Genomic DNA, 72,089 nt, shown 5'->3' on the forward strand with positions numbered 1-72,089 from the left:
TACTTGATTTCCTTAGCTGATCTCACCCACAACTAAGAGTTGCTACAACCCAAAGTCGAAGACTTGATAAACAAATCTGTCTCACACAGAAAAGTCTATAGGATTGAATAAATCTGTCTCCCACAGATATACCCAAGAGTTTTTTTTCCGTCTTTTGATAAATAAAGGTGAACATGAACCAATGGATAACCCTGACTTATATTCCCGAAGAACTACCTAGTATTATCAATCACCTCACAATAATCTTAATCGACGGTGCGAAAGAATATATTGCGGAATCACAAATGATGAGACGAAGATGTTTGTGACTCTTTTTATATCTTGCCTATCAGAGATAAATCTCAATCCAATCGTTACGATCATACTCAAAACTATAGAGTATGCAAGATCAGATCACACAACTTCGAGAAAGTAGTATCGGTCTGGCTTCACAATCCCAATGAAGTCTTTAAGTTGTTAACCTGCTTTACAAGAATAAACCTAAGGTTAAAGGAGAATCGAATATAGATAATATAACTAGTATCACATGTAAGGTATGGGGATTTTGTTTCCCAGTTGCTAGAGTTCTCCCTTATATAGTCTTTCAAATCAGGGTTTGCAATCAATGTTAACTTGGTAACAAAGCATTCAATATTCACCGTTAGATGAAAACCTGATTAGATTCAAGCTAATATCTTTCAACCGTTAGATCGAAAACTTAGCTTGTTACACACACTTGAAATGCACGATTTTAGGTTTGTGTAACCGTACCCAAACATGTACGTTTGTTGGTTCAACAGTAGTTAACCAAATGGTTAGCCATATGAGCACTTTTATATCAACCATATTCTTCTTCACCAAAACTAGTTCAAATGACTCAAATGAACTAGTTAGAGAGTTGTTCAATTACAAGGAAATCTTATATAACTACAGAAGACACAATCGAAGCAAAGACGATTTGATTCACTCGAATCGATTCATGAATTTTATATCCACGGTTTGCAATTTGCATTCCTTAGTTTATATAAATATAAGTTCACAAAGAAAATCGTTTTTAGATATAACCAACTCAGGTTCGTGGACTGGGTTTGTTGACTTAAGTTCCCGGAAGGAGTTTCCAAACTCCAGTAGATTTTCTCGGGTCGAGAACTTCCGCAAGTTCGCGGACTGAGTTCACGGATCTTGTTCCGGTCTCTTGATCAAAAGAGTTCGCAAACTTCGGTTCAAGGAATAAGGACTTATACATATATGTGTTTCCACAACAATGCTTAAATCCATCATTGGTTATGTAATCTAAACTCTCATTTCAATCATTGAAACATTCTTAGAGGACATTATAAAAATTGTTATTCACAAACCATTTTTCGTCAAAGCTATTTTCAAAGTGATTGAAACATAACATGACTTTCACACTAGGTAAACATGAAATTGGCCAAAGCGAAAGCTTACCAATACATATTTCGAGAAATAGATAGGCAAGATAAACTTGGCTCGAAATAACAAATGTGTATGATCAAAGTCTATATAGCAAAACGACTTTTGTCTTAATATAGAAGATAGAGTAGATAGACTTTTGAGTGATAGGTAAGTTCAAGTCTCCATATACCTTTTAGTCGATGAAGTTCCACCAGTTCCTTGAGTAGTTCTTCATCTTGTATGGTGATCGTCATGGAGTTCTTGAGCTCAACTACACTTTCTATCCTAGTCCGAGACTTATCTATAGTAGACTAGAAATCAAGACTTATAGTTTTGATCACTAACATTGATAAACATGCTTGAGATAGTAACGCATGCGAGTTCGACCGAGCAATGCTCTAACAATTTTAATTAGAGCCCGAAATATTTCATCCAAATTGGATGACCTACCCATACCTCTCTTAATAACAGTTCTAAAGGGAGTAATGGTTACAGAGAATTTTAGGTGTTGAAATAGGTTTTTATAGGGTAATGATCATGAAGATGAAAATAATACACATGGTTTTGAATGGGCGTGGGAAACAAAGCAACATGACGCTTAACCAAGCGCCATAAATGGGAGTTAGTTGACACAATAGGGTCTTTAAAAGGATGTTTAACCAAGGGATTAATGCAGCCAAAGTAGTTTTTGTGGGTTTATAATCAGAAAGGGAAAGAATTAAAAGAGGGAGAGTAGGTTTAGGAAATGGCAGGTCAAGATTATTAGAATCTTCCAGATACCCGTGAGGAGAGAATTCCGATTGTACCACCATCTTCAGCAGAATATGAACAAGCTAGGGTTCTCGCTCTTTCCTTGAACATTGCAGAGCTTTAGAAATTATGGGATGATATTTAGGAAGAAATTGACAGACATGCACATGAATTGATCCATCAAAGAGAAGAGCAAGAGGGGATTCGTCAAAGGGAGGAAGAGAGACTTGATAATCTGTATACTGCGTATGAGCCGAAATATTTAGCAAGGAGAGAAATAAAGGATGAAAAGTGGGCTGATAAGCACTCCAAGTGTAAAAGATATGATAGTGCAACAGAAAGTGAATCAGATGCGTCAGTTGAAGGTTTTGAGTATGAAATAGAGGAGGTTGATACCAGTGACCTTGATTCAAATGTTGTAGAGGATAAGAAGAGGATGGAGAAATATCATGAGCGGAAATTGAGGAGCAAGTTTGATTATAAGCGTGCAAATCCGAAGATATTTGCAAGGACCATGCAAGTGGGTGAGGATGAGGAGATGCTAGAGGAAGAGTGAGAAGGCGAGGGTATCCAAATATACCTCAAGCTAAAACTTTTTCTACCTATAAGTCCTTTCTCCGAAAGTGATTGTCTATGGACCGAGTCGAGACAATGCAACTAATCGGTTCACACTTCGTGTGATCGTCCATGGATACGAGATCGAGACAATACAACAACGAACTATGTTTACTTAGTAAAAAGGTTCGGACTTAACCAAACACAATAGGATTGCTTATCAAGTAAATATGAATTAACGTTTGTGTAATTTACTTTAATTATAATAAAACAATTATAATGCGGAAATATAAAGTAACTGACACATCAAGATTTTGTTAACGAGGAAACCGCAAATGCAGAAAAACCCCGGGTGCTTGTCCAGAATTGAATACTCTCAGGATTAAGCCGCTACACAAAATTAAACCAACTTCGTATAGTTGAGACCAAGCAAATAAACCTATAGTTCACCTAGTTCCGTTTGTATTCCCACGCCTCCAACTTATGAATAAGTCATGTACTTGGAACAATTCCTTTGGTTCGTATTCCAAATAGTAAAGGAACAACAAATCTGTTTGGTATCAACTCTATTCAACCAAGTGATGTGAGTCGGACAAAGTCTCTTCTGTTTATCTTAACATAAACTCCTTCTTCATGTTCTTAGATCTATCTTACGTTCAATCAACGAAGTAATTGTTAAGATTTTGCAATCAATACTTTTAATCATAAAGAATTGTATTGATACCGATATACACAACTAATCAATCTAATCTACCACAAGGATAAACCGATTATAGTTGGATCCTCTTATACCGAAACAAGTATTGTGCACACCAAAAATTATGAACCCCAAATCAGAAATCTTCAATATCTTCTTTGTCTTAAAATATTATTAGATATTCAATAAACACCTGCGCACAACAACTTAAATCTCTTGTGATCAATCACGCACAGAACGGAGTCTGTTAACAACGGACTATCACAAGATCGTCTTTAGCACTAACAACAGTCTAAAGATCCCTGTCGAAACTTCGATCTAGTTTGAGTGAATCTTATATCAGAAGAGAAGATTCTCAAGCATAAACAAACTAGGTGCAATCAAAGTTCAACCACCGTTAGTCAATCAAATCAATCGAAAACACAAGATAAACCACAATTATCTAGTTTCCCACCAACACTAGTACAGAAATGGCCTTTAGCCAGGCCAGATATAAATTTCCCTGTTACACCTTTTTGGTTTTGGCGTGTCTATAGGGTATACTTATACTCTATAGACACGCCATGTTCAATGGGCGTGTTAATATAAGTGCTTTCAGCCACGCCAGAGCTAGTAGCGTGTCAAAATATCAACCGTTTGGTCACGTTAACTTTAAATTTTTGATTGGGCGTGTTTATAGACCAGTCTATGGACACATTAGGTAGTTGTGGCGTGTCCAAAAGGTTAATCACTCCATTTAATGTGTGGTTTTAAAGTTGTTTCATTAGACACGCTAGTATATGCGTTCCATAGTGTAGGATTGATTGACACGCCAGTATATGCGTGTCCATAGTGTACGATTTATAGACACGCCAATATATGTGTGTCCATAGTGTACCGATTTATAGACATGCCAGTATATGCGTGTCCCTAGTGTACGATTTATAGACACGCCAAATTCAAAGTGTGGCCAAAAAGTTCCTTTTTTGGACACGCTAGTATATGTGTGTCCGTAGTGTGCGTTCTATAGACACGCCGATTTTATGGCGTGGCTAAAAAGTTCGTTTTGAAAAAATTAATAAAAATATTTTGCCCATATTCGAACGCATGACCTCGAAGGAGTTAGGTAACGTATCAATCCACCAAGCTGCCCATTTTTAGATGTTTAAAATTAGTTTTTTAAAACAACTAAACTGGTTCAACTACTCAACATTTTAATAAACACCCAAAATTCAAAGTGTGGCCAAACAGTTCCTTTTTTGGACACGCTAGTATATGTGTGTCCATAGTGTGCGTTCTATAGACACGCCGGTTTTATAGCGTGGCTAAAAAGTTCGTTTTGAAAAAATTAATAAAAAGATTTTGCCCATGTTCGAACGCATGACTTAGAAGGAGTTAGGTAATGTATCAATCCACCAAGCTGCCCATCTTTAGATGTTTAAAATTACTGTTTTGAAAAAACTAAATTGCAAAATCATTGAAATTTAGACACGAAATCTTAATTCTTCTCTTCTCTTTGGTTCCAGCTCTGGCATCACTATCATTACAAGAATCACAAGAGTCACAAGCATCACTAGCATCACTTACAACACAAGAAACGAAAATTACACCCAAATCACTAGTTACTCTAACTTGGAAGCTGGTCACTCCCCTTCCATGGAAATCTCTCACCACAATTTCAGTATCAAAGTTCAATCTACTGAAGTTGCCTTATTTGATCTTAGAAACAGAATTTCTTTCAATTGCAAGGAACCAAAGAATTCCCCCCTGCAATTCAAGATCTGGAAAATCAAAACCCAATCTAATTATGATTATCCTATTCTCTACCCACCAATGCTGATCTTCTGAAGATACCCCGTCTAGACCGATGCTCTAACTTTGATCCTAAGGATGGATGGGGATTAAAGGCTGACTATAACTACTCTCTAAAGCAAATCCTTCGCTTCTCTCTGAGACTTTCCAGGCATCTGATCAAATGGGGGAAAGACTTGGAAAATTCCACTCTAATCTCTAGTATGAATCTCTCCATAACCATGTCTCAGCTCTTTGAAGGTAAGTCACTTCTCAACTCTAGTACTATATTGCATCCCCTAAATTATATTATAAGAATTCCCCCCTTCAGGAGAAGATATTATACTTATGTTACCTATCTCATTCATGCTAAGTTTAACATTTCTACCTACTGGTCTTATTTTAAATCCTTTATAATCTACTATGGAAAGCAGTGCAAAATTTTATCTATTAACCTTAACAGCATGTTCAATTGATTCAAGAAAAAAACCAGAAAACCAACTTTAACTTCACATACCACACTATTGTCTCATAATTTAGGTAATTACCATAATCAGTTTAACACATGCATTTATATAATTGTTGATTTAAGTCTTCATTATAATCCTCACTTCACTCATAGGCATGCCTTAAAACCTACCTGGATAGATATCTTTAGCATCTCCAGATGCACTTGCAGCTTTCTTCGCGGGTCTGGTTGCAGCAGCTCTAGGTACTCGGGAAAAAGCCCTAGAACTAACCCCAGCGGGCAAAGGATCACTTACTGGTACTTCATGGGGCTGAGTAATCTCTCCAAGGCCTGCTCTGGATATCCCTGCAACATCTGCAGCCATTTGTCGAATCTCAGGAGCAAGCATGAACAAATTAGAAAAGCTGACAGCACCAACAGGGAAAGGGAGGGAATCATTCTCATATATCCGCGCTTTGGCATCTTCAGAAATTGGTGTGGAGAAAAAACCCTGCCGTGCACCGCCGCAGACAACCCGCTGATCCCCCACTAGAACAATTCCTTCATTTGTAACAAACCTGCCTCGATCAGGATGCAGTGCAAACAAAACCCAGCCATCCTTCACACCAACGAGTTCCCCATTCTCTAGATGACCTCGCTCTCCATGGTGTTGCTGCACACCTTACCCTGCCACTGCATGTCGTTCAGCACCACTTACAAAACTCTCATTTGCAATATTTCCTCCAGAATAGCCATGCTTCCTACAATTACAAGTTCTGGGAGCAGATCCACTCACTTCTGCAGCCTCACTCTTGAATTTTTATACAACATCACACAAGTTTTATTCAAAATCAATACCCATATTCACAATCATCTATTTAAAAATACAATAAATACCAAATTCCTCTAGAATTGCAAAATAACTTACCTGTTGCTTGGACTGAATCAATTTGGCTCTCTTTGGTTCTCCTTGAACTCCTTCATTGGATCGGTTTTCTCCTTCCATATATTTCACTAGTAATCAAAGGCTGTTTTTTCCTTGGAATGCTACTCGACATAGAAAACTAAAAAGGTTGCTTGGTTCTTCTATGGTAAAACTGACTGAGAAACTGAAAGAACTGCTTATCTCTATAGTTTTATTCGGACTAGGAAGAGCAACAGTCTTCAAATCACAATCGTCAATCATTCTAGAGATTTGACTTGCATGATGACATAATTTGGCAAGCCTACTAGATACTCTCCTTGGCCTAGCAAAAGCAACTTCATCTCATTGGCTCATGCCCAGCGACAACAAACACTTGGTGCTCATAAATTGACCACATATGCGGGTCGGACCCTATATAAAAATCAATGGATATTACCCGTGAATCTTGACCCGCCTGAAGTCTGTAATCAGCATCGGGGGAATATTTTTAACCATCTGACTCAGAGGCCTCTTCACAACATACCCACTCAGATGAAAGTTGATTCTAAAAGACTATTTTAGGCCTAATTCTAAAAGAAAATATATGTGCAAGCCTAATACTATTACTACTAATCCTAACATGACAGGATATTAATTCAACAATCAGTATAGACAAATACAAACTCATCCAACATTGCTAAAACCCATCTGCATACAAACCCACCATGATTTAAGAATCAATTTTTTTCAACAATCCATATATTCATTCTCTAGTTAACAGGAAATTCCAAACTGCTGACTTAAATTTGTACCAAATTCAGTACCATGATGATCATCATTACCAAAATAGTATAACCCAAAACCAAAAACAAAGGCTAAGAGTATATAATTTACACTAACCAGTTCCTTGAACAAAAACCAAAAAATGTTCCAACCTAATCATTCATCTATTAGCAAACACAAACAACTACATTCTATCACCTGGCTCGCTTAGTCCTTGGAAATGGTTTCTCAGATACAGTCGTTTGAGAAGCAGGGACTGCTGCTGGTGCTGGTGCTTTCCTTGCAGTTCTACCCTTAATGTCGTCCCGATAGTAATCATCCCTGGATGTCTTTTGCAGGTCAAGTTTATCTACCTTCGGCAATTTATACTCATTCCAACAAATAACTGCCATACTGAATTCCTCGTCGACTTTATCACCAGCATATTTCCATCTTTGGGTAGGTGCACCTAACACAATAGACTTTTTTTTTATTTTCCTGGTCTGGCACATAAAATACCTACTTAGCTTGGGAGGCTACAATGAAAGGATCATCCTGGAGTCCCAACTTATCAAGCTCAACCAAAATGTAGCCAAGTTTGTCTTTTGAGACCCATGCTTTGGTAACCCATTTACACCTAAAAATTGGCATTTTCAGCGTATAATATGTCAACACCCATATCTCTTGTAAAACACTATAATAACCCGCCAGATTAAGGGTAATCCCCGCTTTTCTAATGTGCGTGTCAGTTACCTGTACGTAAATCCCGCTATTCTGGTTAACGGAACCATCATGAGATTTTGTGCGAAACAGGTATCCATTGATGTGATATGATTCATATGTCTCTACTTGTGCATTCAGTGGGATTGATAGCCACGTTAAGTCATGATTGAAGTTTTCCCTAGAGTCTGCCCACTCACTTTCAACCTGAAATACATTATAAGGATTAGCCTCCGTCTCAACGCAAAAGTTACATAGCAAGAGTGACATTTTCTGCAAACTCTTACCTCTTTTTGTAACCATTTGGCGAACTCTTCACGATGTTTTTGATCTAGCTGTTTATCATTCATACCAAGATATTTCTCCTTTAAAAAATTCTGGTGTCGGTTGGATAATGCAATGATTAATGTTATTATCTTTACAGAAATTCGGACACAGAATCAAAAACTAAATAAAAAAATGAGGTTATTTGGTTAGATCTAGTTATGCTTACTCAATGTAAGGATCAACTTCAGGCGAATTCAGCAACACATAGAAATGCGCTTTATCAAACAGATCCTTATCAACATGAGGAAACTTAGGATTTGACATTGGTTTTCCCCTGAAATAATAAGAATCTTCGCCAGTGTCAGATGCGTTGAGTTTGTCTGGTGGAATTCCGACTGTATCATTCATGCTTTGTTGGTGCTCATTGATAACCTCAACTGTCTCTTCCGCAAGGTTCCCTTCAGCAATGCTTCCTCCAGGTCTGTTTCTGTTTCGCACATGCCCTTTAATGATCTTCATGCACCTTTCAAACGGATAGATCCATCGAAAGAATACATGACCACAAATTTGCACTTCCCTGGTAAGATGCACAGTTAAATGAACCATGATGTCGAAAAAGGATGGAGGAAAGTATTTCTCGAGCAAGCACAACGAGATCCGACAACAATTTTTCTAGCTTTGCCACCTTGATTTCTTTGCTAGATATTGCCCTGAAAAAGAAACAAAACCTGATAATAGCATATCTTGTTGGCTGCGGCATAATTGATTTAATCGCAATGGGAAAAAATGTTGCATTAGCATGTGATAATCATGCGATTTTAGTCCCATAAGCTTTCAATCTTTTCGATTCACCAGGGTTGAAAAGTTTGAACAATACCTTTGTGGAACCTTTATATCGGATAATGTTGCACATAACTTGTCCTTTTCCTCCGGGCTTAATGAGTGACATGCTGCCTTTAGTATATATCCCCCTTTGCCATTTTCCCGAGGTTGCAACTCGTCTCTAAAACCCATATCCTTCAGGTACATTCGAGCATCAAGGTGGTCTTTCGACTTAAATTCATTGTTCAACAATGTTCCAACGATACTCTCGCATACATTCTTTTCGACGTGCATGAAATCTATGCAATGGTGGACAACATGATACCGCCAGTAGGGGAGGAGCAGGAACCATATATTGAACTTTTTCCAGTAGGGCCTGTCAGTCTCCTTCTCCTTCCCCTTCTCCTTCCCCTTTTTTGGGTCGATGGTCTTTTCGATTCTCTTTATCTTTCCACTGCTTCCAGGGTTATCCTGCACGAATTCCACCATAATGTTCTTCCGTCCCTTTCCACATTTATTCTTTATAGACTTTACCTCATTGTATATTTTTGACGGGGTCATAAGTTCCAGAGCCTTTTCATTTTCTTCTTTTCCGTTGAACCCCTTCTGACTTCTGAACGGATGATTGTATGGTAGGTATCTTCTATGCCTGGTATAAACCTCTTCTTTATAATGTTTTATCCTGACATAGTAAGTATTTCTGCCACACACCTTACAGGCGTCTTGTCCATGGTAGGGGAAACCACACAGTGTACCGAGAGCCGGGTAATCATTTATTGTCCATAAAACAACCGCACGTAGAGTAAACATCTCCTGTTTCAGCGCATCAAAACATTCGACTCAAACAATTCCTCGAGATCCTCGACAAACGGTTCTAACATAACATCAATGTCCTTACAAGGCCCCCCATCGATAATTAATGACAGCATGGTGAACTTTCTCTTCATACACAACTCTGGCGGAAGGTTGTAAATCACTGTCAGAATTGGCCACCCACTGTGTTGTTTTTGCATGCCTTTGTTTACGTCAACCCCGTCAGCCGAAATGCCTAGCCGTAGATTTCGAGGATCATCACGAATTATGGGATATCTTTCGTCTATATTTTTCCATGCTGGTGAGTCCGCCGGATGCTTTAAAACACCCTCTTCTTTGTTTCTGGATTCGTGCCACAATAAATATTCGACAATTCTCTTTGATTGAAACAACCGTTTCAGTCTTGGGATAATTGGGAAATACCACAAGACTTTTTCCGGAATTTTTTCTTGAACCTCTTTGGTGGTGTCGTCAACTTTCCATCTTGATTCCCCACAGGTGGGACACTTGATGTGATCCTTGTAATTCTTCCTATAGAGAATGTAGTCATTGATGCATACATGTATCTTTACGTAACCTGAACCCAAATCTCTCATCACCTTCTTAGCTTCATATGTACTTTTCATCATCTAATTTCCTGGAGGGAGCATGGATTGTAACAGTGGTAGAAGTTCATTAAATAACTTGTCGGATGCTCCGTGCTTGCTCTTCAAGTTAAACAGTTCACACATTGCAGATATCTTTGTAAAATCCGTACATCCTTCGTATAGGGGTTTCCCAGCATCATTGAGTATCCATTGCATCTTCTCAGATTCCTTTAAAAATTTATCTTCTAATAAAGCACTAACCATTTCTATAGTCTCTGCAGCATGTGCTGGTTCATCGGAGTGCGGACCGTCGCTACCATTACCATCCAGAAGTGTCCACCATGATGACTCATCTCCTTCTCCGTGCTTGGTCCATATGGCATAATTTTGAATGAATCCAGAAGAATATAAGTGAAAATTAACTGTACTTTCCTTGTGCACGTAGAGGTTGAGACATTTCACACATGGACATAGAAACCTAACTTTGCCCTTGTCGTATGGTTTCCGTTTCCCATTCGCAATATCCTGCTGGTATGTATGCGTAGAAAACTTTATAAATGCATCGACTCCGTCTTGATAACGCCATTGGGTTCTATCCGTATACATCCAATATTTATCCATTACTCTAGGATCCATTATGAATTCTCAGATACCTGGACGGAGAAAAAACTTGTCAACACCTTGTGAAAGTGTTATTGTGGTCCGAATAAAACTACGAAATAATAAAACTTGTCGCAAAGAGTAATCACAAATCACATGTGAGTTCAGTTATCATATATGAATCATACAAATAATCAGAGGTTATCTACCTACATACAGTTGCATGTGAAGACAATATTTACCCTACTATGACCATTAGAGTTACAATGTCAGTTAACAAAGCAGTACTGAAAAGAATTACTTACACGGTCGATCCGATTAATCCGTAAAGCAAAACTGACAGGGGAATATATGGTTTATCCAGGAGATGAATCAGATGATCAAAGTAAGCAACTTGTTTTGTTTTCAAGGGGGAGGTTAGAAGATTTAAGAGCAGAAACATGAAATGATTTAAGACGAGAGAGATGAACACGGAGGGTAAATAGAGATTTGGCAATATCTTTACTAATAAATAATTTGGAAAAATATTTAAGTGTATATCGTAAATAATTTGGTAAAAGAGGAAGGTAAAGATCCTTCAATTTGCATGCTGCACGTTCTATGTTTATAATTTTCTCAGTCAAATCTTGTTATCCTGCTGCATAATTTTCTACTTTGACGGCTCTAAAAGACCGGAGTTAGATGCGATGCAATTAATATTCATTCCATACTGAAGATTTTTTTTGTTCGTATCCGAATTCAGAAAATAAATCAAAATGAATCAAAAAAATAAATAAATCAAAATGATAGGTAAAAAGCGGAGTACGTGTTGCTGCAGTTGTTATAAGGGTACTAAAGTAAAAAAACTATCTTTGTATAAAGTGGAGTACGTGTTGGTGCAGTTGAAAAAAAAAGTCGTAAGAACTGGAAGAAGCTATGGCCCCAATTAGAATTAAGTGAACTAAAACACACTACTATATTTGTGTGTTCTGTCCAATTAGAATTAATATCTAAAAACCAAAGCTTGATTCATCCAATTAACATAATAGGTTTGATCATTGATGGATTTTATTAAAGTTTGACAATCTGATTCAAAGATAACATGATTAAAGTTTGTGCCATAGTAACAGGTGCCAGCATAGCCTTACATTCCAGCTCATCAGCTTCAACTCCTATCTTCATTCCTCCATTGAAGCATTGTCCTTGCACCCGAATGCAGCTACCTGCACAATTCCTCACTTTTATCCCTATTCCACCTTGTAATGAATCTGACTGAAAAGAAGCATCAAAATTTGTAAACATTATCAGGAGGTTTCCATCTTAGCTGCTGCACAACCCCATTAGTAGAAGAAACAATATTAGTTCCAGGATGCACAAGTTTATTAATGCCATCTATTGACATTGTCGTATTTGGAGTTATGTTCTGAAAAATCTTTGAACATCAAATAGTCCAAACTGATGCTTCAAAAAAGAAAATAGTCCAAACCGAAACCATTAGCAATTTATTAATCTCATGTCTAGTAATTCCTGCACCAAAGGTAATATTATTTCCTGCAAAAAACCAAGAGAGAATCTAGCTCCTAAATGAACAATGTTGTACCATAATATTACTAACATTGATATTTAAAACCAAATAAATAGATCTAGCATAACCACATTCAAGTAATAGGTGACTACTGGATTCCACAGGATGATTACACAAACTGCAATGCAACTCAATATCATCTCCATATCTAGCTAGTTTATCTCTTGTTGGGACTATATCTTTTAAGCACTTCCAAATAAATAATTTAACTTCCACAAAGCTTTCCATACCTGTGGAGAAACAGAATTAGTACCTGCAAAAGTATTAGATGCACTAGACAACACATTATAGACACTCTTAACAGAGAATTGGCCTTTGCTATCTGGAAACCAAATAAGAGTATGGAGTCCAATTCACCCACCATTGAGTTCTGGTGGTACTCCGTAGCTAGCGGTACTCCGAAAATATGAATACTATGAAGTAAACGATTTCATCAAATGTGAATGCTTCCCCCTTTTCCTCTGAGTAGCGCGCTTTAACGACTTCGTGCTACAAAAACAACACACAAACTTATTTGGTTACATATAAATTGAAAAAAGTATTATGCCGAATAAACCATAAAGATACGTACAAGTTGTAGAGGGGACAAGCTCAGGTGGCTTGCGTGCCAGATCCGGTGTTTGATTTTAAAAAACCCATCTACCGCATCTAGGATGATGTTGTGCCTATCCTTGATTTGTTGAACACTTCTTCTTTTCGGGTTCCCATAATATTGGCTAAATTTGTTATGTATCTTCGCCCAAAGGGTCTCGGTCGCGGAGCGATCTAGAACTCGAGTTTGACTGCCCATGATTTGGTGATTTCCAAATCTTCCGCGGAGTCAAACGATGCCATTTGTTGTATGTGGAGGTAGGGAATGAGTAAGTTCTCTAATAGGCTACAAGTGGAGTCCACGTGCGTTGCTTGTGGAACGCCGAGTTTCAAATACGACTTCTTCCCTGTTAAACCAATTGCTTAGCATGATAGAACACCGTTGCGAAGTGAAGAAAAACAAAATCGATAGAATACAATAACAGATTCTCCTTTCCAGCTATATAACAACGCCGACCTAATCTACAATGTAACTTTTACTCCTTACAGCAACAAAAGCTATTTCCTAAATCCATTAACATCCACTAGTAACAAAAATTAAATCAACCTAAACCAAATTCCATAATTTCCGTCACAAAATCACACAAAACATCAATTATTTCAACCAATTAATACTAAGATATGAAAGACCTAAATTGGTTTATGATCATAAAAATATGAAAGACCTGAACAAAACAAAAAAAACTCTTAAAAGTCTTACTAAGATATAGAATCACAGCCAAGATCATAAAAAACTCTTAAAATTGACAGAACCCTAGGTTTACATAATACAGTAGAAAACGATTTTAGTTTTGGGAAAGGTATATACCTGAAACTCTAGAAATAGTAATTTCAAATTAATAAAAACATCCCCCATTCATGAAATTAAACAAGTAAGTTTGAATTTAATCTGATAAGAGAAGGAAAGAATCCCTTACCTAGGGTTTCTCTATTTCGCCTCTTCCAGTCTTTCTGCCGCGCAAGTAAGAGAAGGAAATAATTTTTTTTTCTTTTTTCGTTAAAGCACTTTAATTAACCAAAATGCCATTTTACCTAGGTTTATCACGTCATTATGACATTGTGGGTCAGAATAGGTGCCAATTAGACTAGGGTACATGTTCGATTAAAGCTTTCTCTTGGGAATAGCCGTGACCCTACAAGAATATAGTTTATTCCTGAGAGAGAATAAACAGGGAAACCAAAGGGTCAGAGAGCAAAAAAATTCGGAGAGAGAATTTGTAGAGGGAGATTACTGTTTTCTGAGTTCTTCTCAATCAAATCAATCAAATCAAATCAATCAAAATAGATGGTGATGATGATCAGCACAGACGAAAGGGTAAAGCCCCCATGACTGAAGAGCAACTATTGAAAGAGTTAGAAGAGAAAGAAAAACGTGAAAGGCTATCAGCCACTATGCAGATGATTGGGCAGATGACCAAGGATGATATGGAGAAGGTACACAAGAGAGTGATATGATATTGAAGTCCCGCCACTCTGGGAAGAGATGCATGCTGCAGTGGATGTAATCAAAGCATAAGAGAAACCAGTTGAAAAACCGGTACAGATTTTGCAAAACAAGCGTCGTTTGATCTTTTCAAAGATGAAGAAGAGGAGGAGAAGTTCTGGGAAGTGCATGCTAAAAATATGAGGTTGGATAAAAGGGAAGTAATGAATAACGAAAATGAGAGTGATGCTTCCGAAGATGAAGAGCCTGCTGCTTTTTTTGGGTATCAAAGTGATACAGAATCTTCTCTAAGAGTGAAGATTGGAGATTTTCGCGAAGATGAGAGATTTGGGATTACTGATGCAGTGTTGGACCAAAAGACCGATTCCGAAGCGGATGATGAAGATGAAGACGAGGAGGAAGAGTGGTTTGATGAGGAGCAAGAGGGGTCTGGCGAGGAAGAAGAGGGGTCTGATGATGAGGAAGAGGGGTCTGATGAGGAGGAAGATGAATATGATGATTCTGATTCCGAGTGATGGGTATGACAATGAGTAAGCCTTATCAACATTTGAATTCTTCTGTAGAGAGATGGTGGATTTTTAGGTAAGTGCTCGAATGGCAATGATGACATAAATATCTATTACCAAAGTACAGAGAAGAATTCGAATGGACAGGGGTCTAATGCAAATGGCAAGTCACCGAATCATGTTTACTTTTTTGGTTCTGGCAATGGAGACTGAAAATGCAGGGGAATGTTATGTTTATTTTGCTTTTTTCTTTTTCTTTTTGATATTTGGATTTTTTGTGGGTAAGATGGTGAAACACTTGTAAATGGGTATGTTTAAGTTTATGAACATGTAAATGTTGCTCAACACTGAATGAACAGAACAGTTGTAACTTTTTTAAATGCAATATGATGAAGTCATCTTATTTATATTGTCCAATTATTATGCGTCGATAATGTTGGAGATGCAGGGTGTATTCTAGAAACTAAAACTACAATCAAAGAACTGGATCATGTACAAGACTAAGATGTATTGAAAACAAATGCATACTGACAACAAGTCACTTTTAGTGTTTTTCTATCCAGTCTAATTCACTTGATAGAGAGGCATATACAAACCTAGTCTTAATCTACAATCTAGCAAAGGGACAAATTACGAACATCCATATATGTTTGATCTTTATATCTTCTGTCAAATACATGACTAACAATAATTGGCTTGTGTTGGTTGCGTCGTATTCGACTTGCACATAATTGACACGAACACTACTTGGTGGAGCCTTATGCATACCTAATTTGATTCTACAATCTGACAGTGAATACAAATCACAGTGACTCCTGATATGCTGCTTCTCAAAACAGAATACAAGCTTTATTCACCAATGCTGACATCATACAACCAAATACTATGTCCGAGTTTAAGATCATCTGTCAACTGACATGTAAAACTACTTGGTGGAGTATTAAATCATGCAATTGAGATGTTCATAATCACCAATACATTCTCAAAACAGGATACAATTCACATCAACATAATAAACATAAAATCTGAAAGATAGAGATGTTCATAATCACTATCAGAAATTGTACCATTCAAAATCAGTAGTGTGTAACCTCCAATTTGTAAAATCATTAACCCCAAAATGAATGAATGAGAAATACCTTAGATGAAGATGACCAAGATTTGAATTTCCAAAATTATGAATCACTATCAATACTTCTATGAGAGATCGAGTAAACTTAAATCTAGGCCTGAATCGATCATTCACAGAAGAATCAATTGATTCATTGTTGTTGATGAAGTTTTCTGCAGATGAATCTCCAAGAAATCCCCATATGAATCTTACATGAAGATAACCCATATTTGCATTTCCAAGATTATAAATCAGTGTCGATACTTCTATGAGAGATCGATTGAACTTAAATCTATCCTTAAATCGATGTTTCACAGAAGAGTTGATCGATTCTTTCCTATGTATAAGCTAACTTCCTTATACAAAGCTACCCCATGACAACAGGTATCTGAAAATCACTGAGAAAAAAGAAAAAAAAATTTAACTAGGACTACAGGAGAATTATAGCAATGTAATCATGGGCCACCAAAAAAGCATTAGAAATCATCTAGTGTATCTTTACCTTGTAAGGTCCCCTTAATTGAAGTAGAAACCTATGATATCATGGAAGTTGGTTTCCTCCTTGTATGCCCATCATACTAAGCCTCACACTCTCGTACCCGATATCCAAATTTATGGAAGCCTTGGTTAATACTTTCACCTGCAAGGAATCCAGAACATGAAATAGATATAATGAAGACACTTCCATATTTGAATGTTATTCCAATTTCATAAGATAAACAAAGGGTGATACCAATTTCTGTTGAAGCATATTGTAACGAAGCAGAAATAGATAATGTGCAGGGTAACTAGGGCAGACAATTATAACTAAGAAGATTGGTCCATTAAATATGCTGATGCCAAGTTTGATATAACTAAGAAGACTGGTCCATTGAAACGAAGAAGTGACTCTAATATACATAGGACTACCCTTATTTAGTGCCACAAAGTGCTTCTATCCTAGATAAAGGTTGTCACTGAAGTGCATGATCCTGATACATTAACCTATATTTCTCATTTCATCTCATTCTTGTACCTTGCTAAGAGTTCAGATCACCTTTGGAGTTCTCTGTTTGAAAATGATTTCAAGAGAAAAACAAATGCACTAAGTAACAAATCGAGACCCGCCTTAATTCATAATCCTAATCAAATACCATCAATTCAACATGTTTAGACCAAACAATTGCAGCCATTTGTCTAAACCATCAACTTTCTTTGATGAAAAAGGGGAAAGAAAAATTAATGAGAAATCAATAATAATGGACCACAGTTCATATCATTATAGCAAAGAAGGTTTACTGGAATGGTGATCACTATCCGTTGGTATTAACTCATGAATCAGCACCAGCAGAACACGCGAAGTGCCTTTGTAGAGGAAGTGAACCTGCACATGTAAAAAGCATTCACCAAACAATTACTTATCGTTTTTAAAGGAAACCAATACAATTCAAAATTTTCAATAACAATCACTCAGTGAGATATGAGATCCTAATAACTATGCGGGAAATTAGTTGATGCCCCAGTTTTGGGTCATCCTTCCACAAAAACCTGAAAAACTGTAGGTTTACACATGAAAGTAGAAACCTGCAAAATGAAAATACAACCCCCAGAAAATGTAAAAGTTATACCAAATTATCATATGCGACCCATTAGTCTTACCTCAAATTGTTCTTCAATCAGAATTTTTTTACCCAAATCTGAAGTTTGCAATCTTCGATTAGAAAAAAATTAATTGGGATCTCCTGAAAAAATGGTTGATGATTCTATGCAAAGTAATCATCTTGGAATTAATTCAATGAATTCACCCAGTCTTCGATTAGAAAGCAGAGGATGAACTTGGTGATGGTGGTGGTGGTTCGTTCAATTCACCCAACTTTGAATTTAGGGTTACAGGTTGGAGAAGATTGAATATTCAATCAACCAAATCCAAACTCTGTACTCTAAGTCGAAATTGAGTGATGGAGATTTTAGGGTGTGAAATTGATGAAGATGAAACTGGATTTCGACGAAAAAGAAAGGATTCGAGAGAGATTTCTGCTGCTGTTCGTTTGGGAGAAAGAATAGATTATGTCTCAGGCATTGTTGACATAGTGTTGGTAGTTGCCCATGCTAACAGCAGTTCAAGATATGGCCCATCTGTTAAATAATTAAAATTAAATAAATATACACAATTGTGCAGGGACCTATTTGACCAGTTTTTGATTTTAATTGTTGGTCAGGGACTTGAGATATGGCATGATACATGAGCCAAACCATGCTGCAGTTCAAGATATGTCCCATATGTTCTGATTAATCAAATCAACATATTGCAGTACACCAGCGTCACATAATGCCTGTCAACAGGTGCTGGCTCTTACTGATCTGCAAACGCGTAAACCCTGGTAAACCTTGCATGAACAACAAGTGCTGGTGTCTATGAATTTTACAAAAAATCAATTATGATTGTAGTAATAATGTAGTAGGAAAAATTGCATCTTAGATTCAATAAGGAAGGACTATTTTGTTAAATAAGGAAGGAAAACTTTTAATTTTAACAAGTGTACTATCTCATTGACATGAATGCTTAACGTGTCAGGATATTTAGACATTTATTTAGGGTTTCAGCAAGATTATAGGCGTCTAATTAGAACTGACAATCAGTAGTCTAATCCTAGAATCCTAATGCAATATTTTTCTGCTAGGTCTCACAAAATCCGCAAAATCGCACTTTCCATATATCACCTTGATTTTCGTTTGTCATATTCATGGTAAACATAACCCACCCACTATATTTAGATTTGCATACTAGATATTTATAGAAAAAAATAATATATTTAGCTAGATTTAGATCCTAGAAATAAGAAATTAGATACCTCGTTCATAAGTAAACAAACGAAGGAATTGAGAGGATGAGTTCTAATGAGAAATGTGTTGTTCCTGCCAATGGTCTTGTTAATAATGATCCTCCTCTTCCGAAGGGCTTTGCTTCATGGGATGACTTTGTGGAAAGCATTGGTGATATACTAGAAGAGTATGTCGATGAAGAATGGGAATTAGTTCATATTAAGAAAATGATCCATGTTAAAGATGATCCTCCTCCTAAGGGTTTTGCTTCTTGGGATGCATTTGAGAAAATCTATGGTTAACATTTGGATAATGAATATAATGAATAAGAACATGGGAAGCAACCAAGACGAGAAAATTTATGGTTGAGCACTCGGCATAGACTAAATTCAAGTTTTTTACATTATTTTTAGAATGCTAATTTTTTTTTGTAAGAAAAATTATGTAGCATTCAAAGGCCTACTATTCAATTGTGCTCTCAATTCTGATTTTTTTTTTGGTTAAGTTTATCAGATTTGGCATTGTAATTTATGAAAAAATTGGCTATATTTTTCAACTTTCTGATACAAGACTCAGTACATATTCATGTATCTATCACTTTAATAGCAAAGCCACAACAAAATCATGGTTAACCCTAACTCTTCAGATCCAAATCTCTAAGCCAAACCCCCTTAAACACATTACTAGTTCATTCTGATTTATCAAAAGATTGATACTCCAACAGATGAAAAATGGACAGAAATTAAACAACATATGCACTTGGAATCTAAACAAAATATTGCATCCGTAAATATTAAACATTCACAAAAAGTAAACTTACAAGCAGCTTTACAAACAGACTAATTAAACATCCAAAAATAAATAAATATATATATAACTAAAAAAAGATGATGGATCAAGATGTGATTCAATACCATTCTTGCATAGCAGAACCATGAAAACAGAGGACTAGATCAGTTAGAATCCCCTTCTTCTTCACTGCTGCTGTCGATAATCGTAACCACATCTTTGTATGGCCAATCATCATCATCATCATCATCATCATCAACATCATCTTTATCTTCATCCTCAAGCGCTGGACCAAACCAAAAGAAGTTTTCTGGATCATCTAAATCATCATCATCCTCAGAATCATACTCATCATCCTCTTCATCCTCCTCCTCTTCTTCATCGTCAACAACATCATAATCATCATCCTCTTCATCTCCAAAACAAGGAACAACCTTGCAACCAAAATAACCAACAATCTCGTTGTCTTCATCATCAAGAAGAAGAAATCGGAAGGAAGTTACTACTATAGCAGTCATTTTCTCTGGTTTGATACTAAAACTTTCAGTTTTTGATACTGAAACCCTAGGTTCAGTTTAGAGAGAGACTTGGAAAAGAAAAAGCCGAGTAGTAGTACTCTCCTAGTCCCCCTTGCTCGTATTTTATACTATGACACACGTTTTCACTTTACAATTCAACCTCTAGCTTAGCCACGTACAAGCATGATAACTTGGCTAGTGAACAAGTATAGCTTTGGAAAATAAATAAATACATTTATAATATAAAACAAAAAAATTGGGTGGAAAATTAACATCAAGGAATTTAACTTGGAAAAAATATAAATTGGTTTACAAGCTACATCGAAATGCAACCTCTAGTGATTCTGAAGTTGTTTTTGAAATTTGAAGAATCGAACTTGGTCTTATTTTGGGTAATAATGGTTGGTGTTTTTATTTAATGGAGTTGATGCTTTTAAACATATTCCCGACGAGTTTAGAGGGGGACTTTCTTTTTATGGTGGTCAATTTGGTATATAGGGAGGCATTTCTCTATTTCAGTTGTATTTATGGTTATAAATTTTGCGAATCTACAAGGAGACGTAAAAGTTCTCTTTCCCATGATTCTTCCCTTTGAATGAGTGAATGATCATAACTACGATCCGGAGTCGGGTAAGAGAAAGTGTTGCAGAAATTGGTTCGTGCGACGTTCTCTCTATCACAGTCAAGTTGGTCTAGTCTTTGTTGCATATCTTGCAATACATTCATGATCTGCATACAACTCGAATGAAGCCAATTAGAAGTAGAATTATCCCACCCTGGTGCTTGACTTACATACCCACTACAAGGTTGTTGTTGGTATGTATGAAAATCACCATAAGGTTGTCTAGGATATGCATCATAGCCAATAAATTGGTTTGGATTATCTCCCATAGATGATGGGCAATTGTCATAGTGTTGGGGTTGTTGAAAACCGTATCCATTGCTCCAATATGCTCCGTCCATAATATGTACCTGAAACAAGAGTTCTCAAAACTATGTTAAGAACCAGAAAATAAGAAAAATAAAAATAAAACAAAAATAAGAAACCAAAAACAAGTGACAACCGCTACCTCCCCGACAACGGCGCCAAAATTTGATCGCTGTCGTACGCGTCAAAAATAAATTACTTTCCCACTATTCAAAATATAAAATATAGCAAGGGCAAGAAAGGATCGTTCCCATAGAGAGGACTAAGGTTTTCAAGTTGTTTCGGTTTCTTATAAAGGGAGGAGTTTTCTGATTTTTATAAAGTAATAATAAAATAAAAACTAACAAAACAATAAAGCACACAAATCAAGATATAAAGATATTGGTTAAGGATTTCGTTTTCTTTCACTAACATGCTTTCTAAAAATAACTAGAATTGATATTTAATCTCTCTTTTATCAAAGGCCCTAGAATACCTTTATCACAAGTATATCCCGCAAATCTCCTCTTGTCATCAACAAACACATTAAAAGATGCGAATATGAATTTTACCTAAGAGAACAACCTAACGTGTAAAAGCACTAATCAAGTTTAATTCCCTAGATGCACTAAGTTCTATGAAATCAGGCCAATCAAAGCAATCGAATGTGTAAAAGCACTATTTCGGTTTAACAAAGGTTATGACTCACTTGTGACTACTAGGATGCATCACTACAACCAATATTCACAATTATGCTACTCGTATTCAAGGATTATCACTTTTACGTATAATAAACCCTAAACTAGCATTAGATGTGATTACGAGTTCTATCAATTTGCAACTTGACAAAACTAACAATCAATCATACATGGCGATATTTCGAGTGAATCATAATCGATAAAATTGAGACAAAACTAATTCATTGCATAGAAACTCATATTTGGAAATCCAACTTATTATTTAAACCAATAATAAAACTAGATATTCATTGCATAGGAGTTCATCACAAGAATAAAGAGAAAACTCATCATGTTTCTAAACCCTAGGCAAAAGTAGAAGAAGAGATATCCCCCAAAAAAGAACCCCTTTTGTGTAGAGAAGGGTTTTCTTTTATACCCCCAAACTGAATTTTCCAAATCCGCACAACTACTACTCAGGCCTTACAAAGCCCATAAGCCCAGTAACTTGTTAAGCTTGTCAATCTTGCAGAACTGACAAGGAACTCCATCCATTCAATGCTCTCCATAACCACGGCGAACTGAAGCAAGGCTCCCAATAACTCTACTCAGCTCATATCAATTTCGCCATCTTCACAACACAACCTCAACTGCACATTCATCTATTTTCGCTCCCTTGTTCTGCATCTTCAACTCATTCCACCAGCAACAACACCAACCCCGATCACTCCGCAGCTCCATGAACCCATTAAATCCCTGGTAGCAACAAGTCCTCCTCTCTTGTCTCAGTTGCAACACACTATATTGATTCCACCAGGCCTGTAGTTCACATTATTCACATCCATTGTGCGGCTTTAATCACCAATACACCCATTAAAGCAGTCCCAACTCCAACCTGCAACCACCTGAATTCATTCCATACAAAACTGCAGCTGCAACTCTTGCAAGTTCAGCTCAACACCAGCTCACAGAACCATATCTGGCATCAAACATATATTCAATACAAAGTCAACCACCAACAAGAAAAACAACACCATCTGAGCTGCAGCTCAGTTCGCAACCAAACATTCTCAACTTGGCAGTTGCAACCCCTGCAACTCTTTACTTGGACCAACAACAACAATTTCATCCCCTTCATTCTTTACATGTATCTTCATTCCGACTAGCCACCAGTTAGCTTCATTGCTTGCTTCTGCAACATCAACACTTCCATAGCATATCCCAGCTCACATGCCTAACTGCAACTTCAGTTCACATCCACAATTGCAAATGCCACACACAATCCCTGGAATCTGTAATGCTTAGCACTTGGACCTACACCACTTTATCAGTTTCAGCTCAAAGCTAACCCATTACTTTCAGCTCCGTAAGCTCAACCACCAACATCTCAGTTGCAACCACCACTGCCAGACTCAACTTCAGTTCTCCAGTTCATAGCACCACCGTAATCCCTGCAGCTCCTGTAACATGAAACCAAGCACAAACCACCTGTTCATAATCCACAGTTTCATTACCATTCTCCATAGTCACCTGCAACAGCTTCAAGTTCCTGTAGCTTCCCATACACAACTCCAATCCAACAAACCTGCACAATCCACCTTGACAGCAGCACCTAAGCTTCGTTGTTAACTGGAGCTTCGATTCCACAATCAATATCCATCTCTTGTTCTTCTTTGTTCATAGCTCATCGCTCTCTAAACCCTTGTAGCATCATTTCAACATCTCAGCACTACCATCTTCTATTGCTTCACAAGCTCCACCAGACTCATCACCACAGACCCATTCTACACAACACCACTGATTGCAACAGCTGCAACCGCAGCTTCTGAGTCACAATTCCACCAAATCCATGTATACACTCAAACAATGAAATAGACCCATCTCTTCTTGTTACTCCTTGTAGCCTTAGCAACTAGCAGAACCAGCTTCAGACACTTCTAATTCTTCTTAACGGCACCAACACTGCCTCATTCTTCTTAACTACGAACAACATCAATTGCAGTTCGATTCCATTTCAAACACCACTGACCCATGAATTCTTAACCACCACCAATAGTTCCTCTGCACCCATCTGTATCTGTACCACCATCTTCACTGCCATACTTCCGATCTCAGTAAACTTGAATCACTGTACCAATTCAGTCCAACTCCAAAACCCATCTCCATCTCATCCTTGTACTGAAATTCTCATCTCTTGATTGAATCAACCAAACCCTTCTTAAAACAATTCTCAACCTAAATTACCAGCACAACCATCTTCCACCTTCTCAGATTTCTCAATGATAATCATCAATAAATCAACATATACATCTTTTTCATCTTGATTCTTCTCAGCAGCATCAACAATTCTCCTTCTATTTCAGAAACTACCTCAAACCCATCAAGAACTAATTAACAGAATCCACCATCTTCGAATTAACACCAGCAGCATCTGCTTCACTCATTTCTCAATTTCAATCTGATTTCTCTTGGTGGTAACAGCAGCAGCTGCTACTTTTATTCTCTCGTCTCTGAATTGTAGACGGAATTGATTGAGAAGAGAAAACACTTCTCTTGCTATTAGGGCTTGGTAATGATTGAAATTACTCAAGACACCCACTCTCCAGATAAGGGCTACCCATTTCTTACATAGCTTGTCGGTTCTAAAGAACCGACAGCCTATTTTGTTTTCTTGCTCAATTGTCGGTTGCGGAGAACTGACAGCTCATTCATCGCCTGTGACTTGACCTTTTTTCTCTTTAGGCTCCAAATGGACGTTTTCTCCTTCTTTTGATCCAAATGACTCCATTGCACCTAATAAACTCAAAAGCAAACATAAAATACATAATTTACAAGAAAAGTAGCAAAGAAAGCATAAATACTAGATATAAAATTAGGTGTTTTAAACACCTATCAATTTCATGATATTTCCCTAAAATCATGAAAATAATATAAAATTAGGAAAAGCGCCATGGGACCGGGCTTATTGGCCGGCCGGCCATGCCTTGGCCATAGCCGGTCCCACACTTCATGATTTCTTATTTTATTATTATTATTTCCATCATCTCATGGAAATTCCTTAACCTTATGAAACTCCTCAATTTCATGGTATTTCTTTCACATCAAGGAAACTACACAAAATTGGGAAAGGTGTCACGGGACTGGGCTCGCTAGCCAGCCGGCCGGCCATGCCCTAGCCGTATCCGGTCCCACACCTTGTAATCCCTTATTTTATTTATTATTTCCATCGTCTCATGGAAATTTCTCAGTTTCAGCAAAACCCTGAATTCTTCATATTTTCTCAAATGTTGCTCAAACGCGCGTCAGAAAAGATAAAAATTCTCAAGACTGAGACACGAACACTTTGGTGACATGAGCATATTACCTTGACCGACCAAGGTTGGCTCTTTGGCTTGCAAGAGGCCGGTCCCACATATTTTCATTGTTTGACCTAATTTGTTCACATTAGGTTCAAACTCTTCCAAACAATTTGGAATTTCATAAAACGATCGTCAGTCGGTCCCATGACCAACCAGGGACGGTTTCATGACCCCTTGGTAGGTCCTTCATCTCTTTATAATTTATTAGGTTTTACTACCTAAGGTTTTGACGAACATTATTTAATGAAGGATTAAACCAGCATTTAATCATCTTTTCACCAACTGGTCTTCAAGAGACTTTGGTATTTTTCTCACTTGAGCATCTGGGCATTACATGGTCGACTCATCATCCCATGTAGACAGTCCCTCCTTCACTCCGTGGTTGATTTTCAATAAATCATCAATTAATCAGCAATTGATCAAAAATTAGGGTTTCGAATCCAAAGCTTTACAAAACATAATTCTGATCAGATTCAAACACTAATAATTTTACGTTGATCCCGTGATAGACATTTTAATTATCATATTCGGTCCAGTTGCCAGTATTTTAAATTAATATTTTATTTGGTCCCGCTACCAATAATTCATCAAATGATCAACATTTGCTCAGGTGAGCAATATTTTCTCAGACTAAGAATATTGATTCAACTATCAATATTCAACAATTCAACAACATCTGCTCAGATGAGCAATATTTTCTCAGACTAAGGAATATTGGTTAACCTATCAATATTCAACAATTCATCAAGTGAACAATATTTTTCACCTTAACTATCAACATTTATTCGACAATTATACCTCTGTCTCAACAGACACGTTCAATTCATGAGTCCCATAACATTTTTTCAACTCAGAAATACAAAGACTCATCGTCTCATCAAGTCACAACTGACTAACTAAAATCATGAGACATCAATCGGGTCACATAGGGGATATCAACTAGGGTTTTGATCTGGCGGTCTACAGCACGTGTTCATACACGATGAGAATGTGAGCAAGTCGTGCAATCAGTTGGAGGAGTTAGCAAAGTAGTGGATGGAAAATCAACCAATTCTCCGCACGATGAGCAACTAGTTTTAAAACGATTTCCACTTCCCCACTCTTTGACTCCAGCAACTGTCACACTTCATGGGATCAAGGTGTTTACAATTCTATCAATATAAATAAGTCTCTGAATCATGATTGAAAAACAAGACAATCTCTCGTCAAACAGACAACAAGAGATTAAGAACTCAACATATGAGCAATTATCCTCAACAGAGCAAATTCAACCAATCAGAACTTATCTTATTTCGTCACATAGAATACACGACACACCTACAATCTTCGATCACCATTGATCTCACACATTTCTCAGCTTCCCTCCTATAGATCGACCCATCCTCTCTTGTGACCGAATTGACTCTGGAACGGCCATTGTCTTGGTTTAGGAAGGAGTCCTACATATTGATTTCTCGAACTTAAAACACTCCCTTCTTGCAGTGCATCTGTGTGAGGTTAAAAATTTCGCTCGTTTCAAGGAGTCTCCTCCACACGGTCGTCTCCTCAATTCCGTAAAAACCAGCAAATCGTTTTTCTCCATCTATAGATTGGTGACCACAGTGGGAGACCGTTCTCTCGGTTGAAATCTCAGTTCTCACAAAGATGGTCGATCTTAGGTCTGGTTCAGTTACCAACCCGGGCTCAACACCCAACCCTAACATTGCCAACTATAGTGGTACCTCTAATACCAATCTTCCGGCGCAACCTGCAAATACTACTCCTCCGAATACTGGTGCTCCAGTGATCACCCCTGCAAATGACGATACTGGAGCCATCAACAATCCTCTCTTCGGAGGGTCTCCTGTAGAAGTCAGAGAAAATCCGCCTACCATAGGTGATCTCATGAAGGTGCAAGAAACTCTTGCCAAGAATCAGGTTGACATGGCTGCCACTCAGAAGGAATTATGCAATTATCTCAATACTCTTACAGACAAAATGTCATAGAAAACTCAAGATAAAGGAAAAGCCAAAGAAACATCTTCGGCTACTGATCCTGAAGTCACTCAATTCCATGTAGTAGATGATGAGGAAGTTTCTAAGGCTGCTGAAAACCCACCAGCGAAAGAACCGTCCAGTTTCATCACTCGTGAAGACCTGGAGCGCCTCTTGGAGGATCGTGGAATAGGTAAGACGTCCTCTGTCCACCGTCACCAACCTCCATACCCTGCTGCTACACAAAGTATTCCTTTGCCAAAAGGTTATACCTCTCCAACGTTCACCCTTTATGATGGAACATGCAATGCTCAAGAGTATGTTTCTCGGTTTCTGGAATCACTGGGTGAACATGAGCACAACCATGTCGTCCGTTTGAAGGAATTTTCAAACTCTCTGATAGGCAGAGCATACACTTGGTACAACAACATCGTACCGGGAAGTATCAGCAGTTGGGGAGAGATGATTAATGATTTCTACAGAAAATACTTCTTCGTTTCAGAGCAAGTCACTCTCTCTGATCTAGGAAGGATGTATCAAAGGAGCAATGAATATCCCAATGACTATGTGAAAAGGTTCAGAGTTCAAGCCTTGGATTGCCACGACCCAGATGTCACAAAGCAACAACTTGTAGACTTATGTATCAACGGAACGATCCCGGTCTACAGAGCTTTACTGGAAAATCTCCGGTTCCAGACTTTTTCAGAACTTCATGAAGCAGCTAAGCGATCAGCAACTACCGCACCTGCTTTACTGGAAAGATCAAGCTACAAAAATTGAGAAACCACGAGAAACTCGAGGTAACATACGTTTGATCAACAAACAGTACAACCTTCAACCTTCCACAAATGTTGTTGCAGAAGGGAGCAAATGGAAAGCTGGGTCACAACGCAATCACACTTCTCCATATCCTATGAAAGCAACAAAGAAAGATAACCAATCTTGAAATGCACAAACCTTGACCCGGCATCAACGAACGGGGAAATGATCAGACATACTCAAACTTATCTCTTCTCATAAAGGAGTGATCGAGTTACTGGAAGTCTGGGTTCAATATGGTACAATCCAATTGTCGTTCATCAGGAGAGAGTCAACTAAAGAAGAAATGGAGAATCCCAGGTATTGTCACCTTCATAGATTCATCAATCATCCAACAAGCAACTGCAATATTTTGAAGCAGATTTTCAAAGAGAAGGTTAATCCACAATAGCTTCAACTGGGGACTGAAGGAGTACACAAGAATCCTCTCCCAATCAGAACCCTTACACTAACTGAACAACCTATCAAAGAGGCAGTTCAATCCTTGGTCGAACGTGAATTGCTCTATCTGTCGAACACACAAAGGAGAGACATGTTCACAACACTGAACCACATCATGTGAAGAAGTCCATTCCTGAAATATTTCTTGAGCCTCCATCCATAGACCAAGAGATGTACGACTGGGGACTTCTTACCAAAGTCAATCTCAGAAGAAACGAATTTGGAAGAACGTTGATCGATGCTGGCACCGCCATCAACAACATTCCATTGAAAACCATCGGATCTACAGGCATCACTCAACAAGAAGCTACTCATGATCCCATCTCAATCAGATACCTTGAAGGAACGCTCGGAAATACTTATGGCTACATCACTCTCAAAGTGAACATAAGTTCAACCTGGACAGAAACCAAGTTTCACATAATCAGGAAGATCCAGGATATGACATGTCCTTCAGACGAGCGTGGATCTACGCTGAAAAAATGGGTACTTACAAAGTGCCTTTGGTTACACATATCTCCAGCGAAGAAAGTTCTGATCCAGAAGATTTGGCGGACGTTCCATCATCAGAGCACTTGGAGGAATTTCGAACTTTGACGAGGTAGAACCAAGAACCTGCAAAAGATGCATAGACATTCATCAAAAGGACATGCACTCAGGAAAGTCCCATTCATCCCATGTCTATGTCATTTATTTCCTCACATGTTATTCTAGCATGGGGACTCAATTATGCTAGCATCTCTGCTATTGCAAGACGCTATAAATGAGTAATCTCACTTCAACAATATTTTACCATGTGGTTGAATTTGACATTTCTCCGAATCGAGCATCTCATTGAGACATTCATTACTGAGATGATGTTCAAGCACGATAAAAAAAAATTTGGGCCTTTCTCCATAGCCTTGCAGGAGTGTTCATGTGTGCCACAAAATCAGAAAGCTCCGATGTCTGCACAAGTGTTGAATCCCACTACCGCGACTAAAGGAATGCTGAATCAACAGAAGATAGTTGGGACCCTATCGATCAAACCTAATACATGATCAAGGGATATGACGCTTCAACGCTAAAGAAGCCTTTAAATTGTACTCCCAATCAAAGAGTACACCTCCTATAACAGCGTATCTAGCTTCAGCTCAAATATCTCGACGATGACACACTGATTCAACACCAGCGCAATAAAAAGTGTAACTAAATTACAATCGCAAATTCTTCATTATCCCATGATAAGACTTCTGAAGCAGATGCAACATCATTCATCCATGGACGACACAAACTCCTTCAACTGGGGACTTGATCTTATTGGAATTTTCAATCTGATGTGATTCCATGAAACTTCATCAACGGAACCTCTCTACATCACAAGCCTTGCACGACCAAGGAACTTTTTCTCCTCACATCCAGAATGGAGACTGCCGCTGTTATCTTCCATAACAACATCGATTCCCTGACGAAGCCATTTCACAGTAAAGTCATGTTCAGGAGAATTTGGGTTGAAATCCTAGAACATATTCATCTTAGGAATGCTCAACTCACCAACTAGTTTGTGAATGTAAAAGGCTCACTGGATGAAGCAGCAAAGGTTATATCGATAATCATGGTTCTAGCCTTTTTCGGTGTCTGGAGCAACTCCAACCATAGTATCGACATCAACAAGGATATGTGGAGGAACTCCGTTCATGGTCTCAGCATCAACAAGAATTTCTGGAGAAATTTCAATCATGATCTAGCATCAACAACAGTCTCAAGAGCAACATCCTCATGACAGGGCTTCATAAATTAACCATTCTCTGAAGTATTGCTCGACGAAGTGGACTTCTCCAAGAACTAATGATTCATATCAAGGTGTGTAGACATGAAGTATGTTCATTTTAAAGTTTTTCCGAAGCTTGCACGATGGGCGGGCGCAATCCCAAGTCTTCTACAAGATGTTCTCATCACCTCTACAAATGAGATACAACACACTTCAGTTCATGGGTTTAGAGAAACGTACCAATGGGTTAGGAATGGGACAATTCTTCCTGAATGAAAGATGTTTTTCTATGTATCTTATACAACATACCAAAAGGGCGCATCAATCGTACATACTAGATGAAAGATATGGCCTTTACGTCAGGTCTACGAAATCTGAAAAATTTATACGGGATTACAAATTAAAAATGTGCACGCTTCGTTGGATGACCTCTACAACTACAAATTGAGTGATTATTGTATCATGAGATAACTCAGTCTCTTAGCTTCAAAAGTTGGGGTCAAGCATCAAATTCCGACGTCGTATGAGGTTCCTGCAGCTTCCAGAGCATACAATATGCAAGCAACAATTCTTAGACGAGATTCATAAATTCCACAGTCGATCGGTGTCCACCAGGTTTTTCCACTAAGTACTTCATCAAAGTACCTTCAATTTCGACCACCTAGGTCTTTACATCAATTTTTCTACCTGGGTCCTCTATCCAAGTCTTGCCAGAAGAAGAGAAAACGAAAAGGAGCGATTTAACAAAATACTGGGGACTGACAGTCCACTGATCATGATGATCAGTTTCACAGTCCAAGACCCGTGACCCCAGACTCTCATGTTCTAATAATTCATCATAAGGAATGCTACCACCAGGACATGCAACCATGGTCATTACATCACCCCCTCTTGAGAGCAACCTCAGTTATGGTCCCGTGACCAGTGTTTCAGAAGTGATGTTTCTACGACTGATAGAAACAAGATGGCACTGCAAGCACCATGCTCAATCAAGGGGTCCTGATCTCAAATGAATCAATGACATTAAAATCCTTCACCAACCGTTCCAGACACAAGCGAATGGTCTAAATACACAACATGAGTGTTATATAAGCTCGCCTGAGATGATTTTACACTGTCACGGACAAAGCAGCGAGCTGGGAGAAATTGGTGAAGAATCTAGGGATGGGTCATATACCATTCTATTCGCATGGATGTCATATAAAAAGTATCCAAAATTCATAGCAATTGGAGAAACGAGCAAAAATATGTGGCCAAGACATTGGACTACATACCAGCTGAAAATTTCTGGAAGTATCCTGGAAGTTTAGTGTTTCGCCTATTTGGGCCCCTAAACATGCTCAAAACTCAAAAATCTCCTTTGATAAAGCTTTTAGATTTCCTGGGCATGAAAAAACATGGTAGATCGCGAAAATCCGACATCGGACGAAGATTCTACAACATTTTCAATGAAGACCTAACTTCTGAATTTTCTGATGACGAATTATGACGAAGTTCATCATTGATCCACGTCAGAAGCTACACCATCAATGCAAGGCCGCACTTCATATTCAGTTGATAGTCTCAATTGCTGAAGTCGACGGTGTTTCTGCTGATGAGATATGAGCTTTTCATCCTCAATTCTTTTCTTCTGTGACATTTCATTACGTCTCTGCTTTATCTCCGCATATGCTAATACCAAGAAAGCATATATGTTAGCACAGATGACTCCCAGATGATCAAGAGACATACAATGTACCACCTTTCCAGCGTCTCTGAAAGGTTGATTCACCTCGGCATGAACATCTGATCTTTGACTTGGTATTTCTGGAGCATTCCCCAGAAGAGCCAGAAGAGTGGATGTAACCAGAAGTCACCACTATCTAATGCGAAAGACATGGAGTCATGGATATACCAATAACAAACGCGTAACAAAAATGGTAACAATCCAACTCCCACCTATTTACAATTTCACTAGCTGTAGTGGTTATAACGTCAGAATTTCAAAAACTTGCTCGTTCCTTAAAACCTGCAAAGATGAGCAAAATTCATTATTCAAAATCATGACTTGATTTTCATAAAACCGTGAACAACCCACGTGAATTTTAACATCCACTGGTTTTTCAAAAATTGGACAGACATCCATTCTACAATTGTGAAAACTTACATACAGACATTATTTTCACCATGTATAATTGTCTACTTTCAACAGTTGTTCAAAATCAAAACATTGGTTTTACAAAAATATATATATTTAACGTGAAACTCACGTAAGTTTGAAAAATAACATATATATATATATATATATTTTTTTTGCTCCCTCGCGTGAGCATCTGTCTTTGAAGCGAGAGTATATTTTCAAAGATTTTTGAAAGCTCGAAGATAAAAAATTTCATGAAAGCTCATAATTTTTTTTTATTACTAACAGACGCACGTCTGGAGAGAGAGCGCTGAAGTGGATTCTTCTGGAGAGAGCGTGCATTGAAGCGGCTTCTGGAGAGAGAGCGTTGAAGCGGCTTCTTATGGAGAGAGAGTGCTTTGAAGCGGCTTCTGGAGAGAGAGCGTTGAAGCGGCTTTTTATGGAGAGAGCGAGCGTTGAAGCGGCTTCTTCTTCAGTTTGATTTTCCCTTGTAAATTACATGCTTCTTGATTGACCGTCTCTCTTGTGTTGAGGAAGTCCTTGACTGACGACGAAGGAATTTCATGTTGAGCCTCAGTCCCCAAGCGTGATTTACCTATGTCCGTAGTGGTTGTTGCTATGGTGAAGCTCTGGCTGGTATCAATCAACGAGCAACAACGTTTCTTGGCAGCAAATGTGATCAGAAAAGACTGGCAAGGAGAGGCGTGGTAGCTACTTGCACGATCTTGGCAGTCTTCATATAATGGTATAGATCGTCTCGTTATTAGAGGGAGAAGCTGATGATGTAACCGATAACTTCCTTGATGTTTCTTCATGGAAAGGAAAGGAGGGAGACAGTCCCTTGATCACGAGTATCTACTGAGATTTCAACTTCATAGATGTTGTCACGCTGGGTTCTGAAAAAATATTTTGGGAGAGAGTTGGAGTTGAACCCAATGTTGATGAGGGTAGTACGAGTTGCTGATCATGAGGCCGTCTTTGCGCCTACGTTACGTTTCATAGACATCCAGGCATTTCGCTGGTCTTTAAACAATACATCTGCTCCCTCGAATACGTCTACGTCTTTGGGCATCTTTGAATCATAATGACAGCGGGCTTGCGTCTCTCCAAATCAGCATCTTTTAGATGGGTAGTGCTAAGCAGTCTCCAGTGACGCTCCTTTGCCTTTATCATCTTTGGATCGTGTCTTTGAGGAGTAGGGAAGTCTCCTCATGCGCATGACTTAACTAATAGGTTCTGCAAATATGATGAAGCTCTTGACATGGAGAGTCTGTGTGTACCTCTTAAGTCTCAGGAGCAACCTCCTTTGGTGACGCAACTACTTCTTCTAAGGAGACGAAATTCTGAAAGTGTCCCTAATAGATGTTGTTTCCGCCGAGCCAGATATGGAATATCTTGGACGTTTTTTTATCATTGTGTCAGTCATGCATGTGGTACTGGAGTTGAAGTGGGCGATTTTGGACGCACATGATGTTGTATCTCGGTGGTTTTTCTCTTGCTTCTTCAGTGAAACCGCTTATAGAAGATTGAAGGTTGTATTGCATGTTGGTCCGACGTGTCGAAGAAGCTTTATCCTCAATTCATGTCATGAGCAGCGTGATTGGGTGCACTGAGGAGGTGGTTTCAAACTGGGAGTTCCACTGAGATGTGTTTATGAAGTTTGAATTCAATGCTTCCTGGTTCTATGAAGAGTTTTCTAAAATCCAGAAACTGCAAGATTAAATAAACGAAGTTCCCTCCGTGGACTTCATTGCTCGTCAAGAGGAGGATATCGAGAGGCTATCCTTGGAATTGAAGCTGAAGCAGGATGTTCTCTGCGAAAATGAAAGGCGCTCTTTCCAAAAGAATGAGTTGTTGCTGAAAGATTTCCCTTGAATACTTGTGCATTTTCTTTTGTAATTCCCTTTTAGGTGTCTTGAGTGATGTAAGGAATTCCTTTCACAGTTTGATTTTCTGGTTCTTTAACTAGTAGGTGATTGAATTTTTGAATTGGTTTATTTTTGAGATGATTTTATGAATGACTTTCTGAAAGGAATTATGTTTGAATCGGTTGAAAGCCGGCATTCTGGTTTTGAATTCAATTATTCTAAGTATCTCGTAAAAATTGCGAATGTTGCATAAAAAGGAAAACATGTAAAGGGAAGATAACGTGGTGTCTAAGAACAACTACATCATTGACTTCCTTCCTCGATGTGGGACGCATGCGTCAAGTCCCCAGCAGGCTTTTAAAATGTAAAATTGTTTAACGAAACTTACTTGTTTACAAGATCTTGGTTGAACGAGACTTGAATTCTCCAAGGGTGATCGCTTCAAATCCAAGTTATGATGGCGCGCCTCGAGAAACCCGTAGTTGGTTCGATCACTTCGATGAAACTGCGCACATTAATCTTCGGAGAAAGGGGGTAACTCTCCTGATTTAATCTTCCTTTGGAGAATATGATCCAGGCCATTGCATTCGCTGGTAAAGCGATGAATGAATCTGCGGCAGTGGCAGTACCTCGAGTCCGTCATCTCTTGATCATTTGGATGTTCCTTGTTTCACTGAAACACTCTTGAGTGATTCGCCCAAACTGCGGATTCTTTCTCGACATGATGACGCGGGCATCGCTATCTTCTTGAGGCTGTTCTCTTGAAGTGTCATCTCCAGTATACCTGAAGATGTCACGGGCTCGCTCTTATCCGGGTTGACATAATAGGCGAACCCTTTATTATGATTTGAAGATGTGTCAAGCCTCCTTTGTTATTGTAGATGTACAAATTCCCGGAATTACACCATATTCTGGATCTACGTGCTTTGTTGATGAAGTGATAGCGGATACTTCTGATCTTAAATTGGTAGAAGTGGTGGAATAGAGATAGACCTTTTCTTTTGTGACCTCTACAGGTGTCTTCCCAGGACTCCGCTGGTGTTGAATTTGTTGTCGACTATCTCCATACTGAAACAACGGCTACGCGCATCTTCACTTCGTTTTTATGTGTGTGGACCCTTTGAGGCATTTCTGGCTTGCTCCATACAACACTTGTGGTGTTGCAGAAAAGGTGATTGCTCCATCCGGATCTTGAGAGAAGCCGTTGCGTTCTTCTAAGTAGTAGTCGCGTCTTGTGTCTTCACGCGGTTTTTTGGTCCTTTCATCTGGGAGATTTACTGGTGCTCAGCTATCCAAGTTATTTCCAGTAGCATTGCTTGAAAAAGCATTTTTGCGAAGCTTCTTAGTGAATGGAACACCGGAATCGAAATTGGTTGTTGAACCTAAATTGAATCTAATGATTGAATTGAATCTAAGATCTACCCTTTTGAAATTGAGAAAACTGGAATGAATCTTGAGAAACTGATTTTGTAACCGAGAGATCAATCTCCCACTGTGGTCGCCAGTTGTTTGTGGGTAAAAACTGATTCTGCTGGTTTTGGTAAATTTGGGTGTGTGTTGATGAGAAACGAATCTAAACCATACACAAATGCACTGCACGAGAGTTATTTTGATTCGAGAGATCAATCTATACAATTATGGCATAAACCAAGAAATGGCCGTTCCAGACTTGCTTCGGTCACAAAGTGAAGGATATGAGGTTGATCTTAGGGAGGGAAGCGAAGAAGGTGTTGAGATTGTGAAGGTGTTTGATGTTTATGACTTGTGTCATAATGTTGAACTGGCTTGCACAATGTAAGCTATCAGTTCTGGGTGTTTTATGAATACGTTGGTTACAACACTTAGTTTTCTGTGTTGTTTGGAAAAAGGTGAAGGACCTATTTATACAAGTCATTGAGCGCAACCCTCATCTCGTAGGAAGTGTAGGAGGTGAAGTGATGGGGTAGTGGGGTCGTGTATGGATAGTGATTGTCACACGATCACATCTTTGCTCACTTCCCTCATCAGTGTTAACCGTCCACCTTTTCCTGACACGTTCTCATAATGGCGTGTTGCACGCTGCACGTTGTAAACCTCCAGACCAATACCCCAGTAAGTATCCCCCATTTTGTGACATGTTTGATGTCTCGAATGAGCGGATAAAGTCGTGGGACCCACCGCATGAAATAACATGCGGTGTTATTAAGTTAAACAACTAAGTTATTTAAAGAATTGATATTCATGAAATATCGTGTATGCTACATGCATCGAAAACAATAAATATACATGAAGCATCGTTGTTTTAAATCTTAATTGGATAAGTCGCGGATTAAGCGTCTTAAAATGGTAGCATGTCCAACTATCTTCGAGTGATCGTTTGGAGGCCGCATGGGCAGGCCACCATCTGGTCGATCATTCACTGTGGTAGAGTGGCGGACGGTGATCACTGAGGCGCTTCATTGGTCGCCTAACTTTAAATATAAGCCGTCCGTCCAAGCTTGCAAAGTTGGACGGACGAGATGATTTACAGCGCATGTTTGCTGCCGTTGATGGATTTTAGGGTTTTAAAGAGGTGCGGAACATCCCATTTAGCTTGATCGAATTCAAGCATTGGCGCTTGTTTTGGTGGGACCGACCGGTTATGCGTGGAGACGGCCCATTGATGTGCATGTCCACACCTCTCGGTCCCATGAAGGTTCGATCAAGGCCACTCAATTTGACCGGCAAAGATGAGTGGTCGTGATCGATTTGCGACAGAAACCCATTGCTACAAACGATTAAAGTTCGGGCGACATGCCATCTTGGGTGCGCGTTTCGAGGCGCCTGGCCATAGTCTGTCTAGGCCGGCCGGTTACACGCACAGGTGGGACCATAGTGATCACGTCAACATCCTTGGGCCTTCTTGAGTCTATATCTACACCTTCCGTTTAGGCTGGCGAAGATGGATGGACGTGATCGAACTACGACAGATGTGTATTGCCGCAAACCCTAATTAAAGTTTTGAAACAGTCACACACACGTGACTTTGGCCAAACGATTTGATGAACTGCGCTTCTCCTTTGGGAAGACTGATCATGTGGGGCCAATGTTGGGCTGACAGTGAACATATGTGCACCTTCCTGATGGTCCTAGGTGCGATCTAATCTATCCAAATACGCTGGATAAGTTGGATGGTCGTGATCGATTTTAAGACGCTAGTGTATTTCCGCGACCCAATTTAGGGTTTGGAAACATCATGCTTGCCATGGTTTGGGCCAGCGTTTTACTGCAAAATGGCCCCACCATGGGCAAGTTGTTCGAGCAAGGAGAAATTAGGGACGTCGGTGTGCATGACAGCGTTTCCCCAGTTGCTCATGGGATCATCTAACCCGTCCAAACAAGCAGGCGAAGTTGGACGACTGCATTGGTTTTGAGACTGTCTTGGACATTTCAAGCTCGTTCGAGCTCCTCCCAAGCAGCGCGGCCACCCTACTTAGGGTTGGCGTTTGATGGCGCTGGGAGATGTATGGTGATGTTCGAACGGCTAGGGCATAAGTGGGCCCGCCGGTGGTCATCACGATAATTTCCTATTCCTGCCAGGGTTTGACTAGGATTGTTAAATTGTGCTGCCAACTTGTGTGGCCGTGATCGTTTCTGAGACTAATATGGACAGTCTAGATTTTACTTAAGGAATTTAAACAAGTTCGATCGAGCTAGCTTCTTAAAAGCGTGTCGACACGAAGATCTCTTTGTCAGAGAACGATGCAGCATGTGTGAGTACTTTCATGCAGACTTCAATACTGACACTTCGGGAGATTCATGATACTCTGCTGAGAGTGAACATTAATCGTCATGTCATGCCAACATTGAGGGTTCTCTTGCGGAACATAACATAGGAAAATACAAGGCACACAATGCATTAAATGGATAATGCTACTAGGAAAATTCATAGAATATTCGGGATTGTTGCACCATTCTGAATGAATTCCATACATATTGAATTGCTCAATGAGTGAAGAGGTTTTTTGCACTCATCACTTCTTAAATGGATTTATACCCTTGCAGGCCATCAGCGCATTAAATATAGGGTTTTACCGTTTTAGCCCTATTCGAAAAACCACCATCAACAGTAATAATCTTTGAACAGTTTTTAAGGAGCTCTGGTGTGCGTTACAGATTCCATGAGCAAGTCTTCCAAAAATATTTCCAATAGGGATCGAATTTTGAGGATCGGACAGACACAAACTTATAAGATTTAGGGTGTTACCTGCTCTGATACCAATTGAAAAAGAGGGGGTCTAACAACCTCACCCAATATTTCGATTAACAATCTATATGGACTAACTCCAATATACTTTCTAGAGAATCAACTAGACAGTCAGACTCAATCTAGATAAAATTATATCAAATAATTAATATCTCAATCTCTCGATTTGATCTATACTCAAGCAAATGGAAATTTGCGAGTCTTTATAGAATACTAGAGAGATAAACTTGGATGGTACCAAAGACCAATATCCAAGTGTCGATCAATTTAAATCAACAACCAAAGGTTGCATATTCTAATTGATTGATTTGAACGCACAACCTGTGATATTTCAATTATATAAAAAAATATAATGCGGAATAGAAATAACACAGACACTAGAAATTTTGTTAACGAGGAAACCGTAAATGCAGAAAAATCTCGGTACCTAGTCCAGATTGAACACTACACTATATTAAGCCGCTAAATATACTAGCCTCCTACAAACTAACTTCGGTATGGACTCAAGGTAATCAATATCACACTGATTCAAGGTACAGTTGTGCTCCTTACGTCTTTGATCCCAGCAGGATACTACACACTTGATTCCCTTAGCTGATCTCACCCACAACCAAGAGTTGCTATGACCCAAAGTCGAAGACTTTAATAAACAAATCCGTATCACACAGAAAAGTCTACGATGATAGATAAATATGTCTCCCACAGATAAACCTATAAGTTTTGTTTCGTCTTTTGATAAAATCAAGGTGAACATAAACCAATTGATAACCCAGACTTATATTCCCGAAGAACAACCTAGAATTATCAATCACCTCACAATAATATAAATCGTATGGTAGCGAAACTAGATACTGTGGAATCAAAAACGATGAGACGAAGATGTTTGTGATTTATTTTTATCTTGCCCTATCGGAGATATAATATGAAGTCAATTATTCAATTGAACTCTTACGATAGAAAATGGCAAGATCAGATCGCTCAACTACAAGAGAAGTAGTTTCGTCTGGCTTTACAATCCCAATGAAGTCTTTCAGTCGTTAACCTACAGGGTCTAGAGAAGAGACCTAAGGTTAAAGGAGAATCGATTCTAGCAAAACCAACTAGTATCACACAGGAGGTGTGGCAATTAGTTTTTCCAGTTGCTAGATGTCTCCTTTATATAGTTTTCAAATCAGGGTTTGCAATCCAAGTTACCTTGGTAACAAAGCATTCAATATTCACCGTTAGATAAAAAACCTGATATAACCAGGCTAATATCTTTCAACCGTTAGATCGAAACTTAGCTTGTCACACACAAATGAAATGTATTACATTTAGGTTTGAGTAACCGTACCTAAACGTGTACACTTAGTTGGTTCACAAATAGTTAACCAATGGTTAGCCGTATGAGCACTTCCATATTAACCATATTCATCTTCTTCACATAACTAGTTCAAATGACTCATAAGAACTAGTTGAATAGTTGTTCAATTGCTTAGGTCTTTATGAATAGACACAATTGAAACAAAATCGGTTTGATTCACTTGAATCAATTCATGAACAATATATCCACGGTTTGCAAAGATTGCATTCCTTATTGATTTATTGTTTAAGTTCATGAAACTACCGATTTGAGAAATATAACCAGCTTGGGTACGCGTACGGGTACGTGTACCATAGCTACCGGATTCGAGTTTACAAACTCAACAGAAAATTTTGGTCAAAAACATCAGTGGGTACACGTACGGGTATGCGTACTAAGGTGACTGGTTTACCAGTTTGCAAACTTACAAACTCAACAGAAATTTTCGGTTCGAAAACTTCCGCTGGTACGCGTACGCGTACATAACCTGTCTCCTTCACCAATACCGTATGCACACACTTGGTTTCCGACACATGGATTTATACACTAATGTGCGAACACACTATATATGCTTATATCCATAGTTGGTTACGTAATCTCAACTCTACATTTCAATCATTGAAACATTCTTCTATAATGTTATAATAGTCGTTATTCACAACTATCGTCATCAAAGCTAATTTCAATATTGAAACGTCATCATGAATTTCGTCACGGGTTAAGATGAAAAGTGGTTAAAGCAAAATCTTACCAACACATATTTCGAGAAAAAGATAGGCGAGTAAACTCGGCTCGAAATAGCAAATGTGTATATATGAAAACTATCATACTTATACAACTTTGTCTCAAGAGTAGGAGATAGAGTAGATAGACTTTTGAGTGATAGATAAGTTCAAGTCTCCACATACCTTTTAGTCGTATGAAGTTCCACTGGTTCCTTGAGTAGTTATTCGTCTTCGTAAGATGATCGCCATGGAGTCTGGAGCTCAACTATACTGAGCTTTCATAAACCGAGACTTAGCTATAAGTAGTCTAGAAATCACGACATATAGTTTTGACAACTAAACTTGAAAAACATGCTTGATATAACAACGCATGCGAGATCGATCGAGAAATGCTCTAACAGAACCTTAAAAAAGGAATGAGAAATCTGTTGAATAAGGTTTGACGAATTCTCATGTGGAAATTGGTGTAGTTGTTGTTGTGCTACTGTTTCTTTTTTGGAGGTAGAGCTTATCATACGAGTTGTCCCTATCTTTCCCATTTTTTATGTGTAACGACAGAGATGGTTGATTTGAATTCACGTGAGTTGGATGATAAGAAAACAAAGCGAAAGTAAAGCCAATGATCCATTGTGACCTTTTCTGGGATACATGTATATGGTACGTAAGCATGACGAGGTTAAGAGTTGGTGAATCATAAATGGGTTTGTATTTTTTTAGATAGACATAAAAATGATGGTATAAACTTCCAAGAGTAATAATGGTATTAACATGACAAAATGGGTGGTGAGGGTTGAAGTAGTATAAATGGTGAGAAATGATATGTGGTGGTTTATGGTTCTCACTGATGGTATGCCTCTTGGAAATGAGGTTAGGCTTGATGGATAAATTGGTTTTGGAGATAACCCATCTGGCAGACATACCCCAAACCTCAATGGTATACCTCTCAACAGGTGCTGCATTCTCCTAATCTGCATAAAATATAAGATTTTTGAAAAAGCGGGGGTACAACAACCACACCCAATATTTCACTTAGCAACCTGTATGCATAAACTCCAATATACTTTTAAGAGAATCAACAAGACTCAATCTATAAAAAGTATATCGAAGAGTTATATCTCTCTTTCTCGATTCAATTCTTACTCAAGGAAATAGAAATCTGCGAATCTAATTGAATACAAGAGAAATCACTTGAACGGTACCAAAGACCAATATTCAAGTATCAATCAATATCAATCTATAACCAAAGGTTGGATTTCCAATTGATTGATTCTAACGCACAACCTGTGATATTTCAATTATAAAGATAAACAATATAATGCGGAAATAGAAATAACACGGACACCAGAATTTTTTTAACGGGGAAACCGCAAATGCAGAAAAACCCCGGGACCTAGTCCATATTGAACACCACATTGTATTAAGCCTCTACAGACACTATCCTACTACAAACTAACTTCGGTCTGGACTGTAGTTGAACCCTAATCAATATCACACTGATTCAAGGTACAGTTGCGCTCCTTGCATCTCTGATCCCATCAGGATACTACGCACCTGGTTCCCTTAGATGATCTCACCCACAACCAAGACTTGCTACGACCCAAAGTCGAAGACTTTAATAAACAAATATGTATCACACAGAAAAGTCTACGATGATAGATAAATCTGTCTCCCACGGATAAGCCTATAAGTTTTGTTTTGTATTTTGATAAAATCAAGGTGAACAAAAACCAATTGATAACCCGGACCATTATTCCCGAAGAACAACCTAGAATTATCAATCACCTCACAATAATCTAAATCTTATGGTACCGAAACTAGATATTGTGGAATCACAAACGATGAGACGAAGATGTTTGTGATTTTTTTTTATCTTTCCCTATCGGAGATATAATCTCAAGTCAATTATTCAATGGAACTCGTACGATAAAAAATGGCAAGATCAGATCGCTCAACTAGAAGAAAAGTAGTTTCGGCTGGCTTCACAATCCCAATGAAGTCTTTCAGTTGTTAACCTACAGGTTCTCGAGAAGAAACCTAAGGTTAAAGGAGAATCTACTCTAGCAAAACCAACTAGTATCATGATAGACACATTTTTGTGTCTGAATTGTCCTCAGTGTCTCTATTGCTAGTGCTTTATTTTGTACTTATTATGGTATTTTTATGTTTGTGTAGGTGTTTTTGGAGAAATACACTTGTGTGGAAAAAGTCGCTCAAAAAGTGCCATTTGGACCCCCGGAGGACATTTGCTATACGGACCCTAGATTTGGCTAAGGGGCACCCAAGGTTATGCGTAGCCCAAATTCATCCTCGACACCCAAATTCATCCTTAGCACCCATCTTCTTCTTTTGAATTTCATTTTGGAGGGAAAATGAAGAACATAACTGTGTAATTTTCGATTGAAGTTTGAAGGAGTTCTGGGTAGATTAAAGGGCTGAAATTTGTTGGGTAGTTGTGATATGTCCCAACAAAACTATCATGAGTGATTTAATTGGATAAATTATGCTAGATAACTTGCGAGAAGAAAACAACGGAGTTTATTCTCGGAAGAGGTTATCACGGGATTTGCGCGAGCAGCAGAGGAGTTTGCACGTGTTTCGAAGACCCTAACAACTATTTGGAGTGTGAAGGAGTTAAATATGGAAACTTTGAAGCTTCAGAACGCCTGTAGAGATCAAAAATCTGAATTATTTTCTAAACTGGTCGTGAAGAATAATGGAGAATTATATGAAGTTATTACGTGAGATTTTGTTGTTGCTGGGTTATAAATAGGTGCTGGGATATCATAGAAGGTTTACGGAGAGTTTGGGAAGGATTTGGAATATCACAGAGGCGAAATACGATCACCAGAGAGACCTGCTTCTGCTTCTGCTCATATGAAGAACACGAAGAACAGACCATCCAAGATAGTCGTTTTTCAACAGTGGAAACGACACACAAGCGTGGGTCGAGAGCTACAGAATCAGCGACAGTACTGTTTTATCGTTCTTTGGTTTGCAACAATTATAAGCGTTACAAACCCGGTTTTGAATTATTTCTCCCTTTTCATCATTTGTAAACACCATTTGAGCAATGAAATCAACTTTTGAGCGTGTTTCCAACATGATAATGAGCTAAATCTCTCACAACCAAGGCAATGAGGAAGTTATTTACGCATGAATAATTGGTAACTATTTTATTTTCTCTAATTTATAATTCACTCAATCACTGCTTTTGCAGAGTTTTAAATTGTTTGCATAATTTTCTTAATTAGTTGTGATTCAATCTGATAGGTTATACTTTGTTTAGTCAATTGATAATCTATGCTTAAGGAATACAATTGATATTTGAGAATTTGCCTGATTATTTGTGAATTAAGAAATAAGGGACTTAAAAGATAATTAGAGCTTTGGATTATTTGCCATAATTTATTCATGTGTGATAGTGGAATCAGTGTCTTGGTTATTCCTAATAATCTTGAATTAAGTTTTGTTTGTTTTTAAATTTCATTAAATCTAAAATCTTTTGCTTTCACAAGTCTCAACGAATCTTTTACTACAACTCAATTGAAAATACCATCAATTTTTGGCGCCGCCGACGCGGACTTGTCTTTAGGCTAGAGTTTTTAGATTTTTTTTTTTTAGGTTTTTCATTTGTTTTTCATTTTATTTTATTTGTTCTTCTTTACGTTTTTGGGTTTTTGTCTTTTCCTTAGAGATTTTGGAGTTTGGAGCGAAAGAAAAATTTACCAAAGTTTTTGGTGAATACTTAAAGATTTGGAATAAAAGCAAAGAAAAAGGAGCGAAAGAAAAGAAGAATAAAAATTAATTAAAAAAAAAGAGTGAGAGAGACAATTTTTTTTTTAGAATTTTTTTTTTAGAATTTTTTAGATTATCTATTTCTTTTGCACTTTATTTTTGGACTTTGGACTGTGGACTTTGGGACTTTATTTTTTTTTAAAACCCTACGGAAGGGTAGTTTAAATATCAATTGTTTGCAGAGAAGGACGGCGATTACGATATCGGGTTCGTACATGACATAGGAGTCGTGTCCCGAGTCGACTTCAGCGGTTCATCCCCCGTCTGGTACGGGAGGTAAGTTTGTCGAAACATTCGCGAATCCCCTGTCAACGAGTTACTGTATTCCTTCGTTTGCATATATGCTGAGGATTTGAAAACGGCTGCTTTAATTTCCTAGTAAAGGGAAAGGACTGGCCATACAAGATAAGGGTTCGGATTTCATCACCGTTCCCTTATTGCCCGCCTTAGGAAAACGAAACCAAACGCGAACCTAAGCCTAAAATTTGACTAGAACGACACCTATAGGGTAACGAGCTTAATAGGAAAGTCATTCGAAAAATATCGGATACTCTTTTAAGCATGCTTCAAAGTTCATGATAGTTTCTGCGAGTTGAATACGCCGCCTTGTAACGCCGGTGAGGCCTTGGGTATCAAAGCTCCACTGAGCTTCCCTCGCCTCGATTCAACTTACTTAAACTCGGATTGATTCCAGAGGGGTTTGCTTAAATTGTAACGAATTCCCTTTCGAAGGATTAGAAGCTGGTCTAGAAACAATCTAAGTGGAGCCATCATGCTTTTTGTTTGCTAGAAATCAGTAGGTTTGTTGTGGTGGAGTCAACCTTGTTTGTGTTTGCATAGAACTTCCATTCCTTTTAGGATTTCTTTCTTTTTCTTTTGTTTTTATAGTGTATGACCAAGGTTATTAAAGAACGGGCTAGGAAAAGAAACACTCTAGGTCGTTTGATTAGTGATAAAACTACTAGTTCTTCTTGTGAAGGCGAGGAGCTCGAAGACTCTTCTTTTGAGAGCCCTGTCTTTGGAAATTTCAGCTTTGAAAACTTGAAAATTAGTGAGGAAAGTACTCCTAGTCCTTTGGTAGTGCCAGAAATGACAACTTTAAAAGCTTTATTAAACCCAACTAGGACCTCTCGTCCGTCTTGTATCAAGTTAGATGAAACCGAGGCAAATTATGAACTCAAACCTGGGAATTTACAGATGCTCCCAATCATTTTAGGAAAAGAGAATGAAAACCCCTATTTTCATGTTAGGAAATTTGAGGAAGTTTGTAGTACTCTGAAGATTAAAAACCTTAGTGATGATGCGTTGAAACTTAGGCTATTCCCCTTTTTCTTAAAAGATAAAGTCAAATCTTGGTTCTATCGTTTGGCTTCTGAATTAATTGAAACCTATGACCAACTTACATTTGCCTTTATACAGAAGTTTTTCCCAAGGCACAAAACATCGTCTATTAGGACACAAATCTGTACTTTTGCTCAACAAGAGGGATAATCTTTAAATAGGTATTTATAAAGGTTCAATGACTTAATATCTCAATGTCCTCATCATGGTTTAGAGATGGTTAGGTTAGTTCAGATCCTCTACGAGGGTTTAGATTATTCAACAACAACCATGGTTGAGTCCTTATGCACAGGTGGGTTTGAGAATAAAACTGTTGATGAGGCGATGACATTTTTGAATGAAATCGCCGATAAGACCCAACAATGGGAAAATAGTAGGGAACCCCATAAAACAATTCTTCTAAGTAGAGGAAATGTCAATAGGGTAGAAGGATCTTATGAGTCAGATGCTAAAATAGCAGCCATAGACAAAAGGTTAGAAGCCTTAGAATTAGGTCATTTTAATGGTAATAGTGGTAGAATAGAGCCTTCTTGGGAAGGCCACACTGCTGAGGAGCAAGCCAATGCTCTTTATAACAACACTAGATTCGATAACCGTCAGAAGTTTGACCCATATTCAGAAACCTATAACCCTGGATGGAGAAACCATCCCAACCTTTCTTGGTCTAAGGTACAAAATCAAAGTCAGTCTAGTAACTCTCAGGTTTCCCCAGGTTTTGGCTATACTAAGAATCCTTCAGCTCCGACACAGTTTCAGAACCCTTCGGATAAGAATATTATGAGTTTAGAAGAGTCTCTTGCTTTGTTAAGTCGTAACACTCTGCAGTTTCAGCAATCTGTCGCTCAAGGTTTAGAAGAAAATAAGAGAATAGGTCAGGCTTACTCTCAGGCTATTTCCGAGTTGAAAACCCAGGTTAGTCAGATAAATGAGTCTTTAAGAGAAAGAGGTAAGTTTCCTAGTCAAACGCAACCCAACCCTAGAGGAATTAATGAAATAGGTGAAAGACCATCCGAATATGTAAATGTTATTAAAACCCTTAGGAGTGGTAGACAACAAGGTTTCCATGCCTGATAGTGAACATGATGTAGTTCACCCTTCTGAACTAGAAACTGAGGAGACTGATAGAGTCTCTAAAGAGACCAATGAGGGTCATATTGAGCCCGACTTTGTTCCTAGAGCCCCATTCCCACATGTGCTAGTTGCAACTAAGGGGGAGTCCAACTTTAATGATATATTGGAGGTTTTTAAGCAGGTAACTATCAACCTTCCATTATTAGATGCGGTTAAGCAGATTCCCGCTTATGCCAAGTTTCTTAAGGATATGTGTACGCGAAAGCGAAAACTTAGTGTCTAGAAGAAAACTTTCCTAGCTAGTCATGTGAGTTTTATTATTCAGAATACCACTACTCCTAAGTATAAAGACCCAGGGTCCCCTACTATTTCTTGAACAATAGGTAAATACCGTGTCGAGAAAGCTTTGCTTGACTTAGGAGCCAGTGTAAAATTACTTCCACACCATGTGTACCTTAAGCTAGGACTTGGTGAGATGAAACCTACCCAGTTGACACTTCAGTTAGCTGATAGGTCCGTTAAAATTCCTCGTGGTGTGATCGAGGATGTTCTATAGAGGTCGAAAAGTTTATATATCCTGTGGATTTTGTTATCCTAGATACCCAACCTGTCCCTGACCCAGAGAACCAGATACCGGTGATTTTAGGTCGCCCGTTTTTAGCTACATCCAATGCGATCATCAACTGTCGAAACGGTATTATGAATTTGTCTTTTGGTAATATGACTATTGAGTTGAACATTTTTAATATTAGTAAGCTACCATCTGAACTAGATGACTCGAACATAGAAGAGGTGAACATGATAGGAACATTAGTAGAGGAGTCATTAGCAAACACTTTGTTAGAAGATCCATTAGAAAAATTCCTAGCTCACTTTGGGATTGATTTTGATGATGATAATATGATTAATGAGGTAAATGCTCTGTTAGATTCAACCCCTTTGTTTGACACTAGTAATGGATGGAAACCTAAGTTCGAACCACTAAAAATTTCTAAGTCTACGCTAGTTCCTTCTTTAGAAGAGCCTCCTAAGTTGGACCTTAAACCATTACCAGATACCCTGAAGTATGTGTTTTTAGGCCTATCTGAAACTTAACCTGTGATTATAGCATCCGACTTGGATTGTGATCAAGAAAGTAGGCTAGTAACCGTCCTTCAAAACAACAAGGAAGATTTAGGGTGGACCATAGCAGACATTAAGGGTATAAGTCCTACTGATTGTATGCATCATATCTATTTAGAGAGTGACACCAAACCTTCTAGGGAGATGCAACAACGACTGAACCCTAATATGAAAGAAGTAGTTCGAACCGAGGTTCTTAAGATGTTAGGTGCAGGCATTATCTACCCAATTTCAGACAGTAAGTGGGTCAGCCCCGTTCAGGTTGTTCCCAAGAAATCCGGTGTTACTGCAGTCCTGAATGATAACAATGAGTTAATCCCAACCCGGATGACCACGGGTTGGCGTGTCTGTATTGACTATAGAAAATTGAACAAGGTCACTGGGAAGGACCACTTTCCCCTTCACTTCATCGACCAAATGCTAGAGAGATTAGCTGGACGTAGCCATTATTGCTTTTTAGATGGATACTGCGGTTATAATCAGGTTTTTATTGCCCTAGAAGACCAAGAGAAAACCACTTTTACCTGTCCCTTTGGTACCTTTGCGTATAGAAGCATGGCTTTCGGGCTTTGTAATGCCCCTGCGACCTTTCAACGTTGTATGTTGAGCATATTTTCTGACATGGTAGAACGGTTTTTAGAGGTCTTTATGGATGATTTTTCAGTGTTTGGTTCGTCTTTCAATGAGTGCTTGCATCATTTGTCATTAGTTTTGACTAGGTGTAAGGAAAATAATTTAGTGCTTAATTGGGAGAAATGTCACTTCATGGTTCGTTCAGGAATTGTTCTAGGGCATATCTTATCTTCGAATGGTATAGAGGTAGATAGAACCAAAGTTGACCTTATTAAAACTTTACAGGTCCCAAAAACCGTAAGAGATATTAGGTCATTCTTAGGGCATGCAGGTTTTTATCGTCGATTCATTAAGGATTTTAGCTTGATTTCTAGACCTCTTTGCAATTTGCTTGCAAAAGACGTTAAGTTTGTCTTTGATGATGCTTGTTTAGAGGCTTTTGAGAAGCTTAAGAATTTACTCACTACCGCCCCCAAAGTCCAGGCACCCAAATGGAACCTACCCTTTGAGATCATGTGTGATGCTTCGGATTATGCTATTGGTGTTGTGCTAGGTCAGCGAGAAAATAACTTACTTCATGTGAATTACTATGCTAGCAAAACTCTGAATGATTCCCAGTTGAACTATACCACTACAGAGAAGGAACTATTAGCCATTGTGTTTTCCTTAGACAAGTTTAGACCCTATCTCTTAGGTTCTAAGATCGTAATATATACTGATCATGGTGCTTTGAAATATCTTCTGTCTAAGAAGGATACGAAACCTAGATTGATTAGGTGGATCCTTTTGTTGCAAGAGTTTTCTCCAGACATTAAAGACAAAAAGGGTGCTGAAAATGTAGTAGCAGACCACTTGTCTAGGCTAGTTGTTGATTCACCTGATGATCCCCTTCCTATAAGGGATAGCTTTCCTGATGAACGTCTGTTCTTTGTTACCCAATTACCATGGTATGCGAATATAGTGAATTATCTTGTTACTGGTCGAATGCCCCATCATTGGGGTAAACAAGATCGTTCTAGGTTTTTAACCGAGGTTAAGCATTTATTTTGGGATGATCCTTATTTATTTAAGTATTGTCCCGACCAGATTATTAGGAGATGTATACCTGAGAGTGACCAGTCCAGTATTATTTCCTTTTGTCATGATCATGCTTGTGGGGGTCACTTTAATGCTAAGAAGACTGCTGCTAAGATATTGCAGTGTGGATTCTATTGGCCTTTGTTGTTTAAAGACTCCCATAGTCACTGTGTTACTTGTGAGCGTTGCCAGAAGTTAGGAACCATTTCCCGTAGGAACATGATGCCCTTGAACCCTATTTTAGTTGTTGAGGTCTTTGATGTGTGGGGTATTGACTTTATGGGTCCGTTTCCTAATTCTTTTGGTAACCTTTACATCCTTGTCGCTGTAGACTGTGTATCTAAGTGGATTGAGGCGGTTGCGTGTAAAACCAATGACCATAGGGTTTTGATTAAGTTCTTCAAAAATAATATACTTACACGTTTTGGTACACCGCGAGCTATAATTAGTGATGGAGGGTCGCACTTTTGTAATGGACCTTTTAGGCTTTTGATAAAGAAATACGGTATTACACATAAGGTAGCTACCCCGTATCATCCACAGACTAGTGGTCAAGTAGAGATTTCCAATAGGGAGATAAAGCGTATATTAGAGAAAACAGTTAATCCAAATCGGAAAGACTGGTCGTCTAGGCTTACTGATGCCTTATGGGCTTACCGTACTGCGTTTAAAACCCCCATTGGAATGTCACCTTATCGAATTGTGTATGGAAAGGCATGTCACTTACCTGTTTAGTTAGAACATAAAGCATATTGGGCTGTTAAGAAGCTAAATTTTTCACTAGACAAGGCGGGATCCCATAGGAAACTCCAGCTCAATGAGTTGGAAGAGATTCGTAGAGATGCATACGATAGTGCTAAGGAGTATAAGAACAAAATGAAACTTGTGCATGATAAGAATATTTTAAGAAAGTCATTTTCTCCAGGTCAAAAAATTCTTCTGTATGATACCCGCTTGCATCTTTTCCCTGGGAAGTTACATTCTCGGTGGACGGGTTCTTTTATTGTTCGCACTGTCTTTCCTCATGGAGTTGTTGAGATCGAGACACCGGATGGTAGTAGTTCTTCGAAGGTTAACGGTCAGAGATTGAAACCCTTTTTAGAGCCCTTTCCTACAGGTGATGTTGAGGAGGTCCCTGTTTACCCTTGATTGACCATCAAGGCGATTGTATGTTGTATATTAGTTTTTAATTTCTTTCTTCACCCAGATACTATCTTTCCGACATCTCTCTTTACTGATTCCTCATGTTACCTTACTTTTTGGTATTGCTCTTTTTGTTAGAAACATTGAGGACAATATTAGATTTAAGTTTGGGGGTGGGGAAGAAACTTTTTGTTAGCTTTTAGTTGCAATAAATAAACTCCAGAGCCTAGAAATTTATGTTTATTAAGGTTGGCACTAACCAATCTAAGTGGATGGGAAAATCTTGGTTATAGGAGTTGAGGAACCAATATGATTAGATGGGAACATCTAAAGAGTCTATTCATAAAAGCACAGAGCTCAGGTGTTAGAATTAAAAAAAACATGGTAGTTTCGCCATATCTCGTTGAATCCTAATCCTTCTGTTTTTATTTTTTAAGTGACTTGGTGGGGCACACGATTCAAGTTGTTACCTTTGCTAGTGTGAATTAGGGTAATTAAGATACAAAAAAAAAATTGAGACCAGACCATCAGACCAACCGGAATAAATTCAATAAAGTCGACCACTGGTGCCCTTGTATATGCCAGTTGTGTTGACCTAGAGTTAGGTTTATCGACCACTGGTCCCCTTGTATATGCCAGTTTTGTTGATATTAGTCAGACCGGTATCTCAGTCCATTAGGATAGGTTCATCTTGGCAGAGGCCTTCAGACAGATATGGGAAACACCGTTCACTTTAACCATTTATTTTTCTCTTTATCCATCTTCTTAATCTTTCCATGTGATTGGTTGACTCCGGTTATGATGTCTAGAAACTATCTGAGTAGAGCTCTGTCACTTATATATGAATTATAATATACTGAGTGCAAACTCGTGTACATCAATTGGAATTTCGCATCAGGGTACTTCCTCCTATAGTTAATGTTTGTATGCCAACCAAGGAGATTCTTTAGTGCCTTCCAAGGTTCTGCATAGATAGCTAGGGTCTGGAGTAAAGGTTTTGTGGGTACACCTCTGGTAAACCCTCCGGAGAAAACACTCCGCCGATAGGGACACCTAGCGGTTTAACGGCTTGCTGCACGTGCTAAGTGTAGTCATTTTATATTAAACTTGCTCGAGGACTAGCAAATAATAGGTTTGGGGGTATTTGATAGACACATTTTTGTGTCTGAATTGTCCTCAGTGTCTCTATTGCTAGTGCTTGATTTGTACTTATTATGGTGTTTTATGTTTGTGTAGGTGTTTTTGGAGAAATACACTTGTGTGGAAAAAGTTGCTCAAAAAGTGCTATTTGGACCCCCGGAGGACATTTGCTATACGGACCCTAGATTTGGATAAGGGGTACCCAAGGTTATGCGTAGCCCAAATTCATCCTTAGCACCCATCTTCTTCTTTTGAATTTCATTTTGGCGGGAAAATGAAGAACAAAACTGTGTAATTTTCGATTGAAGTTTAAAGGAGTTCTGGGTAGATTAAAGGGTTGAAATTTGATGGGTAGTTGTGATATGTCCCAACAAAACTATCATGAGTGATTTAACTGACTAAATTTGGCTAGATAACTCGCGAGAAGAAAACATGGGAGTTTATTCTCGGAAGAGGTTATCACGGGATTTGCGCGAGCAGCAGAGGAGTTTGCACGTGTTTGGAAGACCCTAACAACTATTTGGAGTGTGAAGGAGTTAAATATGGCAATTTGGAAGCTTCAGAACGCGTGTAGAGATCAAAAATCTGAATTATTTTCTAAACTGGCCGTGAAGAATAATGGAGAATTATATGAAGTTATTACGTGAGATTTTGTTGTTGCTGGGTTATAAATAGGTGTTGGGATATCAAAGAGGCGAAATACGATCACCAGAGAAACTTGCTTCTGCTGCTGCTCATCTGAAGAACACGAAGAACAGACCATCCAAGACAGTCGTTTTTCAACAGTGGAAACGACATACAGGCGTGGGTCGAGAGCTAAAGAATCAGCGACAGTACTGTTTTATCGTTCTTTGGTTTGCAACAATTATAAGCGTTACAAACCCGGTTTTGAATTATTTCTCCCTTTTCATCATTTGTAAACACCATTTGAGCAATGAAATCAACTTTTGAGCGTGTTTCCAACATGATAATGAGCTAAATCTCCCACAACCAAGGCAATGAGGAAGTTATTTACGCATGAATAATTGGTAACTATTTTATTTTCTCTAATTTATAATTCACTCAATCACTGCTTTTGCAGAGTTTTAAATTGTTTGCATAATTTTCTTAATTAGTTGTGATTCAATCTGATAGGTTATACTTTGTTTAGTCAATTGATAATCTATGCTTAAGGAATACAATTGATATTTGAGAATTTGCCTGATTATTTGTGAATTAAGAAATAAGGGACTTAAAAGATAATTAGAGCTTTGGATTATTTTCCATAATTTATTCATGTGTGATAGTGGAATCAGTGTCTTGGTTATTCCTAATAATCTTGAATTAAGTTTTGTTTGTTTTTAAATTTCATTAAATCTAAAATCTTTTGCTTTCACAAGTCTCAACGAATCTTTTACTACAACTCAATTGAAAATACCATCAATTTTTGGCGCCGCCGACGCGGACTTGTCTTTAGGCTAGAGTTTTTAGATTTTTTTTTTTAGGTTTTCATTTGTTTTTCATTTTATTTTATTTGTTCTTCTTTACGTTTTTGAGTTTTTGTCTTTTCCTTACAGATTTTGGAGCGAAAGAAAAATTTGCCAAAGTTTTTGGTGAATACTTAAAGATTTGGAGTAAAAGCAAAGCGAAAGGAGCGAAAGAAAAGAAGAATAAAAATTAATTAAAAAAAAGAGAGAGAGAGAGACAATTTTTTTTAGAATTTTTTTTTTAGATTATCTTTTTCTTTTGCACTTTATTTTTGGACTTTGGACTTTGGGACTTTATTTTTTTTTTAAAACCCTACGGAAGGGTAGTTTAAATATAAACTGTTTGCAGAGAAGGACGACGAGGAGTCGTGGCCCGAGTCGAAACACTCGTGAATCCCCTGTCAGTGAGTTATTGTATTCCTTCGTTTGCATATATGTTGAGGATTTAAAAACGGCTGCTTTAATTTCCTAGTAAAGGGCAAGGACTGGCCATACAATATAAGGGTTCGGATTTCATCACCGTTCCCTTCTTGCCCGCCTTAGGAAAACGAAACCAAACGCGAACCTAAGCCTAAAATTTGACTAGAACGAGACCTATGGGTAACGAGCTTAATAGGAAAGTCATTCGAAAAATATTGGTTACTCTTTTAAGCATGCTTCAAAGTTCATGGTAGTTTCTGCGAGTTGAATACGCCGCCTTGCAATGTCGGTGAGGCCTTGGGTATCAAAGCTCCACTGAGCTTCCCTCGTCTTAATTCAACTTACTTAAACTCGGATTGATTTCAGAGGGGTTTGCTTAAATTGTAACGAATTCTCTTTCGAAGGAATAGAAGCTGGTCTAGAAACAATCTAAGTGGAGCCACCATGCTTTTTGTTTGCTAGAAATCAGTAGGTTTCCTGTGGTGGACTCAGCCTTGTTTGTGTTTGCATAGAACTTCCCTTCCTTTTAGGATTTCTTTTTTTTTTGTTTGTTTTTATAGTGTATACCCAAGGTTATTAAATAGCGGACTCGGAAAAGAAACACTCTAGGTCGTTTAATTAGTGATATACCTAGTAGTTCTTCTTGTGAAGGCGGGGAGCTCGAAGACTCTTCTTTTGAGAGCCCTGTCTTTGGAAATTTCATCTTTGAAAACTTGACAATTAGTGAATAAAGTACTCCTAGTCCTTTGGTAGTGCCAGAAATGGCAACTTTGAAAGATTTATTAAAACCAACTAGGGCCTCTCGTCCGTCTTGCATCAAGTTAGCTGAAACCGAGGAAAATTATGAACTCAAACCTGGGACTTTACAGATGCTCCCAATATTTTTAGGAAAACAGAATGAAAACCCCTATTTTCATGTTAAGGAATTTGAGGAAGTTTGTAGTACTCTGAAGATTAAAAACCTTAGTGATGATGCGTTGAAACTTAGGTTATTCCCCCTTTCCTTAAGACAAATATTGGCTGTATAGTTTGGCTTCTGAGTCAATTGAAACCTATGACCAACTTACATTTTCCTTTATACATAAGTTTTTCCCAAGGCACAAAACATCGTCTATTAGGACAAAAATCTGTACTTTTGCTCAACAAGAGGGAGAATCTTTATATAGGTATTTAGAAAGGTTCAATGACTTAATATATCAATGTCCTCATCATGGTTTAGAGATGGTTAGGTTAGTTCAGATCCTCTACGAGAGTTTAGATTATTCAACAACAACCATGGTTGAGTCCTTATGCACAACTAGGTTTGAGAATAAAACTGTTGATGAGGCGATGACATTTTTGAATGAAATCTCCGATAAGACCCAACAATGGGAAAATAGTAGGGAACCCCAGAAAACAATTCTTCTAAGTAGAGGAAATGCCAATAGGGTAGAAGGATCTTATGAGTCAGATGCTAAAATAGCAGCCATAGACAAAAGGTTAAAAGCCTTAGAATTAGGTCATTCTAATGGTGATAGTGGTAGAATAGAGCCTTCTTGGGAAGGACATACTGCTGAGGAGCAAGCCAATGCTCTTTATAACAACACTAGATTCGATAACCGTCAGAAGTTTGACCCATATTCAGAAACCTATAACCCTGGCTGGAGAAATCATCCCAACCTTTCTTGGTCTAAGGTTCAGAATCAAGGCCAGTCTAGTAACTCTCAGGTTCCCCCAGGTTTTGGATATACTAAAAATCCTTCAGCTCCGGCACAGTTTCAGAACCCTTCGTATAAGAAGATTATGAGTTTAGAAGAGTCTCTTGCTTTGTTAACTCGTAACACTGTGCAGTATCAGTAATCTGTCGCTCAAGGTTTAGAAGAAAATAAGAGAATATGTCAGGCTAACTCTCAGTCTATTTCCGAGTTGAAAATCCAGGTTAGTCAGATAAATGAGTATTTAAGAGAAAGAGGTAAGTTTCCTAGTCAAACTCAACCCAACCCTAGAGGAATTAAAGAAATAGGTGAAAGACCATCCGAACATGTAAATGCTATTAAAACCCTTAGGAGTGGTAGAGTGATAGACAACAAGGTTTCCATGCCTGATAGTGAACATGATGTTGTTCACCCTTCTGAACCAGAAACTGAGGAGACTGATAGAGTCTCTAAAGAGACCAATGAGGGTCATATTGAGCCCGGTTTTGTTCCTAGAGCCATATTCCCACAGCTGCTAGTTCCAACTAAGAGGGAGTCCAACTTTAATGATATATTGGAGATTTTTAAGCAGGTAACTATCAACCTTCCATTATTAGATGCGATTAAGCAGATTCCCGCTTATGCCAAGTTTCTTAAGGATATGTGTACGCAAAAACGAAAAATTAGTGTCCAGAAGAAAACCTTCCTAGCTAGTCATGTGAGTTCTATAATTCATAATACCACTACTCCTAGGTATAAAGACCCAGGGTCCCCTACTATTTCTTGCACAATAGGTAAATACCGTGTCGAGAAAGCTTTGTTTGACTTAGGAGCCAGTGTGAACTTACTTCCGTACCATGTGTACCTTAATCTAGGACTTGGTGAGATGAAACCTACCCAGATGACACTTCAATTAGCTGATAGTTCCGTTAAAATTCCTCGTGGTGTGATCGAGGATGTTCTTATAGAGGTCGACAAGTTTACATATCCTGTGGATTTTGTTATCCTAGATACCCAACCTGTCCCTTACCCAGAGAACCAGATACCAGTGATTTTAGGTCGCCCGTTTTTAGCTACATCCAATGCGATCATCAACTGTCGAAACGGTATTATGAATTTATCTTTTGGTAATATGACTATTGAGCTGAACATTTTTAATATTAGTAAGCTACCCTCTGAACTAGATGACTCGAACATAGAAGAGGTGAACATGATAGGAACATTAGTCGAGGAGTCATTACCAAACACTTTGTTAGAAGATCCATTAGAAAAATGCCTAGCTCACTTTGGGATTGATTTTGATGATGATAATATGATTAATGAGGTAAATGCTCTGTTAGATTCAACCCCTTTGTTAGACACTAGTAATGGATGGAAACCTAAGTTCGAACCACTACCAATTTCTAAGTCTACCCTAGTTCCTTATTTAGAAGAGCCTCCTAAGTTACCAGATACCCTGAAGTATGTGTTTTTAGGCCCATCTGAAACTTTACCTGTGATTATAGCATCCGACTTGGATAGTGATCAGGAAAGTAGGCTAGTAACCGTCCTTCAAAATAACAAGGAAGCTTTAAGGTGGACCATAGCAGACATTAAGGGTATAAGTCCTACTGATTGTATACATCATATCTATTGAGAGAGTGACACCAAACCTTCTAGGGAGATGCAACGACGACTGAACCCTAATATGAAATAAGTAGTTCAAACCGAGGTTCTTAAGCTGTTAGATGCAGGCATTATCTACCCCATTTCAGACAGTAAGTGGGTCAGCCCCGTTCAGGTTGTTCCCAAGAAATCCGGTATTAATGTAGTCCAGAATGATAACAATGAGTTAATCCCAACCCGGGTGACCACGGGTTGACTATAGAAAATTGAACAAGGTCACTAAGGACCACTTTCCCCTTCCCTTCATTGACCAAATGCTAGAGAGATTAGATGGACGTAGCCATTATTGCTTTTTAGATGGATACTGCGGTTATTATCAGGTTGTTATTGCACCAGAAGACCAAGAGAAAAACCCCTTTTACATGTCCCTTTGGTACCTTTGCGTATATACGCATTCCTTTCGGGCTTTGTAATTCCCCTGCGACCTTTCAGCATTGTATGTTGAGCATATTTTCTGACATGGTAGAACGGTTCTTAGAGGTCTTTATGCCCCTGATTTGAAAGACTATATAAAGGAGACATCTAGTATTGTGCAACACTAATCCCCACACCTTACGTGTGATAGTAGTTTGCATACTAGAGTCGATTCTCCTTTAACCATCTGGTTTTCTTTTCTCAAAACGGGTTAACGACTTAAAGACTTCATTGGGATTGTGAAGCCAAACCGATACTACTTTTATCGTAGTTGTGTGATCTGATCTTGCATCTTCTATCGTACGAGTACAATCATATTGATTGGCTTGAGATTGATATCTTCGATGGGAAAGATATAAAAAGTAATCAGAAACATCTTCGTCTCATTGTTTGTGATTCTGCAACATCTTGTTTCGCTATCATACAATTAAGATTGTTGTGAGGTGATTGAGTAATCTAGGCTGTTCTTCGGGAATATAAGACCGGATTATCAATTGGTTCCTGTTCACCTTGATTATTATCAAAAGACGGAACAAAACCTTTAGGGTTTATCTGTAGGTGACAGATTGATCCTTTGATAGACTTGTCTGTGTGAGACAGATTTGTTTATTGTCAAAGCCTGCGATTTTGGATAGTAGCAACTCTTAGTTGTGGGTGAGATCAACTAAGGGAATCAAGTGCGCAATATCCTGCTGGGATCAGAGGCGTAGGAGCATAACTGTACCTTGTATTAGTGGGAGATTGATTGGGGTTCAACTACAGTCCAGTCCGAAGTTAGCTTGGAGTAGGCTAGAGTCAGTAGCGGCTTAATACAGTGTGTGTTCGACCTGGACTAGGTCCCGGGGTTTTTATGCATTTGCGGTTTCCTCGTTAGCAAAATTTCTGGTGTCTGTGTTATTCAATTTCCGCATTATATTGTTTTATCTTTATAATAGAAATAATACAGGTTGCGCATTAGATCATCAATTAGAGTAATCCAACCTTTGGTTGTTGATTTTCATTTATTGATCCTTGGATATTGGTCTTTGGTACCATCTAAGTTATTCCTTATATTTGATTAGAACTCGCAGTTCCTGCTTGAGTAAATGAAATCAAGAGAGAGATATAAACTCGTTGATATACTTTTAATTGATTGAGTCTTGTTGATTCTCTTAAAAGTATATTCGAGTTAGTACATACATATTGCTAAGACAAATATTGGGTGGTGTTGTTAGACCCCCCGTTTTTTCAGAAATATAACCATCTTGGGTACGCGTACGGGTACGTGTACCATAGCTACCGGATTTGAGTTTAGAAACTCAACAGAAATTTTCGGTCGAAAACTTCCGTGGGTACGCGTACGGGTATGCGTATCTGAGGTGACTGGTTTAACAGTTTGCAAACTTACAAACTCAACAGAAATTTTCGTACCCAACCTGTCTCCTTCACCAATACCGTATGCACACACTTGGATTCCGACACATGGATTTATACATTAATGTGCGAACATACTATATATGTTTATATCCATAGTTGGTTACGTAATCTCAACTCTACATTTCAATCAATGAAACTTTCTTCTATAATGTTGTAATAGTTGCTATTCACAACTATCGTCATCAAAGCTATTTTCAAGATTGAAACGTCAACATGACTTTCGTCACGGTTTAATATGAAAAGTGGTTAAAGAGAAAGCTTACCAACACATATTTAGAGAAAAATATAGGCGAGTAAACTCGACTCGAAATAGCAAATGTGTATGTATGAAAACTATCATACTTATACGACTTTGTATCAAGAGTAGGAGATAGAGTAGATAGACTTTCGAGTGATAGATAAGTTCAAGTCTCCACATACCTTTTAGTCGGATGAAGTTCCACTGGTTCCTTGAGTAGTTTTTCGTCTTCGTAAGATGATCGTCATGGAGTCTGGAGCTCAACTACACTAAACTATCCTAAACCGAGACTTAGCTATAAGTAGTCTAGAAATCAAGACATATAGTTTTGACAACTAAACTTGACAAACATGCTTGAGATAGCAACACATGCGAGTTCGACCGAGCAATGCTCTAACAATCTCCCCCTTTGTCAATTTTAGTGGCAAAACTATCAATACATATGGATTACAAAATAAATAAAACTTTGTAGCTTCTCATCCACATGCTTGATCTCCTTGGTGCTTCAACATTACTCGAAAACTTTGTCTTTTCCTAGTACTCCCATGATTCCATGGATGTTCAATTCAACATCATAGTTGTTGAAGATCCGTAGTCATAACAATGAGAAAACAAAATCTCTCAATCATTTTTATATAGTGTCATGGTTTTATTACACAGTATCAAAGTTCTTATATCACAACTTCGACAACAATACTATGGTTATACGCATCACTCTCCCTTAGTCAATACTTTCATCTCAACATCAAAACCACGCCCCTTACATAATGATCCGTAAAACACGTAAACCATATGTAATTGTAGTGTGAACTACATATTAATTCTCCCCTTTTTTTTCAATAAAATTGGCAAAGGTATGAAAACGGGATCCTAATGAAATTTCCACGAATATGCTTCAAGACCAAACAAAAGTACATACCAACTTGTTTAGATGCAATCATAAAGACGAAGCTAAATGCATTCATCAAGGAGTTTATAAAGATACAAGATAACCCCTAAAATATTCCACAACCGCACTCCCCACAAAGATATGGAAATTAAGCGCAAGTTCAAAAGAATCTCCCCCATTTGATGTCATTCCCGAATAAACAACAAGAGCGACCTTACTTTTATAAGATAAGAAGGATTTCTTTGGACACCAAAAACCATAAGGAAATGATTTTATATCCAAAAATTCTCAATCAAACTAATCACAAGAGAACCCATGATTAATTTAATCGGAATACACAACCAAATTAATCACAAACGAATCTATGATTTGTTTAGTTGGAAATGCTCAATAAGAAAACTTATGGAGCCGCACAAGATATACATAAAATATGGATCAGGGAAGATCAATACTGCGGAATAGACAAGGATTCATTCTATTTTCCATCACTATTTGCACAATAGACATAATCCTTGTAAACAAAAGATTTTAATCTATCTTCATCAAATAATTGACATAATAGGCTTAACTTTTGTTGTCAAAAGTTCATCGATATTGTATCAATAATAGTTCACGGATGCAAACACACATATCCCATAACATATTGCAATATATAAAACCATAAAGATTAATACTGCAAACATCATCTTCCAAATTACTGTAGAATTTAAATAAATAAATCTAAAAACATTGCAATATGAAAACGTAGGACATAGTTATGTGTACTCACAATAGTTGTTATTCTAAACCCAAGTTATCCTTCTTAAACAAAAACAAGAATAAAAAATTCTCTTAAGAAGTTTCTTACGCAATTAAAGGTCAAAACAATCTAACACCAATATAAAGAAGCACAAGAGGCTACTCATCATCTTCCTCTTCGGAGATCACGAAGCTGGAACGAACTTTGTCCATGTCTTCTTTAATATCAGGATACTTGGTAGCAATCACAAGTAATTATTCTTGAACACAATTTACTTTGGTATTCAACTTACAAACACCTTTGTAAATTTGGCGAAGAAGCTTCGTAGCATGATCACTCGAGCCATCAATTGTGTCACACCTTTGTCTCTTGCATTCATATTCCCTTATTCGACTGAAGGTACACGGTCGAACAAGCTTGGGGGTTCCAATGGAGTTCCCAATCGGCTCAATGGAGAAGTTGCGACAAATACGCTCAATCAAGCAAGGGAAGCCTAACTTCTTTTCAACGGATGTCATGTCTAACATTTGCAAAATAATGAATACACAAATGTCAAGACCTTTGGTTTCCATCACAAGGTAATAGACCAATTCCGCAAACTCACGGCTCCAACGAGAATTCTCAACCGTGGAAGGACAAAGGTTAGAAGTATCTAATTTTCCAAAAGACTTTAAAGGAAAATCTAGTTGATCAGTGGGAAATTTTCCTTTATTCCACACAACACTCTTTCTACAAAGCACTTTTAAAATAACTTCTTGTGAAGGTCTTTCATCGCTTGGTCTAGGGAGACGAAAATCACCCAAAGGAATTCCGGTAATTTTCGAAATCAATTCTCTATTAACTAGAATCCTTTCTCTATTGACCATGGTCTTGAATTCCATGTCCTCAGGAACAACCTCATAAATGTTGGCATAAAAGATTCTAGTAAGAGTATCAAAACCTTCACCAAGGCCATCAAAGATGTTTCCAAGCTTGAATTTTTCAAAACAAGTCAAATCCTCCTTATACCCACTTACATCATCCAATTTCTTTTCTAAGATAAACCCAGAAGAAGAAATCTTTTCGAATACTTTGTTATAGGATTCATCCACAAATCTAATCCTAATAGAATTTTGTTCAATAGGAAGATTCATTGAGGAGGATGAAGAACCTAGGTTATTTGAAAAACCTTTTGAACCCTTAACATTCTTCATGATTCTAGAAGGAAATAAGGGAGTGGGCAAGAGATTACTTACTTGACTTTTATTTTGAGAAATCCCTTCCCAAGTTGTTCTCCAACAAGCTTTAATGGAGAAATATTGAACCCTAAAAGTTCACGAACGCGGACAGATGAGGGAGGAAGGAGGGTGCGTACCCGTACTTCTTTTATACCCATAGTTGGGCTTGGACCCTTCACGAACCGCGACCCACATAAGGAATGTAGGATTTTTAGAGGTACACGTAATGGGATACCAATACCAGTATGAAGAAAGAATACCTGCGCAAACCCTTTTGAAAAGCTTTTGTCACACGAAAAATAGAAAAAACAATTCACACACAAAGTCAATCAGTTACTTGCCCCATTTCAAGTTATATACAAATGGGGTGACGTCATTCCTGAAATTAGGTGGTGTAGAATGCAGAGAATTTCTCATGCAAATTCTTTGGTTGACACTTGTGGCCAGAATTAGGAGTAAAATCATAATGATAAAACTCATAATTCGTTGAGATTTTTTTCTTATGACACAACCTTACAGGAAATCTTTTTATCAACTTCAAGTGAGTTGGTGGTTGGAACAGTTTGTATATCATTAGAACATGATTTGACCGGTATAAAACTTTTATCAAAACGATTCAACTCTTTTATGGAATTAAGCTTTTCTAAGAATTTCAAAAAAATTTTAAACGCTCTAAAAAGATCCTTGTCAATTGATATGATAGTATTCCTAAAAGAGATTAAGAGTAATTCTTGTGAGGGTCCATACATTTGCGCGTTGATCATGTTTCCTTTGAAATTTCTTCTTAGAAGGTTTTTTAATTTTTCCTTTAGACTGTTTCACATCATCTAGATTCGAAGGTATACTAGATGGTATAAGATTATTATAAAAGACCGTATGTCTAAAGAGTAATAATATTTGAACAGTTTTTAAGGAGCTATGGTGTGCGTTACAGATGACATAAGCAAGCCAAAAAGATTTCCCATAGGGATCGACTTTTGAGGATCGGACAAACACAAACTTATAAGGTTTAGGGTGTTTACCTGCTGATGTTGTTTTAAAGTGGTAAGTAGAGTTATCGTTCAGTCGGACTTTGTTGAGATTGATTCTAGGCTTAAATATAAAAATAAGAAATTATATAAAAAATATGTCACGAGATGAAGAATTCACCGAGACTAGGGATTTCACTGTTTTTCATATTCAAGTGGTTCAGAAATAAATCCTAGGCAATTATAGCTCCAAGCACAAGATATATTAACTCTATTCTTTGCCAAAATAGATTTCGTAAAACATCAATTGTAAATTACAAGCATAGTGTATTAAAAACACCTAAGACTAAGCATACACTATCAAACAAGATAACAATTGATTAATATAAATCATAAATCATTTATAATCGGTGCAAAAAGTAAATAAGGAATTAATTAAATTTACCAGATGATGAAATTCAGCATCGTCCGTCGTCCCAACGATGGGGTCTAGCTTCTCATGATGAAAACACACTCAAAAAGATAACTCATAGCTCAAATGGTGTTTTTATTGGAAAAATAGTAGAAAACAGAGATTTGCAATGGTATAAGGGTGTTGCAAAATAAACGGTTACAAAGAACGATAAATGAAATGCCACTGTCACTGTAGCAAATACAACGCTTCAGTATGTGTCGTTGTCATTGTTGATGAACGACTGTTCTTTGGCGTCTTATGTTCTTCGTTCTCTCCTTCAATGGCAGCAGCAGAGACAAGATCTGCAACTTCATGTTATACGCTCTATTTCTTCCCCTCACTCTTCATCTCAGAAGCTACTTATAACCCAACAACACCTCCAAATATCACAAATTACTCCTCAAAATCTTCACAGTGAAGGAATATTATTCTCGGGAATAATTTCCTATTTTTTTCTTTTCTGCACGCATGAATGAGTTGTAAAGTATCTCCCCATCAATACTGTAAAATTGTCAGTCAGTATTCTCCTTTACTGCACGCATCTTTCCCACGGTAACACCAACAGTGAGTGAAACGAAAATATATTTGTTCCCTGTTTTAGTTCATCACGCGTCTGTTTAGTGTTGACGTATTCCAACATGCATATTTCTCGAAATAGATTAATTCTAACTCGTGACAGGATAATCTCTTCACGCATCTCCGACGAATAAATCAAAGGAAATCCCGAGTTTCCCTATCTTGAAAACGTGTTGCCATGTTTTCTTTGATCCGACGACGTAGCCCAAGTTGGATGATTCTAAACTCGTTACCAATCCTATTTAGTCAAAACAGGATCTTCTGAGTCAAATCCATCTATTTAATCTCCCTTAAACACGACCAATATCTTCACTGAAATTCTCGGTCTTTCACAAGCACTTTCCCGCCAAAAATAATTTGAACGTGGGAGAAGATGGGTGCCCTGATCCAAAACACGGGCGCCTTTAACAGTAGGGGTGCCTGGGGGTACCCTAATCCAAAATGAGGGTGCCTTTAGTACTTCTCCAGGGGTGCCCCGAGTAACTTTTCGAGCCGAAATTTCCAAAAATGTTTATTTCCTAAAAATACCTACAAACACATAAAACACCATAATAAGTACGGAATCGAGTACCAACAATACAGAACATTGAGGAAAAATTAGACACAAAAATGTGTCTATCAAATACCCCCAAACTTATTATTTGCTAGTCCTCGAGCAAAACTAATCTAGAAAAATAAAATCCTAACTCGCTAGGTGGCCCTAGCGATCGATATATAGTCTCGGGAGGGTTTACCAGAGGTGTACCCACAAAACCATTACTTCAGACCCTAACTATCTACGCAAAACCTTGGAAGGTACTAAAGAATCTTCTTGGTTGGCATACAAACATTTACTATAGGAGGAAGTACCCTGATGCGAAATTCCAATTGTTCTACACGAGTTTGCACTCAGCATACTATAATTCATATATGAGTGACAGAGCTCTACTCAGATAGTTTCTAGACATCATAACCGGAGTCAACCAATCACATGGAAAGATTAAGAATATGGATAAAGAGAAAAATAGATGGTTTAAAGTGAACGGTGTTTCCCATATCTGTCTGAAGTCCTCTGCCAAGATGAACCTATCCTAATGGACTGAGATACCGGTCTGACTGATATCAACACAACTGGCAAATAGAAAGGAACCAGTGGTCGATAAACCTAACTCTAGGTCAACACAACTGGCATATACAAGGGCACCAATGGTCGACTTTATTGAATTTATTCTGGTTGGTCTGATGGTCTGGTCTCAATTTTTTTTTTATATATTTTTTTAGACCCGCTACACAGCTGGTCATATAATGCAAGAAAAAAGAAAAGACCCGCTACACAGCTGGTCATAACCCTAACAATCAAATTATTATTATTATTTATTTTTTTCATTTTATATTTTTTCATTTTTTTAGACCCGCTACACAGCTGGTCATAACATGCGAGAAAAAGGATCAGACCCGCTACACAGCTGGTCATGATTTGCAAGGAATTTCCTGGAAAAAAGTAAAAATAAAAAATAAAGTAAAAAGTTAACCTCTCCCCCACACTTAAACATTACATTGTCCTCAATGTAATTGAGTCATCCAACGCAAATTTAAGATGGGAAATGTAAAAAGTAAACCAAAATAAAAACAAAATAAAATAAATATACCTACTGGAGTGTACAGAAATGGATCCCCAAAAATTAACAGCCTGAAAATTTGGTGATCAACCCAAAATACAGTACTTACAAACGACAGATTCACAATTATGCTATGCGAAAATGGTGACATTGAAACTGTCTGAAATAGAGGATTACCCCCAAACCTAGTTTTTACTTCACATGGAAGTGAGTATAGAACAAAATATGGGGATACTATTGGAACTGGGGAAATATCAATTGGTTCATGCACAGAATAGGCAAGTCATTTGGGTACTTAGATGCAAATTAATCCAACAACACTTTAGAAGCACGCAATTCTAACCCTAAATTAGGCAACTTTTGGAAGTCTAGGGGTCTAGAAACAACCTCTAAGTTGGGTGAATTATCTTGTGGGATGGATTCATCTATGGAATTAGGCAATCATCAACACAATCATCCACAGGGTCATCTATATGTTCTGTTTGGAACAGAGAGTCACTACAAGATTCATCCTCATCAGCATATAATCTTTGACATTCAAGAACTCTCAATATTTGTTCCAAACTAGGCGGTGTGTGTTTATAATACTTCCCATATTGTTAAAGGTGATTCTTCACTTACCTCATGTGGAGCAGAAACTCCATACCGTTACCTACGCTTATATTCAACAAGCGTCATATCAGATGAGGTTTCCTGATAATTTGACTTTCTAAGCTTATATTCCGCCAGCGTCATCTTAGGTGACGTCTCCTCAGAAGAAGTCATCATCCTCAAAAAGTCCCTGAAAATAAATACAAAAAGAAACGCATAAAAAGGAAAAAAAATAATCTAAAATGAAATAAAAACAAAATAAATAAAAATAAACCTAAAAATTAATCTAAAAACAAATCACCGACATCGGCGCCAAAAATTGATGTTGTTTTAAAGTGGTAAGTAGAGTTGTCGTTCACTCGGACTTTGTTGAGATTGATTCTAGGCTTACATATAAAAATAAGAAATTATAAACAAAATATGTCACGGGATGAAGAATTCACTGAGACTCGGGATTTCACTGTTTTTCATATTCAAGTGGTTCAGAAATTAATCCTAGGCAATTATAGCTCCAAACACAAGAAATATTAACTCTATTCTTTGCCAAAATAGATTTCATAAAACATCAATTGTAAATTACAAGCATAGTGTATCAAAAACACCTAAGACTAAGTATACACTATCAAACAAGATAACAATTGATTAATAGAAATCATAAATCATTTATAATCGATACAAAAATTAAATAAGGAATTAATTACATTTACCACATAATGAAATTCAGCTTCGTCCGTCGTCCCAGCGACGGGGTCTAGCTTCTCATGATGAAAACACACTCAAAAGATAACTCATAGCTCAAATGGTGTTTTTATTGGAAAAATAGTAGAAACAGAGATTTGCAATGGTATAAGGGTGTTGCAACATAAACTGTTACAAAGAACGATAAATAGAAAATGCCACTGTCACTGTAGCAAATACAACGCTTCAGTATGTGTCTTTGTCATTGTTGATAAACGACTGTTCTTTGGCGTCTTATGTTCTTCGTTCTCTCCTTCTTTAGCAACATCAGAGACAAGCTCTGCAACTTCCTGTTCTACGCTCTGTTTCCTCCCCTCACTCCTCATCTCAGAAGCTACTTATAACCCAACAACACCTCCAAATATCACCAATTACTCCACAAAATCTTCACAGTGAAGGAATATTATTCTCGGGAATAATTTCCTATTTTTTTCTTTTCTGCATGCATGAATGAGCTATAAAATCTCCCCATCAATACTGTAAAATTGTCAGTCAGTATTCTCCTTTACTGCACGCATCTTTCCCACGGTAACACCAACAATGAGTGAAACGAAAATATATTTGTCCCCTGTTTTAGTTCATCACGCGTCTGTTTAGTGCTGACGTATTCCAACATGCATATTTCTCGAAATAGATTAATTCTAACTCGTGACAGGATAATCTCTTCACGCAGCTCCGACGAATAAATCAAAGGAAATGCCGAGTTTCCCTCTCTTGAAAACTTGTTGCCCTGTTTTCTTTGATCCGACGACGTAGCCCAAGTTGGATGATTCTAAACTCGTTACCAATCCTGTTTAGTCAAAACAGGATCTTCTGAGTCAAATCCATCTATTTAATCTCCCTTAAACACGACCAATATCTTCACTGAGATTCTCGGTCTTTCACAAGCACTTTACCGCCAAAAATAATTTGAACGTGGGAGAAGATGGGGTGCCCTGATCCAAAACACGGGCGCCTTTAACAGCTAGGGGTGCCTGGGGGGACCTTATCCAAAATTAGGGTGCTTTTAGTACTTCTCCAGGAGTGCCTCGAGCAACTTTTCGAGCCGAATTTTCCAAAAATGTTTATTTCCCGAAAATACCTACAAACACATAAAACACCATAATAAGTACGAAATCGAGTACCAACAATACAGAACATTGAGGACAAATTAAACACAAAATGTGTCTATCAAATACCCCCAAACTTATTATTTGCTAGTCCTCGAGCAAAACTAATCTAGAAAAATAAAATCCTAACTCGCTAGGTGTCCCTAGCGACCGAGATATAGTCTCGGGAGGGTTTACCAGAGGTGTACCCACAAAACCATTACTCCAGACTCTAGCTATCTACGCAGAACCTTGGAAGGCACTAAAGAATCTCCTTGGTTGGCATACAAACATTGACTATAGGAGAAAGTACCCTGATGCGAAATTCCAATTGTTGTATACGAGTTTGCACTCAGCATACTATAATTCATATATAAGTGACAGAGCTCTACTCAGATAGTTTCTAGACATCATAACCGGAGTCAACCAATCACATGGAAAGATTAAGAAGATGGATAAAGAGAAAAATAGATGGTTTAAAGTGAACGGTGTTTCCCATATCTGTCTGAAGGCCTCCGCCAAGATGAACCTATCCTAATGGACTGAGATACCGGTCTGACTAATATCAACACAACTGGCAAATACAAGGGAACCAGTGGTCGATAAACCTAACTCTAGGTCAACACAACTGGCATATACAAGGGCACCAATGGTCGACTTTATTGAATTTATTCTGGTTGGTCTGATGATCTGGTCTCAATTTTTTATTTTTATTTATATATATTTTTTTAGACCTGCTACACAGCTGGTCATATAATGCAAGAAAAAGAAAAGACCCGCTACACAGCTGGTCATAACCCTAACAATCAAATTATTATTATTATTTTTCATTTTATATTTTTTCATTTTTTTTGACCCGCTACACAGCTGGTCATAACATGCAAGAAAAAGGAACAAACCCGCTACACAGCTGGTCATGATTTGCAAGGAATTTCTGGAAAAAAAAAAAAATAAAGTAAGAAAGTTAACCTCTCCCCCACCCTTAAACATTACATTGTCCTCAATGTAATTGAGTCATCCAACGCAAATATTAGATGGGGAATGTAAAAAGTAGCCAAAATAAAAATAAAATAAATATACCTCTCCCCAAAAATTAACAGCCTGAAGATTTGGGGATCAACCCAAAATACAGTACTTACAAACGACAACTTCACAATTATGCTATGAAAAAATGGTGACATTGAAACTGTCTGAAATAGAGATTGCAAACTTACAAACTCAACAGAAATTTTAGGGTATGCGTACCTAAGGTGACTGATTTAATAGTTTGCAAACTTACAAACTCAACAGAAATTTTCGGTTCGAAAACTTCCCTGGTACGCGTACGCCTACCCAACCTGTCTCCTTCACCAATACCGTATGCACACATATGCACACACTTGGTTTCGGCACATGGATTTATACACTAATGTGCGAACACACTATATATGCTTATATCCATATTTGGTTACGTAATCTCAACTCTACATTTCAATCATTGAAACATTCTTCTATAATGTTATAATAGACGCTATTCACAACTATCGTTATCAAAGCTAGTTTCAAGATTGAAACGTCATTATGACTTTCGTCACGGGTTAAGATGAAAAGTGGTTAAAGCGAAAGCTTACCAACACATATTTCGAGAAAAAGATAAGCGAGTAAACTCGGCTCGAAATAGCAAATGTGTATGTATGAAAACTATCATACTTATACGACTTTGTCTCAAGAGTAGGAGATAGAGTAGATAGACTTTTGAGTGATAGATAAGTTCAAGTATCCACATACCTTTTAGTCGTATAAAGTTTAACTGGTTCCTTGAGTAGTTCTTCGTCTTCGTAAGATGATCGCCATGGAGTCTGGAGCTCAACTACACTAAACTGTCATAAACCGAGACTTAGCTATAAGTATTCTAAAAATCAAGATATATAGTTTTGATAACTAAACTTAACAAACATGCTTGAGATAGCAACGCATGCGAGCTCGACCAAGCAATGCTCTAACAGAACCTTAAAAAGGGAATGAGAAATCTGTTGAATAAGGTTTGACTAATTCTCAGGTGGAAATTGGTGTAAGGTAGTTGTTGTTGTTCTACATTTTATTTTTTGGAGGTAGAGCTTATCATACGAGTTGTCCCTATCTTTCCCATTTTTTATGTGTAACGACAGAAATGGTGGATTTGAATTCACGTGAGTTGGATGACAAGAAAACAAAGCGAAAGCAAAGCCAATGATCCGTTGTGACCTTTTCTGGGATACATGTATATGGTACGTAAGCATGATGTGGTTAAGAGTTGGTGAATCATAAATGGGTTTGTATTTTTTTATATAGACATAGGAATGATGGTATAAACTTCCAAGAGAAATAATGGTATTAACATGACAAAATGGGTGGTGAGGGTTGAAGTAGTAGAAATGGCGGGAAATGATATGTGGTGGTTTATGGTTCTGGCTGATGGTATACCTCTTGGCAATGAGGTTAGGCTTGATGGCTAAATTGGTTTTGGAGATAACCCATCTGGCAGACATATCCCAAACCTCAATGGTATACCTCTCAATAGGTGTTGCATTCTCCTACTCTGTATAAAATATAATATTTTCGAAAAAGCGGGGGTACAACAACCACACCCTATTTCACTTAGCAATCTGTATGGACAAACTCCAATATACTTTTAAGAGAATCAACAAGACTCAATCTATAAAAAGTATATCAAAGAGTTATATCTCTCTTTCTCGATTCAATTCTTACTCAAGAAAAGAGAAATCTGCGAGTCTAATTGAATACAAGAGAAATCACTTGAACGGTACCAAAGACCAATGTTCAAGTATCAATCAATTGCAATCTATAACCAAAGGTCGGATTTCCAATTGATTGATTCTAACGCACAACCTGTGATATTTCAATTATAAAGATAAACAATATAATGTGGAAACAGAAATAACACAGACACCAGAATTTTGTTAACAAGGAAACCGCAAATGCAGAAAAAGTCCGGAACCTAGTCCAGATCGAACAAACACTGTATTAAGCCGCTACAGACAATATCCTACTACAAACTAACTTCGGTCTGGACTGTAGTTGAACCCCAATCAAACTCACAGTGATCCAAGGTACAATTATGCTCCTACGTCTCTGATCCCAGCAGGATACTACGTACTTGATTCCCTTAGCTTATCTCACCCAAAACTAAGAGTTGCTACGACCCAAATTCAAAGACTTGATAAACAAATCTGTCTCACACATAAAAGTCTATATGATTGAAGAAATATGTCTCCTACAGAAATACCCAAGAGTTTTTGTTCCGTCTTTTGATAAATCAAGGTGAACAGGAACCAATTGATAACCCGGACTTATATTCCCGAAGAACAACCTAGTATTATCAATCACCTCACAATAATCTTAATCGACGCGACGAAATAAGATATTGTGGAATCATAAACGATGAGACGAAGATGTTTGTGACTAATTTTATATCTTTCCTATCGGAGATATTAATCTCAAGCCAATCATTATGATCGTACGAAAAACGATAGAATATGCAAGATCAGATCACACAACTACGAAAAAGTAGTATTCGTCTTGCTTCACAATCCCAATGAAGTCTTTAAGTCATTAACCTGTTTTACAAGAAGAAACCTAAGGTTAAAGGAGAATCGACTCTAGCTAATACAACTAGTATCACACGTAAGTTGTGGGGATTTGGTTTCCCAATTGCTAGAGTTCTCCCTTATATAGTCTTTCAAATTAGGGTTTGCAATCAATGCACGATATTCACCGTTGGATGAAAACCTGATTAGATTTAAGCTAATATCTTTCAACCATTAGATCGAAAACTTAGCTTGTTACACACACTTGTAATGCACGATTTTAGGTTTGTGTAACAGTACCCAAACATGTACATTTGTTGGTTCAACAGTAGTTAACCAAATGGTTAGCCATATGTGCACTTTCATATCAACCATATATTCTTCTTCACCATAACTAGTTCAAATGACTCAAATGAACTAGTTAGAGAGTTTTTCAATTGCAAGGAAATCTTATGTAACTACACAAGACAAAATCGAAGCAAAAACGATT

Source organism: Papaver somniferum, chromosome 8 (genome assembly GCF_003573695.1).
Source record: "Papaver somniferum cultivar HN1 chromosome 8, ASM357369v1, whole genome shotgun sequence".
NCBI classification, from domain to species: domain Eukaryota; kingdom Viridiplantae; phylum Streptophyta; class Magnoliopsida; order Ranunculales; family Papaveraceae; genus Papaver; species Papaver somniferum.